We start from the raw sequence: 72,089 nt of genomic DNA, 5'->3' as shown, positions 1-72,089 counted from the left end.
GATTGTGACAGCATGGACAAGACCCACACAAGCTGCAGCCAGAAAAACAACTCCAGGATGCAAGGCTGGAGGGCGGCATGCCATCCTGCCATTTGTTGACGGGCTACTGGCATTTGATAGCTGCTGGGAGAGGGAGAGTTAGTTTTCTTTAATGATGTGACCCCTGGTAGGTTGACAACACCAAGACAGGTCTCACTTAAAGAGTAAATAGCTGGGCAACACAAACTAGACTCAATAGGGAAAGAAGGTAAAAACAAAGAAATCACAAAGTTGGGTGGGAAGGCATGGGCGGATGGAGAAGGTGGTACTGGGAGGAGTTCAAAATACATTGGATGAAATTCCCAACAAAATGAGTTAAAATGTTCCTTTAAAAAACTTGAATGCATGCCTGTCCCTCCCCTCTGTATTCCCCACCCCCCCTCCGCCAGTCTTCTTAATCAGTTTCAAAGTCCAATGAATTAAGAAAAGAGGTTAACCCCCATCCAGAGATGACAACACTGATCTTTAGAGATAGAGAGATGGTCATTAATAGATCACTCCTTTACAAAGCAAAAGCCACAGATTAGTGGAGATTTTATAGCAGCCTAAATCGGCTTAATTCCAAAATGGCCAAGAGATTTTGACAAGGATGTCTTAGAGTTCTGCTAGTGATTCCCGTGTGTCCCTCCTCCTGCTCCTTCTTTCTGCTGCTGTCACCCCACCCCCATAAGATGCAGAGCTTCTCTGCTTCTCCCACTGTCAAGGGAATCTGCTCTGAAACACTAATATTCCTGGGCTGCCTTTGCTGAATTATTCATTTTTGCTGCCTGGGCATAACGAAATACCTCTCATTAAAAGGCCTGGGCGGGGGTGACCAACTCTGCCCAGCCCTCACAGCTAGCCAGAGGGAAAGCCTAAGAGGAAGGAGCCCGAGTCCTCTCCTTACAGAGTGGACAGCACACACTCTTGGAAAGGGACTCTGAACATGAGCTCTATGGACAGGACATGAAGATCATAGTCCAGTTCTGGCTCCTCGGAGTGTGAGAGGTGACAACCCATTTACTCTGCAAAAGCCTCAGTCTCCTCATCTGTAAAAAAGAGGGACAACAGTAGCACCCATCTCAAAGATGACTGCAAACATGTATAATGCAGCCAGTGCTTGGCCCTGGTGAATACTCAGAAATGTGGGTACTCATTAGAGGCCACAGCCCTTCATCCTTTCAAGGTGCTCTCAGTTGTCTGTGCAGAAGGAACATGCCATTCACTTGCAAGTAGCCTATATTCAGTCTTAGAAATACTGCATGGGGACCAGTGCTCCCGTCTCTCACCAGACTTCAGGCAACAAATGCTAGGGCTGTTTCAGAGGCTGAGAACACTGAGCAGGTAGGGCCAAGAAACACAGCAAGAAGCAGCCCATTCCCTTCTGCCGCCCTCAGGTATTTACCTGACCAGCAGGAGTTGAGGATCTTCCCTTTTTTCTCTCCCAAGATACTGGTTTTGCTGTTTGCTGTGCTTCCGGGGTGCAATGTAAGAGTGTCCTTAAACACTGGAACCTGTGGAGAAGGGACCCAGGAAATTCTGCTTGGCTCTTTTCCTTCCGATTGTTGGCTTTGTCACCTTTCAACCCATTACACTTCTTGTGTGTGTGTGTGTGTGTGTGTGTGTGTGTGTGTGTGTGTGTGGTGTATACTTGTCTATGCATGTGTGTGGAGGCAGGTGTGCAAGTGCAGAAGCCAGCATGTCCTCTGTTGCTCTCTGTCTTATTCTCTTGCTACAAGGTCCCTCGCTGGACGTGGAGATTTTATGTGCTATGCTGGCAGCCAGCAAGACCCAGACTTTCTCTTCTCTCCACCCGCACCCCACTCAGTGCTTGTGCACAGGTGAGCCGACAATGAGGATATGCGAGCAAAACTGACCCTGCCACCACCAACCCATCTGCCACGTGGTAACATGGGTGAGGGAAAGATGCCCCCACTCGACCCTTGCCACCTGTGGCAAGAGGGAGAGCTGAAGGGATAGGGGGCAGGAGAGCTGTTCCTGCCCCTCATCAACTGCAGCACTCAGGAAAGCAGGCCCTACATCTCACCTGCACAAAACATTAGAGCTGACCCTGGTGGTGTGGGTACGGGTGAGCCCCAAGGGCATGAGAACAGGAGACCTGGCTCCGCTCCTTGCTGCCTGGTACACTGGGTGAACTGGGGGGAGGGTGTGCTGGAGAGCTCACCCTGGTGGTAATGAGGGAAATAAGCTGGTGGACTGACCAATTCAGCTACTACTCAGGTCCAGAACCAGGGCTATTAGTTAGTCCACCCCAACACCCACCTCCTCTGTGGTCTGCTGGAGCATATGAAGGGGCTGGACCTGCAGATCCAAAACAGTAGGATCTCCACAACACAAGCCAACAACAGGATATCCAAAGAGGAGTTCCAGAGAGGACACAGTATCGATAATGGAGCAGAAGACAGAGGTCTCAACCCAGACTAATGACTCATTGCAATAAACATAAGATGAATGAACTAAAGGCTATACAGTGTGACTCACTGGACCACTCTACAGCTTCCATGCTGAATTTTTTTTGTTTTTATTTTTCTTCTAAATTTTATTTTGTTTTATTTTGGGGGGACAGTTGCAAGGGCAGAGGGCAGATATGAAGGGGCGGGAAGATGAATGGAATCAGGATACACGATGTGAAACCCACAGAAAGTTAAAAAAATTTTTCAAAAGGGAGGTGTTACAAACTTTTCTCAATCTCCCCACACATGAGGTACACAGGCTTCTGCCTCCAGCTTCCTAGTACATGATTTCTCTACTGTCTTCCTACACACTGCAACTTCTCAAAAAGGAGCTGGACAACAGCCAGTAGGTGTCACAGCTTAGCAAAAGTACTGTAGATGGAAACAGCAATGCTTCAACAAGGGCTAAGCCCTCGTGTTAGAAACGAAAGCAGAAAGAAACCATCTGCTGACAGATTCACAAGGTAATAGAAAAGAAGACATATAGCATCACCATGGCAACCAACCTCCACAGGCCCCCAGCACCTGCTCCTTTCTATGTGAGATTTCCCTAAACAAGGATATTTCCTACTTCTTGTTTTCCTCTTCAATAAAGATGTTAATTTTATTTTCCCTCATTTGTGTTTAATGTTCCAGGAGCAGTTTAGTGTCTCTTTAGTTCTACCCCTTCGCTATCTTTTGCAATCCTTTTCTTCCCATCTCCCCATTTTTCCCTTCCTGCCTCCATTGCTTTTTTCCTCTGTCCTCCCAATTTCCAGTCCTCTGTACCCTTAGCAATATTTCTATCTCTCTTCTGCCAAATCCACACCCTCATCCAGGATGCTTTATGGGCCAAAGTACCAACGTTCTAGTAAGTATTGGCTGTTGCGCTAACTGAGCTCTACATGGTATTCCTTCCATCGCCCACATTCTTGGTTCTGGTGTCTTCCCATCACTAAGCTAGGAACACAGTATAGCAAAGCCACTTCAGAGCACAGAGCAAATGAAAGGAAAGAAGGGTCCCAGGGTTGAGAGTCATAATCACCATTTAGCAAGTGCTGTGTCTGACTGTGCTCTAGTGCTTAATGTCTCTTAGTCCACTTAATGTGATCAAAACAACCCTGATGGGGTTTATTTTCTCACTTAACAAACAGGGAGAGAATGGGGTGTGGTGATGCATGCATGCAATACCAGCACTTGGGAGGCCATGGCAGGAGGAGTTATCATGAGCCCATGGCAGTCTGGGATACACAGAGCTCTAGAACAGCATGAACAACATAGCAAGATCCTGTCTAAAAAGGAAGCAAAACAAACAAGGCAAAAACTGGGGATACAGAAAGTTAGATAGCTAAAATTCTTGTAAAAGGTCACATAATAAGGAGCAGGAGGAAGATTTGAACCTAAAGCCTGCCCACTTTGTCTACTTTCTGAAGAGAATTAAGAAACATACTGTTCTGACTTACTTAATGAGAATATTGGGGTCAAAGAAAATACATTAATTGGTACCATTTGAAGTATGCATTGGCCGATAAAAAGGTATTTATTGTACAAAAATAAATAGAATAATGCCCTCCACATACACAAATACCACTACCACCAACAATAACACAAAACAACATGTCTTTTGCTGAACTCCACAGGAGAAGTAGAGCAGAAAAGGAGTGGAGGAACCCTAGCTGTGAGTCTCTTCTTTCTCCAGACAGTTCCTGCAAACACTCATTCTTTATTCATCAAACACACTTACAGTAATTGTTCCCCATAAGTCACGCTCTGGTTGTCTAAGACATCCACATATATTTGAGAAGTTGTTAGGGGCCAAAAGTCCTATCTGTAAGATCTGGATATTCAGTTGTCATTTCTGAGCTTGTTTCTAGGAATAAGGATGACAGCTTATGGAAGTGCCATATAAAATGTCTAGCACACAAGAGGTTAACTTTGTAGGGGCAGAATCCCTTCTACATGCTGTATTCTCCCAGAGAAAGAATGGATCTGCTGGTACTGGGCTATCTACCAACTGTTATGATGGGCTTTGTTTGTTTTGCTTTGTGCATTTAGAGACAAGGTTTCATGTAGTCCAGGCTGGCCTCAAACCTGTTATGTAGCTGAGCTAGCTTAGAACTCCTGATCCACCTGATTCCACCTCCAAAATGTTAGGAGGACAAGGCTTAACACCATGACCAGTAACACTGGGCTTTCTTAAAGTAGGGAACTCAAAAGTTGCCCATGACATGTACCCACTTGTCTCTTAGAGAAGGAAACACCTCACAACATATTGCTTACTTCTTGTTGCTAAAGAAGAGCCTCTCTGCCCCTATGGGAGGAACACGGCACTTCATTACAAAACAATGTTGATGAGGTTTCTAGATAAAGACATTGCCAAGACATTATTGTCATCATTGTACTGAAATAATAGATGCCAGAGCTGCAAAGAAGGCTATCCCAAAGACTACAGTTTAAAGAATGGTTCAGAAGGCTGAGAAGACAGCTTAGTGCTTGCCTATGCAAACATGAGGACCTGATTTTGAACATCCAACACCCACATAAAAAGTCTGGCATGACTGTGTGTACCTGTAAGCCCTGCATATGGGGGTCATTCAAACTACCACATGCACAGAAAGACAGAGTCTCTCTCTCTCTCTCTCTCTCTCTCTCTCTCTCTCATACACACACACACACACACACACACACACACACACACACACACACACACAATATGGTTTTGGGTAAATGGGAAAAGTCAAGAAATTAACAGGAACCTGATCCAATTCTGTTTTCCTTTCTTGCTTCCTCCTGTCTTCTTTCTGAGCTCTGTTGGTTTTTTTTAGAACAAGTTACTGAGTAAAGTGGAACATGTATATGATATATGCATAATTTGACTAACATGTGGCTTAATATAAAACATTGTCTGTGATCTTTTCCTAAAAACTGGAAACTCAGGAGCATCAGATTTCTTGACCCTGTGCTGTAACAAGAAGAGGTCATGGTTATGAAGTGCGGTACATAACAGCACTGTGTACGTGCATGTCTTTTGGGGTTTCTTTCCCCAAAAGAAGCATAAAGCAAACTAGTTTGAGTTTTGGTGGGAGAGAACAATCTGACAAGAAACAGATAACACAGAAAACAAAACTTCTGAGACTTCATCCAACTTCTTCACTAAATCCTGCGGTCATCTTGAGCCTTTCACTCCATTGACTCTACTGGTCATTACTTGTGGCTTTCAAAAAGAAGGACTTGTATTTGGTCTTAAAGATCTGACCACACCTTACTTGATTTTATTGCTAAGACTTTGAAAAGTATAGGGAAGTTTAACCTTTCTTCTTTTGCCGCAAGCAAAACAGCCTCTTTCTCGAATATTAGTCTTTCTCTCAATTCTTCACCGAAACAATGTGTCAGCTATCAATAGAAGTCATAAGGCATGTATAAATCACCAAAGCAGACAGTCAATTTTACTGACATTTCTGATCATGGATAGTGGTAAGGAAAGCTACTAGGTAGGACTGGTGGGAACTAGCATCATGAGAAGGAGACTTGGGAAAGAAAAAAAGTAAGACCTTTAGAAGAACAGCTGAGTTATTCATGACTCATCTTATGGAAGAAAGGATATCTTCACTGGGGTTGGCAGGACTCCATCACTAACCACAGCAAAGCTTGTTAAAGGAAGCAAGCATTGATTTAGACTATTCCTCCTTACTTTTTAAGCAAATGTTAAGAATACAGCTTATTCTCACTTGACCTTGAACAGCTAGTCAAAGCCTGGCTGACTTTAATTCCTGAGTTCACGGTAACTTGTTTGACCTGTGGAGAAAAGGCCTATTTTACAACCATGTTCTGGAAACACAGGCTGGAAGGTGTAGTTTCTTTATGTAAAAGCCTCCAGGGTAGCTTTAGATTCATTCAAAACTTTAATGTTGTCTCTTTCCCACTTTCTACTCACCTCCTGAGACAATGGAAGATGCACGGTAGAATAAAGTCCAATGAAGAATCAAACACGCTGTACTTCCTACTGCCTGACTTCCTAAATGAAAAGATTCTCTTTAACCCGTGCTGAGCATCAGAAGAACTCAGTCATCTCTGGAAGATGACACTCTGAAACAGTTTGCTAGTACAGAGCAGTGGTGAAACAGAGTACAGAATTAAGCATTAGTTATCTAATAGTTCCTGGCCATGAGCTACAGAATAGAAGCTTTATATAATATTTCTATTATCTATCTTGATTTTTTGCCAATTTGTAAACAGGGGAAATCAAAGAGGGATAATAGTGGAAGTATAAGAAGATTGTATAGTATCATGAGACTTTGTCCATCTGCAACATGAATCAAAGAAGGACCAATTGAAACAGGATGCCGAAATATATCAGATAATTGTTCCGTATCCAACCAACTTGGAACAATGACTTCCTTACCTCTGACAATTTGAGCTCATTTGAATATGTGAACCTTCTAATTATAACTGTGCTTCCCTTTTAGTCTCTACAGGATGAGGTAATCAATCCACTCGAGACAATGCCATGGGGAGCATCCTTTGGAATCATTAGAGTCTACAGTAGACAAAATTCTATATCATGATTTATGAATGAAGAATCCCAGACACCAAACATTCAGTATTCTTGGGGACTGAATCCTGGCATACTGGTGGAGGAGAAGTGGGTTTTTTGTGAGTTTTGTTTTGTTTGTGTGCATTTTTATTATGTTTTGCTTTGTTAACAGGCTTGCTACATTGCCAAAACTGGCCTCATACTCTCTATGTATCCCAGGCTGACATCAAACATACTATTCTCCTGATTCTGTCTCCCATGTGCTGAGAATACAGGTATGCTGACAATCTGAGGTTTAGCACTTGAGCTTTCTCCTGACTGCTGCGGCCTGCTATTTCATTTTGAATGGATTCACAGCAAACATTCTGTTGACATCAGAGCCATTAAAAAATCAGAAAAGGAAAAAGAAAAGAAGGCAAAGAAAATTCTCTCCTTCTAGCACACCTGCCTAAGCTGAACTCCCCTGCCCCTGCTCTCACTTCCAATTTCCTAACGGGTGCTTCTCTGCAGTGCTAAAATGTTCATCCCTACTCAATAAGCTTTTAACCAGTTGTCTTCTATTCCATTTTACCATTTCATAGACCTGGCAATATACACGAAGAACACATGGTCCCCCAAGTCCCTTTGCTTAAGGCAATACAGCTGAGCAGATTTCCTGCCTCTGTACTACTGTTTGCCTGAAAATATCAAGACCTCAGCATCCTATTTGTCCCTCCTGAAGCTGAACCATAATTGAAGCTAGTTGTACTGGGTTTGCAGTTGTGGAAGAGCACCTGCCTTTGACTCAGCAGTGGGCACACTGCTGTGCAAAGTGAGGGGATTATAGAACACGTGGGATGCAATACATGGTAAAAAGGCAATGTGAAGGTTACAGAAAGAAACTGACAATGGGTAGAAAAGAGAAGTCAGATTTTTCAAAGCAACACTCACTGTCTCAGGATGATGTTGCTGACACTGCAGGAGTAGGTGGCAGCAAAAGCTGATATGTGTGACCTACTGAGGTTTGGAGTAGCCTATTATCTGATTAGCATCTTTGGTGAGTTTTTGAAGTACTTGATATTTATTAGAATTTTTTACTTGAGGCCGTATGCAGTAAAATATCACAAAATGAGTAATCATCCCGGGTACAAAAAAGACGGGGGGTTCAATTTGGCACCTTACCTAGGGATTCCAATTATTCTGGCTAAGTAACTGTGGCTATGGTGCTTCATTAGCACAGTGTATATAGAAACCACAGCAACAAATCAAAAGGTTTATTCATCAAAATCCAAATTCTTCAGCTATAGTCAGTGGCTCTTGGATGATAATTGCTAGCAGCAGGAACATCACCTTCAGGTTATGAAGGAGGAGACTATTTGTATATTAGTCTGCATGCACACATTATGTGCATACTCAGAGGATGTGTCCTATAGGAGTGCAAGCTTAGGCCAATCCAATGTTCATTCAATTCAATTTCTAATTTTTGGCATATAAATTTTCCAGACTCAGCTCTATATACATTATTTGTGTAACTAGTCCAAACTCAACTTTGTATGTAACTCTATGTAGTCACAATGTTTTCCTTGCTTCAGTGTCTGGTGTCCTACTTAACACAGTGGACATTTAATTAAGTCATGATGAAAAAAGAAAGGAAGAAAGAAAATCTAAAATAAAGGTAGGAAGGAGGGGAAAGGCAGGGAACTACAATCCTAAACAATCAGAAACTACTTAGAGAGGCCCCACAGTGAACAGTGCTGCTAACCTCACCTAACTCTCCCAATAAGGAGAATGTGTTTACGCCTGGATTGCTGGAGAGAATATAAGGATTTTGGGAGGGTTTCTGGAGAGTGATGAGCTATGTCATCACTAGCAGGCAGATTCTGCAGTAAATGGAAATGAAGTTCACTATTGCCTGCTGAAAAGTTGCTTGTTTTCTATGCTCTATAATATGTAACCTCTCAGATGCTATGAGAGGCACTCAGGACTGGACCTGATAATCCATGCAGAAACCCTCTTGGAAAGGAATTATATTACTAACCCACTAAAATACACACTACACAAGAGCACAGACATCTGCTTTGTTCACCATTATATCTCTGGTAACTAGAACATCTGCTATATGATTTACACTCAACACATCTTTGTGGATCACATGCATGAACTACTAGAAATGAAATCCATTTGGTACAATAAATATTGATTTTTCTAAGTTCTGTTGCTTTTGCTATGTAAGGGCCTCTCATTCTACACAGTCACAGATGATCAGCAATGCCCAAATGAATGAAGTAAGATATTCACAAGCATAGCCACAAACAAAAGGAAAATTTAGATGTGAGAAGAGTCGTGACATGGTCCTATCAACTCTGAACAAGAATGTAGAAGAGTTATAAAAGCCAAGAGTTGAGGAGAATCAATGCAAACTCTGTGGGAAACCTTAATGAAACTTCTGCACAGCCAGTAAATTGCCCTCAAATGAATAATGGAGTGAATGATGATTCTGAGAATGCAGCAGGGAGAAACAATGCACACCTCAGTGCTACTCGATACATATTCTATAGCTAGAGCACTACCTCACTGACCTATCCTGGATACTGAATACAGAATCCAGCAACAAAGACAGGGGTTGCCCCCTGATGTTGTTCTGGTGCTGAGAGCTGCCCTGTCCTTGAAGACTGAAAGGATTTCAGTTAACCTCTCCACAGGCCTCCCACAAGTTATAATCCCACACTATCCCTGCAAAGTCCATGCCTGAAATGTTTCAAGAAAAGCAGGTCAAATCTTTGAAGCATCAAACTTGAACCAGTCACTCTCCAAAGCTTGGGTGAATATTTCTAACACATACAATCTTGTTTTCCCTTGCACCACCTGAATCTAGCACTGTGAGACTCCCAGCATCTGACACTGTACCCTGCCCTACTCTCTGCCCCATCTTCCAATATCTGGAGGGCTAACGGGCCTCCTGCCTCTGCTGCCAATGCTCCGGAGCACCAAGTGGAGCTCCTACTGTCACGTAAACTATCACATCCTTGAAAGTTAAAAATGACTCTGAGAGGGAAATCTCACATACAGAAAGACGATGTAGCCATGTTCCTTGGAGATCTAACAAATACTATGGTCAGCAGCCATAGATTTCTTCAAAGATGTCTCTCTCTTGTTTCCATACACACCACCTTTCAACTTCCTATCCCATGGCTTCCAAAAACTTCATTAAGCCTGAGAGTTTTCTCCAACTGTGAATACAGCCTACTTTTTTGAGGTGTGTCTCAGTCTACTCTACTTCAATAAGTGAAATGAGCAACATCAGGACCACAGCATCCATAGTTACTGGAATAGGTCCAGGAAGCTAAGCCAAACCATTCTCCAATTTTGCCTCCTCAAGTGCAGCTCAGAAGTCACAGAATTTATAAACAATACCCATTCTAATATTGAAATGCTACTCACATGGAAGTTTCTGGAAGTCTACTTGTCAGCAGGGTGCAATTTTCGCTATACATAACTGAAACTGATGGCTTCCATTTGTTGAATTAAACATTTGTGAAAATATGTTTAATGCACTTCTAGCTCTTACAAAACTACACTTATAGTACTTACAATAGTAATTACAACAGAAGTAATTTTTTCAAGACAAAATAATGAAAACACTATTTATTGTAACTTCGATACCACTTCAGCAATGCATGGAAGCCAGCTCTCATGTCAGTGCAGCATCCAATTGCCAAGGTGGAAAAGATACAGTCCTTTTCAGAACGTGGAGATTTGTGCACATCAGAGTATGGTAATGAGAAGGAAAAGCAGTTATAGGTCAAGGCTGGACACAATTTTGGATTCTTCTACTACCATCATTTCAGAGAAATGGCTTCTTTTTTGGTACAGCAACTTTTGAAATTAGCATCTCAGCTGATTGCTGCCAATACCAAGCAGCAGCTTCCTTAGCTTTTTTGTTTCCTTCTTTATTCAGAGTCTGCCCCTGGGCACCCTAGGAAGGCTGTACCTCTCTTCATCAGACCAGCCAGACACTTGCTCGTTGCTGCAGCCTCTCATGAGAAAGAATCTGTCCTCCCAGGAAGCTGACCCTGCCATGCTTTCAGCTCTCAGGGATCCCATGGGGCACAGAGGAGGTGAGACCTGCAACAATGGACCAGTCCCCAGGGGACTATGCCTTCCATTAGCCAAGAATTCCAGATGACTGAATGTGAGGCCACGGGGCCCAAGGGGCAAGTGAATAAAAACAGCTTCCTCCTTTCTCCTTATTACCACTGCCTCATGCTGGTCCTTTCTCTGTATGTCAAACTTATCATTCTGACTTGACAGAGAGTGATTCATAGGTGGTAAAGTTGAGGATCTGGGTGCCAAGGGTGCATCATTTAAAAAGTGTTCCCTAATTGCCTATCCTGTGCTGTGGATTTGGCAGAAAATGTGTCTCTGCTCTCAGGGTGCTCTTGACAGAGTGGGGGAGAGGCACAGAAATCCGAGTGTGGGAAGGAAGAGAAGGGACTTGAGAATGCACAAAGGGTCTCCTAACTCAAGCCTTAAGGGCAGTCATGGTGGTTCCAGACGTCTTGCTTTTCAAAGCAACAAGAACTCCGAGTCCAGATGGGTAAGAATATAGGGACGAATACTTGGTAGGCAACATGTGAAAGTATCCCGAGGCTGGGAAGACGCTTAGAGCAGACAGTGTTGGAGAAATCAGTGAAATGAAAAATATGGCCAGATAATTTCACAGGGTCTCATCTTACAATCTGAGAGAAGTGGGGGTGCTGTTAGGGCAAGGAAAGACACAGGATCAGGGTTGTCAGAGGGTTGGGAAGTTATACCCTTTTCTCAGCTTCCCAGCCTGCTGCTCTGCCCTGAAAGGTTCCAGGCTCTGCTCCTGCCTGAAAGTGGGTTATGCGACGCTTAAGGGAAACAAGGAGGAAGGGTGAGGAGGTGAAAGGGTGGCTAGAGACGTTACCAGGGTGATTAGTATTTTGCTTTCACCCACCATACAAGCATTGGAGCATTTAGCATTCGCCGTCCCAATTCCAAAAGCTCAGCTCACTCATCAGTGTTTCAGCATTTATTCCTGAACATTCTCTTCTTTGGATTTCATCTGTAATTTGAAAAATCCTTTTCCTTAATAATAACACAGCAAAAAAAAGCAGCTGCTGTACATGAATGCCTTGTTATTAATCATTCTATATAGGCAATAGGAGCCCCTGGGCAAGAGCATCCAATCTTCCCAAATCTCTTTCTGGAGAGGCTGGAGAAGCTACTACAGCCAGCCGGGTGACAAAATGATCCGTATAAAGTGGCACTGACGCCCCCCGCGCCCCCCCCCCCCCCCCGCCTGGCACACACTTAAACTCTGCAGAGCAGGTAGGAATTTCCACCGAAAGAAAAGAAAGCCTTTGGTTTTTCACTGCTATAATTAAGGAAGGAAGTGTGAGAGATTGAAGATACAGGGGAGCTAGAGAATGAAAATGATGAAAGAGAGGGGAAACAAAGGGGGAGACAAACATAGGAGGTGAGATTCAGAGAAGGAACAGAGGAAAACTGAGATGGAAATAAACGGTGGATGATGGAAAAGTTCAGAGAGAGGAAGAGACGTCGAGACCAAAGCAGGGAGGGACAGGCACCAGGGGAAGTCTCTGTGCTTCCTTTGATGATGCACGGGGAAAATTGGACAGGCAGACAGAAGAAAACATCCTTAAGCATCTAGATGGCACGGGCAAATGTGCAGAAAGCAAGGTCACACTCCAGCTCTCTTCCTCCACCTAGGGTTGTGGGGCTTCGAGCACTGTCCTCCCCACCTCACTTCCGGCCCATGATTCCTCGAAAGCTTACAAAGCCAATGTCCCAGCTATGCTTGGCCCTTACCTCTACCCAGGACAGTCGTCCCTTCCCACAAGCAGTCCTGGGACCAGATACTGAGGAGGAAGGATTTTGAGAGCGACAACAGGTGACAGACTCCACAGAGATTACCTGAGGGAGGGAAACCTAGCAGAGGAGAGAATGCAGAACTACCAGGTTGAAGGGGGCTAGGAGAATGATAGGACTGGGCAGGTAAAGAGAGGGGCAACTGTGGGCCGCCATCCTCCATGCCTCCATCCAGAGGGGACAGAAAGGCAGCCCCTGCAGTCAGCCTCCGCTACGCCTCCATTTGACCCGAAACCGTCATCTTTAGGATACCCTGGGGCTCCACCACGACCCCTCTGAGGTCTTTTTCCCTTAGAAAAAGCATTAGGACTTTACTTTAGTGCCGCACCTTGGCTCCACGGTGAAAAGAAAGCTGTTGTGTACAGGGGGAACAAGGCTTTCTATGCGTGAGCATCCCTCCTGGACAGTTGGAGGCTGGACCTAACACCTCAGGCTCTCCCCAAGCGGCAGCTCAGCAGTCCAAGCTCCTCCCCAGAACTCAGACAAGCTGGGAACCCCACTCCAGCTGCTGGCGACTGTGCCTTTAAATTGCTGCTTTCGGAGGGTGCATCTAGGGGGATGTGGGAGGGAGGGAAACATCTTTCTGCCTGGCTCCTTCCTCCCTCCCCTCCAAGACTCTCCAGTGTTTGCAGAGTGATTCCTACCCAAAGAGAATCTTTTCTGGCTCCCTAACCGGCAGGCTAAGGCCCTCCTCAGTCCAAGACAAGTCTAAGCCGGAGCCGGAGCTGGAGCTAGTGGGGTTATTTGTGTCAGGTTCAGTTCCAGGGGAACAGTTCTAGACCCTGACTGCTAAGGGCAGGGCAGAAAAGAGGCAGGAGAGGAAAGGCAGGCTCCTTATTCCAGCCCAAGTTGGAGAAGGGCTCTGTACTGTTGCCTTTCCCACAGGGATACCTGCTCTCACCTTGACAGCCAGGCTGAGAAAGGACTACAAGGTCCCTGCAGAATGACAACTCTTGTTCCTGCAACCCTCTTCCTTCTCCTCTGGACTCTGCCAGGGAAGGTCCTCCTCAGGTGAGCTCAGTGGGGTGAGAAGGAGGTGCATGCAAACACTAGCTGGGGGCTGGTGGTAACAGATGGGGCAACTGACACAGTTTCTTCTAAGTTTGCAAAAAAAAAAAGAAAAGAAAAGAAAAGAAAAGAAAAACACAAAACAAAACCAGTCCGCGGGGCACACTGGGAGGACACACCCTCCTCAGTCAGGACCCAGGAGCTGTCCAGTGCAGATACAGGATCCCAGTGTGGGTAGAGGAGCTTCTGTATGGTTGAGTTGCATGGGTCTGGGTACGGGCTAGGTAGCTGAGTCCTAAAATAGAGGTCAGATGTCCTGTAATTGAACCCTATCTTCCTAGCAGCTGGATCCTTAAAAATGACAGAAACATATGTCAGATGCCAACGAGGCTGCAGGTGGCATAGGTTTGCTACAGGACCATAGCAGGATGGAGCCGGGCTGCCTGAACCTTAGCTTTCTGCAGGCACCCTGCCCTTGTATACATGGCTGCTCACTGTCCTGTTAGAAGAACCAGGTAACAGCTATTTCCTGAGCATGTAGGCAGGGAGTTCTTGGGATTACTTGCAAACATCCCCTGACCATTTGTCCCTTCCCATTAAAACAAGAGCTAGTGTAGGTTGAAAAGATGCCAAGCCTGGCTGAACTGGTGGTCTTCAAAGGAATACCTCACAATGAGGTAAGAGTGAATGCCAGAGCAGTGTCTTCTTCCACTTAACCCAAGGAGTGTCCCAGAGCACCTTGCTTCTGAGGCGCGTTCTGCCCCATCACTTGTGGACACACTGGATGGCAGGCAGGCAGGGGTGCAAAGTGGGACAGTAGGCTTAGAAGTGAACAGCAGCTCAGAATGGAATGGCTTCTTAGAGGGAATTTAAAGGGTACAGATATAACAGACACAAAGGGGTCACTGAGTTGACCCTTGCAGAGGGGAGATTGCCTCAAGATCAAAGAACAAGTAGTAGAAGTACCACGTGTGCTTATAAACTGGATGTAACTAGAGGAAGAGGGGCTCTTCGAGAGTTCTAAGTTCAAGCTATTAGCTGTACATATGGAAACCAAAGCCTAGAGAAGTGTAGTGGCATGCTCAAGGTTGCTCAAGTACCCAGGAGCTGAATCAAAGTTCTCTCCTCATACCACCAAGGGCCTTAAATGATTGTTCGTTCTCGATCCTTCTAGGTCCGGTCAGTGTTTGGGACTCCTCAGGGGTGAGAAAGTGAATATAGTGGTTTCACAAAGTAACTCTTGTTTCCTTAGACAAGAAAATCTCAGAAGGCGGAGGACCAAAACAGGTTTGGGGACTAAAGAGAGAAAGAAAATTCACAGTCTATCCTAGAGTTCTAGGACAGGGACTAGAGAAGAGGTGACCTGAGTGAAGCTGAGGACAGTCGGGAGGTCTGGCTGCAATGTAGCCGGGCCATATGGCCTCCCAGCAGGCAGGTGGCAGATGGCCAACAGCAGCGACAACAGCAGCAGCAGAAGCACCTGGCCAGTGTGGACATCCTGTGGACAAGCCACAGACTTCTGCCCGCCCCAACATCACTACCAACCTCCTTGGATTTCCCCAGCCTGCTTAAGTCACCTGCTATGGCTACTCCTGCCAGGGGCCAGGGTGGCCTCTGTCCCCAGGGCAAGGCACTCTGCCTATTTGGGGGGATCCAAGGCAGGATTCTAGGAAGTCACAGTGGAGCAGGTCTTCACTGTTTCTCACTCTGGTTCTTGGATACATCATCCTGGGCTACTTTCCTTGTGACAGACAGTACTGTGACAGACACATTGAGTCTTGAAGTCACTGGCTTTGAATTTTGGCTGGACCATTCACTACTTCAGGCTCCTGAAGCCTCTTCACCTTCACCTTATTGGTCCCCCACCTCCTTATGGATATACAGTCAGCGCTTCATACCCATTATTTCCACATCTTCAGATTCAAGCCTCACAGATACAAAATATCCAATAGTACTTGTGCTGGCCATATTTGGATTTTCCTTGTCCTTATTTGCTAAACAACTACATGTATAACATTTACAGTACAATAGGTGTTAGAACCCAGAAATGATTTACTAGTATACAGGAAAATGTGTACAGGTTATATGCAAAGACTATACCAGTTTATATAAAAGATTTAAGCATCTGAAAATCTGGTTATCTACAAAGGGGTCCTAGAACCAATGTCCCATGGATACAGAGAGCCAATCGTAACAGAGATACTCAGGGAGGACTTGTGTGAGAATTAACCTAGATAAGGTTTGTGGTGCCTTAGTTCCTTAATGATTCCACCAGTCACTGATCAGAACACAGACTCATTGGGGAAAGGGGGCCACTGGCTTAAAGGAGACTAGGACACAGAAAGGCAGCTGTCATCCCGATGCTCAGTCCCACAGTGCAGCCGTCATGGCAGTTGTGGAGATGGCTATGTCTGGCACAGTAATGACTGTAAGATGCAGCAAGACAGTACCTACTCTAGACAGGTCTCTGGCCTGAGTTCATTCCTAACATCTACCTCTGCTCAGGCTTTGCTGAGTCCCTGGGACTCATCTATGTGTTGGCTAGTCCACTAGTAAATGATTATGTGAAAGGGACTTTTCTGCTCCTAAGAGGAAACTTGTATGTATGTGTGTACAAGTGTTTGCCTACGTGTGGGCACAAATGCGTGTAGGTACACACTGACATGCATGTATGCATGGCTACCTGAGGTTGATGTCACATGTCTTCTTCAATCATTCTTTACCTTATATATTGAGGCAGGGTCATTTGCTGAACCCATATCTAGCCAATTTCCGCTCATCTAGCTATCCACCTTGCCACGTGAGAGCTAGACTCGCCAATGGTAGGGTTACAAGTGTGTTGCCATATCCACCAGACTTTTACCTGGGTGCTGAGGATCTGAACACTGTCCCTTGTGCTTGTGCAGCAAGCATTTTATTCACTGATCCATCTCCTTGTCTCTCCTAGGAGGAAAACTGACAAAAGAAAAGAGGCTAGGTTCTATGCCAAGCCAAAACATACTGACATCTTCCCCCAAATCAAGATGTTCGGTAGAGAAAGATGGGAGTTTACCTCAGTATAATCACTCTGTTGGGAAACTGTCCCATGGCTATAGATCCCTGCTTAATTACCATAGTCACCTGCCTGTAGTAGCCATGAGCTCACACTTAATGTAGCCTCTTGCCATGCAAAGAAGAAGAAGAAGAAGAAGAAGAAGAAGAAGAAGAAGAAGAAGAAGAAGAAGAAGAAGAAGAAGAAGAAGAAGAAGAAGAAGAAATGGCACAAACCAAGCCTACCCCAGTTCTGCAAATCTTATAGAAAGCCCAAGCAACTGATACCAGTTTTCAGGGAAGCTGTTTGTCCTAAAGCCCCTCCTATCCTTGGCTAAGTTATATTAGCAACACACTGGATAAGATGACGTTCTACTTTGAATGCTTTCAAAGCACCTTCAGGAAGAGAACACTAAGCAGGTTCTTAGTCTGGTGTTTGAGTCCTGACTGTGTCACTCAGAAGTTCTGAAGTTTTGGATAGGTAACTTACCTTTCAAGCCTGTTTTCTCATCTGCAAAACGGAAATAACAGTCCTCATGCCATTATTGAGAATTAAAAGTAAAAACATAAGATCTAAGTGAAGGCCATTTCCCAGGATGATTGTTGGGCAGCCATGATGGCTCATAATGTTTATCTACTCATTTAGCACACCAGAGACCCATTCTCTCTTACCTTTCTGCCCAATGGGCAGATTTATCAAAGGGGGGTGGAGAAGGGAAAGTATAATCTGGGATAAATGTAGAAAATACCTATCTTCAAACTTCTTTTCTTCTCTGTCCAGCGTGACTTTGGCAAAAGAGGATGTCAAATCTGGGCCCAAAGGGTCCCAGCCCATGTCTCCCTCTGATTTCTTGGATAAGCTTATGGGACGAACATCTGGATATGATGCCAGGATTAGGCCCAATTTCAAAGGTAAGAAACGTCCATCTACTAAATCCCCTCCATGCTTACTATTTGGGGTGGCATACTGCTTAGCCAGTATTTGGTGGGCAGCCTTAAGGAAAAAGGCTGGAAGTCCAAAGCTAGATGTCATAGCTCAGAAAGAGCCCCTCCTCCCTGTTGCCTGTGAGTCCATGTAGCTCTCAGTCTTTTCCCAGCAGTGGCCTGATCTGAAGCTCAGAGAGAGATTTCTGGAATCTGTGCTCAGCTTTCTGGAATGCCCTGCCAATGGGCTGTGCTTTGCTACCCTTAGGCCCACCTGTGAATGTGACCTGCAACATCTTCATCAACAGTTTTGGTTCCGTCACTGAGACCACCATGGTAAGGGATCTTCCTGTTCCCAACTTCCATTCCAGTGTGAATGGAGAGGCTCACCAGATAGCAAGCATTTCCTTTCTGTCGTCCTCTTCCTGCTCTGTGATCACAACTTACGCCACAGGACATTTGAGTTGATGACTGAGAGGTCACTGTCAGCTCTTCAAATATGTGAAGTAACCAATGCAGAGCACAGGCTTTTGAATAAGAAAAACCTGAGTTCCAATTCCAATTCTGCCACTTCACAGTTCTGTTAAGCAGTTTGACTTCAATCTTTCCTGGTTTTTGTTATTCATATGCAAGGTGTAGATCACAAAACCATTCTATGTGCAAGAAAGATGCAAGGTTTAAATAAAATGATGCACATGAGGAGAGCACTTAGAGCTGAGGATGTGGTTCAGTGATACAGTATTTGCCTAGCATGCTCGAGAACCTGGGTTCAACCTCCATTCTTACATAAAAGCACTTAGCACAGAGTGTGGTGCATAGTAGATATTTAAATAAATCTATTTTCCCTTGCCATATTTGCCATATTTGGCCACAATGGGCTTTCTCCACTGGAAAATATCTACTGCCCCCAAGATGCAGCAGCATTTCCTCTTTGTGGCCCTTTTACTCATGTTGGTTTTACTGGGTCCCTGGGAAAAGCACTGCATCTGATAGGCCCTCCTCACCACCCTTCCAGGATTACCGGGTAAATGTCTTCTTGCGGCAACAATGGAATGACCCACGCCTGGCCTACCGAGAATATCCTGATGACTCTCTGGATCTAGACCCCTCTATGCTCGACTCTATCTGGAAGCCAGATCTCTTCTTTGCCAACGAGAAAGGGGCCAACTTCCATGAGGTGACCACAGACAATAAGTTACTACGCATCTTCAAGAATGGGAATGTGCTCTACAGCATCAGGTGTGCCTAGTATATAGCAAGGGGATTTTGTATCAAAAGAAGCCAGATGGAGATGGAAGGGTGGGAAGATGGTCTGTGCTATACAATGTGGCACCCCAGTAAACTGAAGTCATTACTTTTTTACTGCTCCCACCAGATTGACCCTCATTTTGTCCTGCCCAATGGACCTCAAGAACTTCCCAATGGACATCCAGACCTGCACGATGCAGCTGGAAAGCTGTAAGTGACTCTAGTGAATCACATGGCAAGGACTAGATTATCAGCTAGTTAATATCCTCCAATGATACTTCAGACAGGAGAGGGACTTGCTCAAGCATACACAATCAATTCTTGTCATAGATGACACTATAAGCCAAGATTCCCTGACACCAGGCCCAGTGTGGTTTTTGTGTTCCCACATTACTTGCTGGGCTGACTATTCCATAGAGCTAGGAACATAATGACTCCCAGCCTTATACAGAAATGCACTTGGGCCAGCCATCAGGCACTATCTGAAGGGTACTTCCTCTGTTCTAATTTCTTCTTACAGTCCCTAATTTAGCTTCACCCTTACTCTCCCAGAATTAAGACATTGAAGATACGTATGTATGTATGTATGTATGTATGTATGTATGTATGTATGTATGTATGTCTGTCTGTCTGTCTGTCAGTTTGGGGCAAGTATACCCTTGGAACTCTGATTCTCCATGAACACAGATAATGATTACAGAGAATGAGAGGCAGCTTCAGACATACATAGGACAGTGCCTAGAGAGGTGAAGTCAGCCAAAGTTCTCTATGGCAAAGGTGTCAACCTATATGGGCTGGCAAACGGACAGAAAAGCCAAAGGATGGCAAGGATGGCTCATAATTTACTTCCACTCTTCACCTGTCACCTTCAGGAGGGAAAACTGAGATCACAAGATGTCCCTCAGAGAAAAAGCTTGTGGCATTGTTTCTAGCACATGGAAACAGTGATGCAAAGAAAATGCCCTGTGGTCCACCCTGAGAATTCACATACCACTTGTACAGGCAGGTTCCCATTATCCCTCACAACTTTGAAACGTAGGGGAGCAGCCTCTACGAGCCTCATTTTACAGAAGAGCAGATGACTAGCCTGAAGTCATGCAGCTACAGTGGACCTTACAGTAGATTCTGTAAACCTGTCTTCCCTTACATATGAGAACATGATCATGTCTGTGCCATGGGCCTTCATGAACTGCATGTAATCTGTGAGCAACTTGTCACAATCAGCTATTAAGTCTGAATGTTTTCCAACTCAAGTCCCTGGTTAGGAGTCTGTGGTATGCACATTCTCCCATGCATGACTGGAAGGACAGAAATAGCTTTCTTCCCTGAGGTAAAGTGGCAGAAACCCTGGCTCTGAGGCCAGCTCAGGACATGTGGTTAGTACACATGCTTACTCCTCTGGGTTTAAGAAGTGGCAGGAGGTTCCCAGCTGGGATCATTGACATCTTTCCAAACTTCCTGGCTTCCATCTTAAGTCAGCCAGAGTAATTCCTCTCTAGGCATTTACCAAGTTTGATACCTACATAGCAGAGTAGTCTAGGATCATTGTGTATGGCTCATTTAGTTTAAGCCTGTGAGACAACTGAGGAAATTCCCTTTTCAGAAATATTCCCATTTCCAAGATTTGGTGTGCCATTTCTAAACCCCAAACCTTGCTCCTCAACTATGTACCCTAGCTAATTTTAACTCACCTCTGTCCTTACCCCAAACATACACTGTGAAACTCTTTGATATCTCTGTCACTTGCAGTTGGCTATACCATGAATGACCTCATGTTTGAGTGGCTAGAAGATGCTCCTGCTGTCCAAGTGGCTGAGGGGTTGACACTTCCCCAATTTATCTTGCGGGATGAGAAGGATCTAGGTTATTGCACCAAGCACTACAACACAGGTGAGAATCAGGCAGGTCTTTATTGTTTATGAGACGCTAAAGGGCCTCAACCAGAGACAAGGGTACAAGGCACCAGGTTCCACTGGAGTCTCATTAGAATAGAGGAGATATGATCCTACATGCTTGCTATACCTTATTTCATCATGAAAGAGACTGTCAGCATTACTTTCATAAAGAGAACACAGAAAGGCTACAGAAATGCCTCAGCAGGTAAACTGACAACCTGAGTTTAATCCTCAGAGTCCACATGGTGGAGGAAGAGGACTCCTCTCTCTCTCTCTCTCTCTCTCTCTCTCTACACACACACACACACACACACACACACACACACACACACAGAGTGAATACATATAAAATAAACGTTAAAGAAAGTTATGGGGGTAGAGTTTAAATCAGTTGTCACATAGTTAATAGATATCAAATTTGTAATTCCAATCTGACACAAAGCCCATGTTTGTATCACTCTCATATGCTGCAGAGTAGAGGCCTGTGACAACAAGCAACAAAAGTGTCTCGTTTTCCTAGGGCCAATTTTGTGTGAAAGCTAGGAAATCTCCAGATAGGAGTTGTCAATAGCTATGCTCAAATAGAGAGGAAAGGGCCTGAAGGAACAGGCAGATGACCAGGTACACTTTCCCAGTCACCTCCACTGCCTGGCTTTCCTCACCTAACTTTTCTTCCTGAACGTGGAGCATGGGAAGTTGAGAGGAACTGTTTTTCATAACTGGACAGCTCAATCCTTCAGCTTTCCTAAGAGTTGCTGGTTCCTCATATCCTTTAGTGACTTAGTTGTGTGGGAGTGGGGATAGAAGAGTTCCTTGAATTTAGAAACTACGCTGGGAGTAGAAATTAGTAGAAACTTGGGAGCAGGAACAGCAATTTGTATGTAGGTGAATTGTTTTCAGGCTTTTGTATTCAATATATTCCCTGGGGAATCTGAAAAACACTGATTCTTAGGCTATAACTCTCAGATTCTGATCATATATACTAGAGGAAATGTCTAGAAATTTGCATATTAACATGTATCATGAGGCTTATGATACTGATAGTTCAGAAAACACTGTATTTTGAGAAATGTTAGTCTGGAAGTTAATTTTTTACCAATTTATTTATACAGGAATTTCACCCTTAGAATTTATTTGAAGAAAATATTACAAAAGATCTCTCTGGCTTTAGTCAGTAAGGGTTCTCTTTCACTATTAATACTAACAAAACCTTGAAATTGGCTGTCCATGTTAGGATGTCCCATGTCCAAGGGTCCATCCAACTTCAGAAAAAAAGCATTAATTATAAATTTCATCCGTGCTGAACATATATAGACTTTTCCTTATCATTAGTCCCTAAAAATCCACACTAGTGGGTAAATGAGTTGATCTCAGTTCCTAAGACCCATATGGTAGAAGGAGAGAACTGACTACTGAAAGTTGTACTCTGACTTCAACACATGATGCAGTACACACACTCACACATACACACACACACACACACATGTGTTTAAATGAATACAGACCTAATTTAAAGTATATAGGTATATAGAAGGGTTGCATAATTAAAATAAAAATATGATGCCACTTGATATAAGGGATTTGAATATTCACAGATTTTAGTATCTGTGATGGGGTCTTGAAAGCCATCTCCTGGTGGGTATTTGAAGATGTCTGTACAAATCTGCTTTCCCTCTTGTGTTATCTATCCCCAGCCTCTGTTTTTGAGAAAGGCTGTTAATGAATGTTTTCTTAGCTTCAGAGTTATAGGAAGCGGGATAAATTAAAGAGGGCTAGCATGTCAAAAGGAAGAACCCTGAGATATGTGCCTATAACCAATGCATTTTTTAATGAGGAAACAGGACAGCTCTTCCTTATACTCTATGGGAACCTGCTTGTCAGTATCCAGAGCTCATTTCTGTTACAAATCCTTTCTCATTATATACTAGCTTGTTCTTCTCATTTGCATAACACACAGGGAGTGTTTATCCCAGCTGTTACTACAGATTCAGGGACATTAGCAAGTGCAAGGAAGGATGGTGAGATACAAATGAAGTCAAAAACTAACTCTTTCCTAATAACTATTTAATGGTAGAAAGAGCTACTATGCTCAGCCCTCAACTACAGTATTTCATTTAACTTTTCTACAGCCCAATGATGGAACTGACATTGTTAATTACTCTGTTTTCTAGGCAAGAAAACTGGTTCAAAAAGATTGGGTGGAACTTGGCATGGTGGTACAGCAGAGAATCCCAAATTTGGTGTTACCCTGGTCTACATAAAAAGACCTTGTCTCAAAACAAAAGGGATAACAAAATGCTTGGGTGAATTATTCAAGATCACATAGGTATTAAATGAAAGGTTGAGATTCAGCCCCAGAGAGTCTAAGCTGGGAGCCCTCTTACTCTTTATCCTCTTTCTGTAATTGTTACTTGAAAGATCTTATGCTCTAAGGAAAAATTCTGGGAGCAAGAAGGCAATCTTTATGGCTGATGTGAGAGCTTTCTAAGTACAGCACACATTACCTGGGGCCATTTTGAAAGTATCATTTATTGGCCAGCTGAGGATCCCAGAGGTTGGTTCAGCAGGGCTGCCCTATTCCTGACCCATAGTCCCTCAGGCTAAGCTACAGTCTGGGGATTCAGAGCCTAATACATTTCTTTTCTTACAGGAAAATTCACGTGCATAGAGGTAAAGTTTCACCTGGAGCGGCAGATGGGTTACTATCTGATTCAAATGTACATTCCCAGCCTACTCATTGTCATCCTGTCCTGGGTCTCCTTCTGGATCAACATGGATGCTGCCCCTGCCCGTGTAGGCCTCGGCATCACCACTGTCCTCACCATGACAACCCAGAGCTCTGGATCCAGGGCCTCTTTGCCTAAGGTGAAGAGATATGCAAGAGAACCTGGTGACATCAAGCCCCTATTTCCCATTCATCGCATGCTCCCCGCTGTGCTACTCCTTTATCCTGGATTTAAGGTAGAAACTATGGATACGCAATAGCTGCATCCAACATTTCCCCTTCTCCATAACCTACTATTAATAATAGCATAATAATGTGAATGTTGCTGGCTAGGGAATGAGTAGAGACAGTGCCTTACTTAAATTTTCTTTGGGAAATACTACCATGCTCAATACCAAAAGACCCTTATCACATAGAAAGTTCCATTCTCTCATAGTACAGATAAGAATGAATATCAGAGAGGTAAAATTACCTTCTCAAGGTCAATCCTGACTAGAAACGAGCAAAGAACCAAATCCTGTCCTCTTTCTTTAACAAGTAAGGTACTGTTACAAAGTGCTCTAAATATAGTGTTTATTGGGGGGAAGGAGAATATTTTGAGGTTGCAAATATAATAGCAATTAAAAGACAGTAGACTCTGATCATCTGGGGCCGGTTAATGTTTTGACTATGCAGAAAAATTTGTGCTGATGGGACTAAGAACAGTTCTCCCTGCATCGTGTATTCAAGTAGGGAATTTAAAGGTCACCTCAAAGTCCTTATAGTCAGCAAGGCTCTGAGAAAATCAGGGAGTTAGGCTATTGTTTTTCATTCAATAAATATTTGTTGAACAGTACTACGTACCAGGTACTGTACTTGGTCATGGAAGAATAATGAATCTTGCTTTGAATATATTCCCTCTTATTCTGATTTGTTGGGAACCTGGCCCTGAGAAATGCTATCTCTCATTGGTTGTTCCAAATAAGACATTTTTATTGGAGACTTAAATAGTGTGTGATATAGATATTGATGGCATGTTCATGAAATTGCCATAGGGGAGTTTAAATGTAGGAGAATAGAGTCTGGCAGATTAATGTTTAAATCCCAGCCTCATTATTTACTAATAGTATGACCTTGAATAAAATTGTCTCTTAGTTGCCTTGCCTATAAAATGAAACTAAGAATTCTTCCCCCCTCTATGGGATTATTGTGAAAAATAAATTATATATTAACATATAAGGACAGTGTTTGGCACATAATAATTGCTCAATAAATGTTAACCCAGGTGTCAGAGTTAAAAAAGAATGAGTATTGGATCTGGGAATAAAGCAGAAGGCATTCCCCATACAGGTTTTTCATTTTCTAGGAAACCTTTAAGTTACTCTAAAGCCCCTACAGAGATAAACAGGGACCAAGTTCAGATTAGGATCAAGTACCTGAGAAGAAGTTGTCAGGGGCCCCTTTCTGTATGTGTTTCCTAAGTGGACTGGGGTATTAATGAGGCTTTTAGAAGCAGCCTAACCCTAGAGGAGATCCATAGGGCCAGCCTGGGCTATGATACTTACATTATTATAATAGCCTTATATGGGGATCACTGTGTCAAGAACCCTGCCCCATTTTATCCTCTGTCATGTAAGAAGATTCTTCATATCCCACAAAAATACTGCAATTTATGCATTCTTTCTAAGAGAATTTCCTTTCTGGTTCCCTGCTGTGAGTAAGCACAATCTATCTGCTCTTAGGTATCACAGTTTCCTCATTTACAAAAATGGACTTTCTTAAGAGGTTATTTGTTTACAACACTTAGTTAGGACCTTCTTGTCATATTTTCACGACTTTTGAATAGTCTCAATGACCAGTAAGCAGAATATTCAGGCATATACCCTAAAATGAATAGTCTTGCCTACTAGATTCACAGAGTAAAGGAATTGGCAAGTCAAGGCATTCCTGTTTACTCCTGAGTTTGTGCAACATTAGGTTTCCTTGAGGGTGTAAAGGGGGAGATGAGGCCAAGCCAGAGGCATCTGACAGCAACACCACTACCACCCAAAACAAAACTCTACTATCTAGGATGAGACTAAAAGGGATTTCTTTGAAAGGGAACTCAGTTATGGTGGTCTTTTCCTATAGTCTCCAGAGACCAGTCCTTCATTGCCTTGTGCAACACCCTAACCGCACAGATTTCCATCTGTCTGCTAGGCTCTTCATCTCCATAGCTGCAAGAGGAAAGGGTAAGTGAACGATAACATATAGGGTTGTACTAGGGAGGAAGGATAAAATTCTATCCTTTCCTTAGCTCGTGGGGAAAAGAAAGGAACAAAGAGCAGAGACAGCAAGTAGGAGCCCACAGATAGGAACCTATTGCTAAATCTTCCATCTGCTCATTGCAAAACTACTTACTGTGTGCCAAGCACTCAGGTACTGGGGATAGAATGCTGAACGCTATAAAAATAGTTCCTGACACAGAAAAGCTCAGGGTAGTGGAAGTGTTGGTCAGGTATGTGATGGATGCTAAAGAGGTATGGGTAAGCCAGTAAAACGGAAGGAAACACACAAGAGGGAGATATCAGGAAAGGCCTCTCAAAAATACCATGTCTAATATGGAAGCTGAAGTATAAGATCCCCAAATCAGAGGGAGGAGAAGAGACTGGCTTCTTTAAAAACACTGAACTATTTCACTATGGCAGGATCATAAAATATAAGGGGAATAGTGAGGCTAAAGAGGAAGACAGAGGTCAAAGGCCATGGTAAGTATAACAAACCTAGATCACAAGGGTAATAGAGGACCTCCTAAGGGTTATATTGGGGGGTGATATAATCACAGGGATCTTTTTTAAATGTATTAATGACACATTTATCATTAACAAGCCACAAATTCATAAAGTGTACTTTTCACTAATAGTCTAAAGCCTTCATGACTATCCCTTATCACTCATTACTAAGAGCCCAGTGGGCCTGGGTGGTAGACAGTCAAATGGGATGCCTTCTGCATAGGTGGCGAAGTAGAGACAGCGCCAAGGAATTATTAATCAGAGTTACCAAGTAACCCACTATTACTCACTCTTTCAGTGGAACTGCCAGAAATGAAAGCAGGGTTTGCCAACTTTAACACCTCAGTTGGAGCAGATAATTCTGGTGGGTGTATGTTTTAAAGTGAGGAACAGTACACACTTTGGGATGCTTAAAAACATCCGTTTTTTTCTACCCATAATACACCAGTAGCTATCATCACTCTAAAATCATGCTGCCAAAAATTTTGTCAAACACTGATAAATGCTCTTGTAGGTGGAGCAGTTTTCTCCAGTTAAGAATCACTAAGATGGGAGGTTAGTGATATAGCTCATTGGTAACAGATTATGGCTGTAATGCATGAAGTCATGGGTTCAATTTCCAGTATCACAGAGAGCCAACAATAGATTCTATCGAATGACACCTTTTCCTTACTCGGGATCTGCAGCACTGTCAGTGCCTTATAATGCAGAAGCTGATAAAAAGAAGTCGCTGTCCACGAATCCTACTCCTGACAGGAAGCTCTATGGAGTGAGCTCAAAACTGCACAGGGAATCCCTCCTCTTGGGTCCACCTAGCTGTACCCTGTTCCTGGAGAGGTTGCTATTCAACCTTTACCAGGGAAGTGGAAAACAAATGCCCTTAAAAGCTGCCAAAGAGGGGCACAGTAGGAACCGCATGGTGGATGCCAAGAGTGCCTTGCAATTACTGAGGTGTCATGACAAGGGCTAGGTGGCGCTCTCTCAGGATTCTGCCATTCCCTCCAAGGTGAGCGATGAAGCCTTAGCTTACCATTGCATTCCATCCCTCAGCAGTGACTCCTACAAAAGCAGCAGAAAACTCCACAGGATCAACAGGAGAATACAGATGCAGGAGCTCCTCATAGTCGGCCAGTGAGGCTGTAACCTAGGTAAATGACAAGGTCACTGATTTGAAAGCTCAGAACCTCCCAGTTCTAATACTACCTTCTAAGTGATCTCTGCTAAGACCCTTTCTCTCTGGGTATTAAATGTCTCCACACACCTCACATGGGAATTGTGAGCCCTCCCTAATTATCGTTGTGGCTATGAGAAACCCAGGAGATACCAGAGGGCAAACAAATATGATTTTGATTATTGCTATTTACCAAAAGGGAAGAATCGGAAGGTGAAACAGAAAAGTAAAAAGAACAAATAAAGGAAATGAAGAGTAGGGGGAAAGTCTCATAAAAGCAAAAATGGAGATGTCAGTGAGCTAAAGGATGATAGGTAGCCCAGTCTCTTTGACACAGGCTTTCAGATAAACATACAGGTCCTGATAGACTTGTTTAACACCACAGGAGTTTCAGGATAAAACTGAACAAGCAATTGATATGGACTGGAATCCACTGGATAGTCCGTTGGAAGGACTCCAGAAAGGGTAACTGCTCTCTTATGTTGCAGGTATCCTATGTGAAGGCCATTGACATCTGGATGGCTGTATGCCTGCTCTTTGTATTCGCTGCCTTGCTTGAGTATGCTGCAGTCAATTTTGTCTCTCGTCAGCACAAGGAATTTATGAGACTTCGTAGAAGGCAGAGACGGCAACGCATGGTGAGTACCAACAGGGAGGGTTCCACTTCCTTTCTCCTTTGGACTCCTCTCTCCTACTCCTCCTCCCACAAACTGAGTTCCAATCCAGAGCTCTAGTACTGGGCAATCAGGAATTCTAGATTCTAGTCCCAGACTGGTGATAGTAAAATTAAATACTTAGTTTCTCTGGTTGTTTCTTTTATCTATCCAATGGGACATTAACCCCTATAAGGCAGTAGAGGGATTAAGAGTATGGCATATAGTAAGTGCTTAAAACATGTTAGCCAGGGCTAGGCATGGTGACACAGGCCTTTAATCCCAGCACCCAGGAGGCAGAGGCAGGAGGATCTCTGAATTTAAGGTCGGTTTAGTCTACATAGCAAGTTCCAGGACAGCCAGGACTACATACAGACACTGTTTCAAAAAAAACACGAATTTGCCAGTATTAGGACCTTATTGACTTAGCATAAATGCCATTGCTTTGAGAAGTAACTTAGGGTAAAAGGGCCAGCCAAAAAAATACACCCTGACCCTGAAACCAGCGCCAAAAAATACATGTCAGCCCTGAAACCAGAACCAGTGAAAGAACCACACCCTGGCCCTGAAACCAGAGCCAAAGAAGCATACTCTGCCCCTGACAAATCAGCACAAAAAACCAACCAATCCCTGAGCATGAAACCAAACAATACCTGAGCATGAAATCCAGCCAAGCTCTGAGCTTGTCCAAGCTCAGGAGTTGAAATCCAACCAATTCCCACCCTGAAAATCTTTACCCGGGAAAAAGTCCACCCCTAGAAGCCTTATATAAGCCCTGTGCCTGTTCAGTTGGGAATTGCCTTTTTCCACCCTGGCAGAGGCAGACACTTCCTGGATTCTTCCCTGCCAATAAATCTCTTGAATGAGGTATAGGTGAGACCTTCCTTTGTTGGAATGGAGTGGAGGAGAGAAGCAACAACCTTAGCAGGGGCTAGAGCAGAATAGAACTGTAACAAGTTCACTAGGGAAACCCTTCCCTGCTCTGTTGTTACACTGGGGAAACCTTTCCATGCAGCAGGGCTGGAAGCTGCTGTGCTTATGGTAGCTGTGTGGTATTCCTGGGCTCCCGACTGCCAGGATCCCTTTCTAGCCAAGTTGCAGTGCTTACAGTAATAATAGCTGTTTCTGGTTTTCCTCATCAAGAAGGAAGTAACTCCAAGTTGTCCTACTGGTAAGAACTCAGAGTCAGATACTGGTATCTTTCCAGAGGAGCACTGAAGGAGGTCCCTCTATTTGAACTGGAATGGAAAGATCAATACTTGCCTCTTCTGACTGGTGGAATTTATCCTGATCTTCATCAGGCACTTCGCAGTTCTTAGGCTTGAGGTGGTGTTCCGCCTCTCTCTTGTTTTTTAGCCCCATTTCTTCCATAGCAGAGAGATCACCAAGGGGAGATAGAAGAGGAAGTTGTCATGACAACAGAAGCAGTTTTCCCTCAATTGTCCAGACAATAGGTGCTAGGTAAGTTGTCATGACAACAGAGGTGCCTGGGCTACCCAGAGAAAAACAAGCTCCAATTATGGCAAAGCTGAAGGCCTTGCTGCTAGTTGCTTAATCTTTAGAGACATAATGTCTCAAGCTTTGACTCCTTGTTTTCTACCTAATTCAGAGGCTTCAAAACCAAAAGGCCAAGCACATAATTACTTTTGGAGGACAGAAAACAAATTACTGGAACCCACTGTTAAAAATCTTGACTCCAGAGGGCAGTGGATGTAGCTCAGTGGCAGAGTGCTTGCCTAGCATAAACATAAATCTTGGGTTTGATCCACAATAACACACACACAGACAGATGCACATACAAATTCTGACTCTAGCCCACCTGAGACATACTATTACAAGGAGTCTTTGTTCTTCCTAACACTCAACACACACCTCAGTTGCTCCTGGAGCACCCCTACCATATGACTTCCAGTGACCACACAAACTGCATGATTTCACATTTCTTTCTGGGAAAGACAGGGATGGCTCTTACGTAGATTTTTCTGATTACCAATTCTTTGCTTTTTAGTTCCTTCATGGTTCCTAAATAGTCAGCCCTCTAGTGGATGGATCCACAACTGCATCTCTTAGAATAAGATTATTCCAGAGACCTGCACATAGTTAGCAGAAGTAAAGAAAACAGGATTCTTCCTTTTCTAAAATAACCATATAGGCCTCTTCTTTAGTTGTATTACCTTGTCTGAAGGGACTAAAATCTTCATTCATAGGACGTTTTGATTTTGATGTTTTTCCTAGGAAAGAAGAGGAGGTCATTAAATAGTCCAGAGTCCCTTTTTTTAACCTAAAATGCCTGTGTTGATGTACAAGTAACAAAGATTACTATAGTTACTACAGAGTTACTCAGTTTGACCCTGTACCCATCCAAACAGATACTGCCCATATTCTGTCTGCTCGTGTGTACATACAGGCTAGCCATGAGCTTATAATGGAATGAGCCACAGTGCACAATTATTACAAAGTTACTTAGTAGTAGCTTCATGCCTACTTAGGACACTGTGGCTTGCCTAAAAGTGGACTGTGGCTTACTATTAATGTGAATAAAACCTGAAAACCAAATCTGTGCCATTAATAATATCCATTTCTTGAGTGTCCTAAAGCTAAGGTAACCCAATGTGGGGTTGCAACCCCAGTGGAATTCAGGAATCTTGGAGGTCCTACACTGGCTTAACAAGTTGATAGAGAGCTCATATTTGTCTGGACCCTCTTTCGGGGCTTTCATGTTCCAGCAAAAGAATTAGGAACCTTCAGTTTGAAAAAACCCAATGGAAAAAGAAAGAAATACAGTTCTCGGGAACCTAGAGTCAAGGTCAAGATAGGGTTCTTCAGGAGACAGTCAACTGTCCGCCCAGCTCTCGGCTCATCATTTTCTTTCTAACCTCTCCTCAATCAGTCTCCCCTGAACGATGGCCTTCTCCTACAGGACTGCCTAAAACAATGGGTGTTTTTGATGTGCTTCCGCTTCGTCTTCCCAGATTGTTTAAATGATTCAGAGGAAAGGGTGAAACCCTTTTTTTCATTATTTCTGCAAGGTTAGCCCTTGGCTCTGAACACAGCAGCCAAGGGCAAAGGCTGTCAAACTGGACAGATAAAACTTCTGGTTATTATTAATACAGTTACTTAAGAACTAGAAAAATTACAAAAGGCCAGTAAATCCTCTCAGGGACTTACTTTCTCGTCTCTCCAACTTCTTTTTTTCCTGCCTGTCTACCTTGAACATTCATCACTCTTTCTCATCTTTGTACCCCACCTTCTCCACTGGGCATTTATTTCCCAGGTTCGCTTGGGTATAGCTTCCTTCTCTAGCCTCTCAGCATTCTGCTTCTAGATATGTAGAAAAAATCAACTCTATTTCAATAACTATGGAAATTACAAAGTAATATTTAATGGCACATTGTCCCTCCCCAACACATATACAAACACTCACCAAGCAGAATTTGTCATAAATATCTAATATGCAAACCCCTTTATCCTTGAATTTTAGGCTACCCATCTTTGCTGGCTAGCTTTAAAAGGTACATATTAAAATTAAAAAGAGCCAAGAGCAGCTTACTTTATTGGATATATTTCATCTTCTATATGAAATTACTTTTTCTAGCCATGGAAATAGTTCCAAATAATTTCCCTCAGATTTACTGGGTAAAAGGAGAAATAATAGGATTTATTAAAACAAAAACAGCAGTTGGATCTAACTTTTTCCTTTAGAAGTTTTTTCTTAATACCTATATTCTGTAGTTGCATCTTCTAGTTGGGGGCTAGCTGAAGAGTCTGGTATAGGCTCCTGAACTGTAATGCTAGAAAGACTTTTTTTAACTTTACTTACCCCACTCATTTTTCAATTCCTTCTGAGATACTTTGCTTGCCTCTGGTTCTTAATCTGTAAAATGGATCTGGCAAACCTCTCCTGAAAATGAATTAAAGAATGCATGTGAGATGAATCAAGAACTTTGATAAAAGAGGCTAAAAGGATAGGTGAGCAAAGCCTTTAGGCTGCCAAACTGTACCAATTCCAAGTTGAAGAGCAGGATAGTGAACAGCCTCTGACATACACACATACAACTCTCTGTGAAGACCCTGATAAATCAAGAACAGAACAGCAAAGCTCTCTGGTGTGCAGACTTTAATTTTTTCCTATGTTCAAAGTGCTAATCCCTTTGCAGAAGCCAAAGGTTAAGGAGCCATTGTATAGTGGGGCAAATAGTACATTTTCCTGCCAGGTATTTCACAACTGAGCGAGATTCTCATCTGGATGGACCCTCACAAGATACTGGCATCACAAAAACAAAAAGCCACTCCATTCATTATATCCTGAAGCATGCAGTTCATCTGGCCAGTGGTCCATTCAACAGACATAGCTGCTTAGCATATGCACATATATGTATTTTTTAAAATAATTTTGTGATCAACAAAAAACATGTAGTGGGCCAGTGCAGTGAGGCATTTGCCTGTATCACATTGGATTTGAGACATTTATGTGTGGTCTGGCTTTTACTTTGGCCTCAAATACCACCTTTTATCTCTTGTAATTCCAGGAAGAAGATATCATACGAGAAAGTGGCTTCTATTTTCGTGGCTATGGCCTAGGACACTGCCTACAAGCAAGGGATGGAGGTCCAATGGAAGGTTCCAGCATTTATAATCCCCAACCTCCAGCACCTCTTCGAAAGGAGGGAGAAACCATGAGGAAACTCTATGTGGACCGAGCCAAGAGAATTGACACCATCTCCAGGGCTGTCTTCCCCTTTACTTTTCTTGTCTTCAATATCTTCTATTGGGTTGTCTATAAAGTTCTAAGGTCAGAAGATATCCACCAGGCACTGTGAACAGGGTGGAGGTTATAATGCATAGCTGCTGGCTTCCTGCTTCCACCTGGGTGAGCTTCTCTCCCTTCCATCAAACTCTATCAGGAGCATAAACAGTTCCTGCTTGACCTCCCACTCAGAACTTCAATCACCAGTTCCCAAGCTACATGGGAATTGCCTAGTGCCAAAGGTGGCTATACTTACAAACATGGCTTATCTACCCAATCCAGATTTACTGCTTACTCTGCCATCTCTCATTGTTTGTCCATCTGGCTGATTCCAGAGTGACTTTCTGTCATTGCTGGGGACCTTCTGGTTTTTGTCATCTTCATCTTTTCTACTTGTATTCAGAGCCTGTCCTTTATTTGGCACTTCTCTCCCTCCTACTGCAAGCTCACATATGGATTCCTCTCAGTCCACAAATACTGCTCTGAATGATCTAGTCAGATGCCCTTACTGATAGAAAGACAAAGGCACAGATTTCCCACCACCTGGGGTAGGGCACTGGTATATGGTCCAACAAAGAGAGGTTCACTTCTAGAAAAGCTATCAATTTTTGAACTTGGTCAAGATCCTAGGACTCTCAGAAAGTCTACCCTTCCAGGTCTACCTAAACTCCTCGCCCCAGACATATTTGTTCTAGTCCTTAATCAATTAGCATGGCCACGGGTTTTGTTATGCTGCTCGGTAGGAAAAAGGAGGTGGTGGGGAGCTTATGCTTTAAGAAATTTATTTGCTGATCTAGGAAAAAGAAAAAAAGAAAATCAAAAAGTACTAAAACTTAAGAAGACTGGAGTATAGAAACAAGCTTTAGAGAAACTATTAAGGTTCTTTTTCTCCAAAGTCCCTATTTTCCAGGACCTCCTAACTTTCTCCTGCACCTCCTCTTGGCAAGCAGGTGCCATGCAACCTTGTTCTTGATAGTATAGGCTTCAAAGTTCCTGAGGAGGAACTAGGCATGTAGAGGGTGTCTCTATCTCAGCATCTAGAGAACTCAACCTACCCTGGGTAGTAGCTGTACAAGCTGGAGAGCCGTATTCTGGATTGTTCCTTTGCCCTTTTTGTGCTTCCCTCTCTTCTTCCATAGGATTCAGATAAGGCTACAAAAAAGGTCATAAATGGATTGGTGTGTCATAGGGATGCATGGGCCTGGTACAGTGAGTTCTTTGAAGTGTTCTGACTGTGAGGAACATAGAAATGAGATGAGAAACATAAGAATGTGAGGATAGCAGTTGGAATACACAAACAAATAACCTCTTAAAATAGTGGGTCCTTTTCTCTGGACCCAGCATAATAATTATGTAATAGGGCTCTCCTCCTTCCCTTTCATCTCTCCTTTCTCTCTCCATCTCCCTCTCTTCTCGATCTCATTTCTTTCTCACTACTTCATTCCACATAGTATTCCTAATTCAAAGTCAATTAAGTCCAATGATCAATGTAAATATAGTACAAGGACAAAACCAGCCTTCTTTCTCCATTTTAATATTGAATTTGTCTTATTCATTGAGATACCCTTTGGTCTCCCTTGATTTTAAAGACAGTACTTTGGAATGACTAAGGTAGCTACCCTATATTTATTTATTTGTTTGCTTGCTTATTTATTTATCTTTCTTTCAACAAGGTGTTTCTGTATATCTTAACATACCCTGGAACTTACTTGCGGCCCAGGTTCGTTATGAACTCATAATCCTCCTGTCTCAACCTCTCTGGTGTTAGGATTAACAGTGTGTACTACTACATTCAGATCTTGAAATTACTTTTATTGGCCACATTAGCACTCTCATACCAAGAATCAAAAATTTACAACTGGTTTATTGGAGGAGATTAAATTGAAAAGGGAAGAGAGCCCCTATGTTCCTAGTTCTGCCCAGGTAGTGCCAATCAATGAGAGGCCACAAGCAATACCCTTTTGAAAGGAGCAGAGAGTATCTCTTTGATACTGTCCCTGATGGGGCTGGGGTGTCAGGCTGCTGCAGCCCGGAGGCGGGGATGGTGGGGGTGGACTATGGAGATGAGCTTACTGCACAGAGCTCTACTTGTTACAGATCTTGTCCAGATGGGCCAACTACACAAATCTGCCCTGTTGGAAGTCTCAAGAACAATGCTCTGGAGACAGCTACAGTGCTGAGCAATAAAGGCTGTCCAACTGGGACTCAGATCAGGGCATCAGCTGGTGCTGGGTGCCGAAGAAGCCAAAGTACCAACCAACATAATAGACCAAAGGAATTCACAAAGCCACTCAGAGCCAATGCCAGGTGGAAGGTACTATCCTTCTCACTAGAGCCCCTAAGCAGAGGAAGTATATGCACAATGCCAACATTGGATCTAGTACAGATGGCTTTCATTTTCTTTATTCTTCCCACATACATTCAGGGACTGGAGAAATGCTAGGTCTCACTGAGGGGGGTTGACATTTAGCAGTCTGTTCAATCACAAAATTGTTAAATTACCAATTAATTGACCTCACTTGGAGGTCATGTCCATTTATCAGCTCTCTTGTAATACTTACCCTCCCCCAGTCCAATACTAATTTCTCACTGAATCACATCTGATGTGATTCTGAGATTTAAACAGCATTTTTAAACGGGTGGAGGCTTCCTATGAAGATAACGTGTTTTGGATATTTTCATTAATTCTTTGTTAATATTTAATGTTGGATAAATATTTCATAAATGCATTTTTCAAGAGGAAAGGCTTTATTTATTCAGTTGTTAAAGCTATTAGTGCCTCCATCTTCCTTACAGCTTGTTCTGCCTTGTGGGATGCCAGTGGTTTAGCCTCTTCTGTCTCTTTAACCTACTATTAGGTCCTTTTGCTCTCTCCAAAAATTCACAGGCCAAGCAAAAAGAAACTTTCTAAGTGGAAGAAATGTACTGAATAAAATGTATCCTTTATCTTTCCCATAAGCATTTTCCCACCTATTGTAAAAGAACAGGTACCCTTCTGTTTAAAGTGTTAGACTGATTTAAAGATACTTTCTCATTTTTTGCTGAGTCATACAAATGCCTCCCTCAACTCTATCTACAATGTATTACTTCTTTTGAAATTTTTATGTGTCCTCCCACTTCTCTTATTGTTTATATCAGTGTTGGCATTATTAGTCTTATCTCATTATTTCAGGGTACCAAAATCTCAAAAATTGTACTTCACTACTCTGGGATTTATCTTGTTAGGCTGCACTGTTAAGGAAAACTAACCAGTCTAGTTCAGGAATCACCCAGGGGTTAGGAAGCAAGGTTCCACTCACTGATTCAATGGAAGAATAAGCTTTTTGAGGGCATGAGATGCATTTTATATAACTTGTTATCCTGCACAGCTCTGATACCTAGTAATACATAATATGTGTGATTATAATAAAAGCCTATCTTTCCACTTGCTATACCATATATGTTTCTGCTCATTCCCTTTCCATTAATTTATTGAACACAGAAAAAGAGATCTGGAAAAAATCCTACAAAATCAGAGTTCATATGGCTATGTACATACAATACAGTCTCCAGGTATAACAGAAACAAAATTAAGATGCATCACTGAAAAAAGAATTATAATGTTCTTATTAAACATTAATAATACACCATATATCAAGACTGGGATCAAGCTATAATTAAAATCCCAATCACTAGATAAACATTGTCAGTGACAAGTGAGTACAGCAGTGGGAATTTAGGCAGTGCAACCATCTGCTTCCCCTGTTCTACGTGTTGTTTCTGTTGAGGAGACAGTCAACTCTGAAGGGAAAGCAATTAAGCTGTTCCTCCCAGCCTCACAGTCTGCTCTACCAGTCTCCAGTTAGAATAATGTTTATAGTCTACAAATATGGGCTGATGGCTTATTAGTCAGAACAGCTTGTTAGCAGATCTTAAGCCAAGGAAAGAATGGTCTCTGAGTCAATTAACCCTCACAAACAATCTTCCCCATGGAAGGCAAAGAACGTCTGCCAACATAAAGCCACCTGAAGAAGTCACAAGAGAACTCAACCATTACCACTCCCAAGCAGCTCTTTTTTGGTACCCTCTGTTTTCACTGTAAAGCTTTATACAACTGCTCTGCTGTGTTATACTCTGTGGTATGTTATTTAAAAACAGGTCTCAGTATTAATTCCCTGGAATAATGGGAAATTCTTGCCATCACCTTAAACCAGGGACTATTCTTGTCTTACAGAATGGATCTGTAAAAACACAAGCATATTCTCTATTTTACTAGACAATTGGATGCTTAAGACAGTGTGGTACTTTAGTGCCAGACAAAGCCTAGATTTGAATGGCAATTCCCTCAGCCTCAGTTTACTCTTTTACAAGTTTGAACGCTTGAAGAAATCCAAAGCCCAGTAACTATATGACCTTGACCAAATTACTGAACTATTCTGTACTTCAGTCTTGTATCTGTTCATTGAAGCTAATAGTAACTACCTCATAGCGTTGCTGGAGGAATTTCACAATGTAGGTATTTAACTCATAATTTGGCACACAGTAAAAATTAGCTATTGCCTAAAATCTCTATCCTTTTTTTCTTTTCAATTATCTTCTTTTAATTAAGTGGCAAGCATAAAATAAACACAATATTATCATAACTGACCTCACAGAATGATTTAAATATATTGTTTCTTTGAATATTACTTTATGTTTAAATCTGTTTTACTTTTTTGTTTTTTCTTTTTTGTGTTTTTTTGAGACAGGGCTTTTCTGTAGCTTGGGAGCCTGTCCTGGAACACACTCTATAGATCAGACTGGCCTCTAACTCACAGAGATCCACCTATGTCTCAAGTGCTGGAATTAAAGGCATGCACCACCACCACCCAATCCTGTTTTACTAAAATTTCTATTCTACACCTGTCAAATTTCTAACACTTGGACTTGTTTAAGACTTCAAATATCCAAATTAAATGTGGACTTCTCTCTAAACTTACACTCACAAAAGACCAGGCTAAACTCACATTTCTTTAATATTTTCAGTAGCACTAGATACCTACTGAGATATAGCATGCTTTAACAACTATTCATGGGAAATTGCTGAGTATCTCTGAGCCTTCGTCATTTTTTTATGCTTTGTTTGGTTGCAGGCATCTACAATTTGTAGCTAACAGGCTGCCTATTTCACAGGATAGGTATGAATTTAGCTCAACATATCTGTAGACTACAACATCACACTGCCAACATCACACAACAGAGAAACATGGTAGTAAGAATGAATCTCTCTTTGCTCATCAGTCCTCCCTCTCTGTCACTGGATTCCTTGAGTTCAGCTCAGTGTTTAGCTGTGGGAGTCTGCCTCTGCTTCCATCAGCCATTGAATGAAGGTTCTGTTTCCCAGACTCTCTGGCCATGGGATTGTAGGCTGGCACTCCCCAGATCTATGTCTAAAATCCATCTATGAGAGAGTACATGCCATGTTTGTCTTTTTGTAACTGCGTTACCTCACTCAGGATGGTTTCTTCTAGTGCCATCCATTTGCCTGGAAGTTTCAGGATTCCATTGTTTTTTCCTGCTGAATAGTACTCCATTGTATAAATGTACCACATTTTCTCTATCCACTCTTCAGTTGAGGGGCATCTAGGTTGCTTCCAAGTTCTGGTTATTACAAATAATGCTGCTATGAACATACTGGAACAGATGTCCTTGTTGTATGCATGTGAATCTTTTGGATATATGCCTAAGAGTGGAGTTGCTGGGTCTTGTGGTAGGTTTATTCCCATTTTCCTGAGGAATCTCCATACTGATTTCCAAAGTGCCTGTCTAAGTTGGCACTCCCACCAGCAGTGGAGGAGTGTTCCCCTTTCACCACAACCTCTCCAGCATAAATTGTCCTTGGTGTTTTTGATTTTAGCCATTCTGATAGGAGTAAGATGGTATCTCAGAGTTGTTTTGATTTGCATTTCCCGGATGGCTAAGGATGTTGAGCACTTTCTCAAGTGCCTCTCAGCCATTTTAGACTCCTCTATTGAGAATTCTCTATTTAGTTCTGTAGCTCACTTTTTAATTGGATCATTTGGTGTTTTGGAGCCTTGCTTCTTCAGTTCTTTGTAAATTTTGGAGATCAGCCCTCTGTCAGATGTGGGGTTAGGGTTAAGACTGAGCTGGTTAAACCCCCAGAAACAGCTGACCTGACAAGGGTTAGCTCTTGAATCCCAGACTGATGGCTGGGAATCCAGCATGGGACTGATCAAGACCCCCTGAAAGAGGGTGTCAGTGAGGAGGTCTAGGTAATCTATTGAGCCTTGGGTAGTAGATCAGTATTTAACCCGGGTATACAAACAGACTTTGGGCACCCATCCAACAATGAGAGATGCACTCTCACCCTGAACTCTTGGGGGAGGGTCTAGGCCCTGCCCTGGATGAAATGACAGACTATGGATACCCCCATGGCGGGCCTCACCTTCCCTGGGGAAATGAGGGGATATTGGGGGGGTTGGTGGGAGTGCTTGGGAGGAGGGGAGGGAAAGGGAGAGGGACCTGGAATTGACATGTGAAGCAACCTTGTTTCTAATCTAAATTTAAATTTAAAAATAAAAATAAAGAAAAAAGAATGAATCTGTCTCAAAATTAATAATAGAAACTACTGTCCAGTCCATTTGACCTTGGATTTCTCTGGAGGTATTATTCTAGTGACCCGTCTCCAGTTACCATCAAATTCCTTAAGACGAATGCCTTCACTATGAGTCCCACATCCCCACCACACCAATTACCCCTTAGTATGTTGTAATATCTTGCTTCTTCCTCCTACCCATTCTTCAAATGTTCCTTCCATATTCCTTACACTTCCTTCATAATTGCTATAGTAAGTCAAAACTTTTCTAATCTGCCATGCTTTGCTCTAACATTTGTCAGGGCTGCCACATCTACTTTGATATCTTTTCTCCCATGGTTTTCATTCTCCAATTTCTTCCCTTGCTTCTCTGACCATTTTTTTTATTTGTGTGTGTGAGTGTGTGTGTGTGTGTGTGTGTGTAGCACATATACATAACTATGCAGGTGTATGCACCTATATGAGTGTATATGGAGGTCAGAGGAGGACATCAAATGTCTTCCTCTATTCCTGACTTACTTCCTTGGCACTAGGTCTCTCACTGAACTGAGTGCTTACTTGGCTAGGCAGGCTGCCCAGTAGCTCCCAAGATCTGCCTGTCTCAACCCCACAAATGCTGGGCTTACAGGCATTTATAACCAGACCTTCTTGGATTTGTTTTGTTTTTCAAGACAGGGTTTTTCTACCTAGCATTGGCTGTCCTGGAACTTGCTCTGTAGACCAGACTGTACTCACTCACAGAGATCCGCCTGATTCTGTCTCCTGAGTGCTGGGATTAGAGGTGTGCGCCACCACGCCCTGCCCATTCTTGGATTTTTTTAAACTCAGGTCCTCCTGCTTATGCAGCAAGTGGTATTCCATATTGAACCGTCTCTCCAGCCCCCTGAGTTCTTATTCTTCAGACATTCCATTCATTCCCAAGTTCACAGCTCTTTACTGCATACTAAACCTTTGGTGTTTGTAACCGTTTCCATGGCTAGGACAACCAGTATGCTTAATGTTCTTAATTACTAACTCCATTCCACAAACATCACAAACTCAACATTCCTAGAACTGAACAACTCACAGTGTTCTTCCAACACTGCTGAACTTGTTGTCCAATCCTCCCAATCCTAAAAAAAGGGGCACTCAGACCATCCTGACAAGTATGGAGTCTACCTATTCAGCCACCTATGCCAGACATCTTAGAGTCAAAGATCTTTAACAATTCCTTTCACAGCCCTCAAATAAAGCAGTCACCAAATCTCTACTTTTCAAATAGGCCCCCCTTTCCCTGACTTTATTTTCTTCAACTACTGAGTTTAAAGTTTTCCTACCTTCCATCCACACTATTGTCAATTTCACCATAAACAGTCTATTTCTCCCACATCTGAATTTTCAATCCATTAACAGCTTCCTCCACACCTCAGGAAAAAAGTCCAGGTTCCTCAATGGCCTATACTGGATTTTCCCTCTGGTTCCCACCAGTGCTTCTACTCTCTATTATCACTCCAATCTCCAAAATGCATTCTCCATTTAATCATGTGATCGATCTATCTACAGAATCTTGAATCCACGAACAGATAACAGATCCTGTCTCACAATTCATGCTTCTGCAATTCCCTAGTGTTTCAACATTTGCCTGGACTTCTGCCACCTCGGGGGATTTTTTTTTAATCTGTCAAGACTCAGTCAGAAATCATGTTTTCTGTGAAGTATTCTCAAGTCCAATATTCAGACAGATGTAGACTCACCAATAATGCTCTGTACATAGTTCTATATATGCAGCTATAAGATTACATATGCCGTTTTGCTTGTGTTTCTCACAAAGAAATTTAAATGTAAAGCTAGGAACCAAAATGTATTTCATTGTATGACCCATACCAAATCCATTACATAAAATGAATTAATGTTTGGTATATAATTTTTAAAGTAATGAACAATGAAACTCTTTAAAAAATTTCAGCCAGTGAGTTGCAATGCTAGTTCTTTCCAAATATATTTTCCTTGAAAAGGGTCATATTATTCAAGTGCCACGCATTCTTGCATGTTTTGTTTCAGGTGGGTGGGGCTTGCCCACACTTGAGCAGCAGTTCATCCTGACAGTAACCCTTTGTGGTAAGATAGCCGTGTGTCCAGGCAAGAAGTGAGGGTGGAAGAACAAAGAAACTGAAGCAACTTATTCTAGTCTCACGACAAAAGCAACACTCAAGTTTACTCTTCCTCAGTACATTGCCTTATCAACTGAGCAAGAGATTGTCAACTCAACAGTCCCTAAGGTCTTGTGGAAAGGAAAAGCAGGCAACCAACCACATTCCACAGATATTCAATCAGAGTAACATACTTTTAGCTTATATAATGCTTTACTGCAGCACTTTGGTGGAGGTGATGACAAAGTTTTCTGCTTTTACTGCTGCTTTAAATTTTTTGAAAATCCAAACTGTTTTATTTATGACTTTCAGATATAGGTCATTTAATGTCAAGGGGTGCTCCAGCTATATTATTTGGCTGATATGTGAAAGCCTTCTTTGGGGGGTATATTACCTGGTTTGTTAATCCCATGACCAAAAATCCCTGACATAAACAACTTAAGGGAGGAAAGATTTATTTTGGCTTACGATTTCAGTGGCTTTAGTCCATGGTCTCCTAACCCCACGTGCTTAGGTGAAGCGTCATGGAGGTAAGAGTGAGGAATGTGAGTTTTTTACTGGGTGGCACACAGGATGCAGAGGCAGGGGACTGTTGATTCTCTGCTGGGTTTCTTCACTTTTCCCTTTTAGTCAGCCTGAGACCCTGGCCCAGGGGATGGTGTCACCCACATTAGGACTAGATCTTCTCTTCAGTTAATCCTCCCTGGAAATGCCTTCACAGAAGTATACCTACATGTGTCCTCAGTAATTTCCTAGGTGATCCTGAATCCAGCCAACTTGGCAAGGAAGATTACTCATCACAGGAGCCAACAGACAAAAATAAAAACAAAAACAGCTGTAACAAAAATCTAATAATTAGGTATCTTTCTTACTGTAATTCCCTTTTCAACTAATCAACCTATAGATGTCCAAAAATATGTGTTAACATACTTCCCTTTACAATTACTAACAATGAATGTTCACAGGCTGATCACAGGCTGACCTCTGACATATCAGTCCTCAGTTTCTCACCATTAGTTTTTGTTGTTCTTTTGAGACAGGGTTTCTCTGTGTAGTCCCGGCCATCCTTGAACTTGCTCTTTAACCTCAAGCTCAGAAATTCACCTGCCTCTACTTCCTAAGTGCTGGAATTACAAGTGTACACCACCACTGCCCGTCCAGTTTCTTACAATTCTTGAACCACTTCAGATAGGAGCATCACTGTTAGATACACAGCTCGTAACATTAAGAAGAACAAGAATGCTTTGGACCTTGGTCACAGTAATACATCTGTTATCTTCAGTGCTCATCTCATTTTCACACAGAGTAACAAATAACTGACTCTATTCGAAAACTATTGCCTCATAGGTTTTCCCGTAAGACACCCCAGTCAACAGACCACAACATCTTATAATTCTAGCACCTGATACAACAAAAGGGTCTTTTCTAATCACTCAATCTTGTATCTTTATGAAACACAAGGTTATCGAGGACTTGATTGAAAGCTCAGGCCCTTGTTTAAACTTCCCTTTGTTCCCTAACAAAATGTCACTTATTAGCTATACACATTCATTTTGGGACTGCTCGGGGGCTGATTCGTGCTAATGGTAGTTTGTGTGAATGGATGGTAACCACTTACTTCTCAGCCCCTGCCTTCCTCATCTTTTGCCTGATGCTTGTATAAAAGCCTAAGTTCTTGCAGAATGAAGAGAGCACAAACTTGATCTATGACAATACTATGGGGTAAAAGACCATGCTGAGCTCCACTTGCAGAAATTCAGTTTACATCACCAGAGGTTCATAGGTTTATGGATCCATTAGATTTCTATTTCCTTTAGCTTTTCCCATGACAGGAACCTAATCTGTTATTGTCAGTTGATGGACCTGAGATTCAGAATGAACTTTGACCCAAAAGAGACCTAACAAGGAAGAGCAATTAATCACAGACTAAAGCTCCTTCACCTCTACCTGTTATATACACTAACTTCCTCTAAGATCTCCTGGTGATGGAGTCATGTTCAGGGAAAAGGAGCCAAGGAAGAGAAAGGGGAAATCAAACTAACAAATGTGTCTTCAAAATGTCACTGCCTGATGTTATTCTTTGACCAAGTGATAACTAGTTTGGCTGCAATATTGCTTTTTCTTTTCATTCGTCTTTGGGGTGAGAGAAGTGAAAATGATGGCCTGAGCTTTCAGTCAAGTCCTCAATAACTTTAAGTTTGTTGAAGAAGGGTTTTTAGAGAAGATCCTCCTGTTATGTCAGGTACTAGAATGATAAGACATTGTGGTCTATTGTGAACAGTGATAGGCATGTATTATCCCACTGACATCCTCATTTTCTAGTCTCCTAACCTAATTGGAACCTTAATCAATGATGGAAACAAGCCAATCCCCTGGCAATAATACCTATCCCAATGTGAGGATGTCTTCTAATTGTCCTCAGAAGCTATTTTATTTTTTTTCTTTTAAGTTGTTTTATTTAAATAAGAAACAAGCTTGTTTTACATGTTAATCCCAGTTCTCTCTCTCTCCCCTCCTCCCCTGCCCCCCACTAACCTCCTATCCGATCCCCTTTTTGTTCCCCAGGGAGGGTGAGGTCTTCCATGGGGAATCTTCAAAGTCTGTCATATCATTTGGAGCAGGGCCTAGGCCCTCCCCCATGTGTCTAGACTGAGAGAGCATCCCTCTATGTGGAATGGGCTCCCAAAGTCCATTCCTTTGCTAGGGATAAATACTGACCCACTACCAGAGGACCCATAGATTGCCGAGGCCTCCTCACTGACACTCATGTGCAGAGGGTCTGGGTCAGTCCTATGCTAGTTTCCCAGCTATCAGTCCATGAGCTCCTCCTTGTTCAGCTCAGAAGCTATTTTAAAGCTATGCTCTTGCTTTATACCCACTCAGAGTACAGGGGAGATCCTCTAGTCTATTGTCAAACCCAAGTCCCTTCCTGTAAGTTCCTCTACTGTGCTTGATTTAAGAGATGAAACTTGTTAGACCATTTGCCTTAATAAGACCACTCTGCAAAGGAGTCAAGACCAGGCTGGTGAAACCCACAGATACTGCTGACCCGAACAAGGGGGAGCTCATGGACCCTAGACTGACGGCTGAGAGCCCAGCATGGGACTGATCCAGACCCCCCCTGAATGTGGAGGCCTCGGCAATCTACAGGGCCTCGGGTAGTAGATCAGTATTTATCCCTGGCGTAAGAATGGACTTTGGGAGTCCATTCCACATGGAGGATGCTCTCTCAGCTTGGACACATGGGAGAGGGCCTAGGCCCTGCCCTGGATAATATGACAGACTTTGGAGAACCCATACAGAGTGCCTCACCCTCCCTGGGGAGCAGAGTAGGGATTGGGTGGGGGGTTGGAGGGCAGGGGAGGAGGGGAGGGGGAGGAAGCTGGGATTGACATGTGAAGCAAGCTTGTTTCTAATTTAAATAAAAAATCAATTAAAAAAAGTAAGACCGCTCTGAAAATAATAAGGAATGGCCACCACCTGAATGCCCTCTAGATATTCTCTACTTTACCATTTTAGATATACAGGGAAGGAGGAAACTTTGATATAAACCAGCATAAGCATCCAATCTCTGAGTGCCCAGATACACAGAGGGTCTACTTATGAGACTGAATTGCCTGACAGGCTCTAGTATTATAAAGTCTCCCTTGCTGAGCCAGGAAAGGCAAAACCCTTCACCAGGAATTTAAAGCTATCATTGAGTGACCACTGTAAGGTATTCATGAAAGTAGGAGCTTCATTAAGACAGACAGGAGGTTTTCACCTATAGACATCAGTACCAACCTTGGTACAAGGAAGGTAGGCAATAAATAAATGCTGAATGAGCGACTGCACCTGTAGAAACATGAGTATCTGGTCCTACTGCCAATTTTATGTTTAGGAGCACCGATATGTAAATCTTATGCTTGTGGAGGTGAGGGTCAGGGAAGTAACAGAGAGGTAGAGAACATAAAAGCACAAGACAGCAAGAGTCAGGAGTAGGTTAAGGCTTGCATTCTCTGTTGTTTTTACAAAGGTCAGGGGTCTTTCAAGGGCTAGAAATGTAGCCTAGTGCTTGTCGAACATACATAAGAATTCCATTTATTTATTTACATATTCTTGAGAAAGGGTTTCTCTGTGTAGCCCTGATTTTCCTGGAACATGCTCTGTAGACCAGGCTGGCATCGAACTCATAGAGATCTGGCTGCCTCTGTTTCCTGAGTGCTGGGGTTGAAGGCATACGCCGCCACCACCTGGTAAAAAGGTGATTTAAAAATAATTTTTTCCTCTTAAAGTTGAAAACTTCTAAAGATTTTTTTCATGCATATGAATATAATCAACCTTTAGATTGGCTTTCACCTACCAATATTGTATCATTTCCTTTGGATTCATTCACAAATGTTCATGGAGTACTTTCTATTACATGCCAGGTACAATATACAGTGAAGAAAAAGCAGCCCCTGCCCTCAGAGGTCCTACAGTATGGCAGGAGAGATAAAATTTGATCAAGTTGTTAGTAAGTAGAAAAATGTGCATGTATTATGGCCAATGTATCTATAGTACAAGCTGGGAAAGATGTCCCAGAAGTCTTTCCTGGGACAGAGACTTGTAACCTGAATGAAGAAAAATGAACAGAAACATCCAAAGAAACAAAGATGGCAGGAGTAGGATGGGGTTTTGTTGTTGTTCGTTTTGAGACAGTGTTTTGCTATATAGCCCTGGCTGGCCTGGAAGTCACTATGTAGACCATGCAGGACTGGAAATCACAAAGACCTGCCTGCCTCACCTTTCAGTGCTGAGAAGTAGCAACACAGTTTTTATTTATTTATTTATTTATTTATTTATTTATTTATTTATTTATTGGTTTTTATGAGACAGGGTTTCTCTGTATTGTTTTGGAGGCTGTCGGTCCAGGCTGGCCTCGAACTCACAGAGATCCGCCTGCCTCTGCCTCCCGAGTGCTGGGATTAAAGGCGTGTGCCACCACGGCCCGGCAGAGGAGAAGCAACACAGTTTTCAAAGGGCAAGTGAAAGAACAGATTTAAAGTTTGCCAAAAGGAGGGGGAAAGCAGTCAAACAAAATCTCCCTGACGTGTATAACATAGAGAAACGTGCTTAGTTCATCAAGTGAAAATGGGGGTATCTTGGAAAGGCAAAAGCAGTGGGTGCTACAGGAACAGAAAACAAGGTACTTAACTCAGTCCTGGAGATAAGGCAGGAACATTGTGAGCAACTGACACTTACAGGGAGACTTGAAACTGGATTAGCCATGATGACGAGTGTAAGGAGGTAAGAAATGAAAAGAGTCTGTGGCATACTAACTTACTGCTTCAGTCAAAGCAGGTCTCAATTTTACTAATAATGTTGTTCTGCCTGAAACTCCAGATGCCTTTTTGTCATAGCCAAATCATGTCTAACTTACGGCACTTCTCTTAAATCTCACTTTCTGTGATCATAGCCAGATATGTTGCTTCGATATTTCTATTCCAAGTTTGTCACTTAGTATTTTAAAAGGTCTATCATTTGCTGAGCATAGTATCATGTGTCTGTAATTCCAGCACTGTGGAAGGGGAGGCAGGAGGGTTATTCAAGAGTACAAGGCAATCCTTGGTTACATAGCAAGTTCAAAGGTAGCCTGGGTTACACGATACCGTGTCTCAGAAACAAATAAACAAACAAACAGAAAGTCTCTTTGGTGTAGTTAAGACTCAACATCCTGCATATTCCTAAACTCCTTATGGACCTTTGAATGTGTAAGCTGTCCTCTACCTCTCCAGCATCACCCAGAATAGCTAGCATGGAGATAGGCATGCATGTCTGCAAGCAAAGGAGTGGATGATACCCTGGAGTCTCTGAAGCCCCCTTTGTGATTCCCTATTACCTGGGACGTTTATACAAGGGAAGGGGTCTGCTAAGATCTGAAATACACAACTCCCTCCCAATTGGCCTCTGCTCCTCACACCCTTGCAATTGTGCCCCTCCCCCCACTCTACCTTCTATTGTTTCTTCTGTCTCCTGGTTGTCAGCCAGGACGAGAGAATGGTCTAGCTGTCCTCAGAGACTTACACCAGCCTGGACTGCTCTGCAGTGCCATGAAGGGCCAGGCCTTTTGTTTACAGCTGGGAGCCTGGTGAGGCGGTGAGCACAGCTGACAGCCCCACTCTGGAGCAAACATCAATTTTCCTCTGTCCTCTTAGCCAAGTTTCACAGACCAGCTTTATTGAAAGCTGGCTGTACCCTCCTGGGTCTCACTGACGTCCCACCCAGAACTCCAGGCTGGGAGCGGCTTTGTACCTTTTAGGAACTGTTCTTACTCTCTTCTCTGTTCTCAATTACTAATCATTTTACATCAACCTTAGGGCCTTGAAGGAACATGTCCTCTGAGGTCCCCATACCTGACGCCCTATCTGCTCTGTCACAGTCATATATAAACAGCCTCATTTGCCTAGCCATATACATGGTAAAGCACTGCCACAAATAGATCAAAACCATTGTTTCAATGTTTGTAGAACCTGCCATTCTAAGCGGAGTGGTAATAACCCTTTTCTTTAAATGTTTGCACTTTCACACACATGTGCGTGTTCACATACTTTGCTTTCAGATGGGCCTTCCTGTTCTTAAAAACCCAACACTAGGGAGGCAAAGGCAGGTGGATCCCTGTGACTTCATGGTCTACAGTGCGAGTTTCCAGGACAGGCTCCATAGCTGTAGAGAAACCCTGTCTCGAAAAAGCAAAAAAAAAACAAAAAAAAACAAAAAAAAAAAAAACCTGTAACTAAGGTAGGAAAAAGTATCTTTTAAAAATAGGTATGACATCCTCTGTCTCATACTCCCCAATCTGGTCTCCTGTTTCCATAGCAGCTCTGCCTTCCGCAGCACTCACGGACTGAGTGCAAAGCTCTCATACACTCTCAGCTCTCTCTTGCCTCTAGCTTCCATTTGCCTGTGTTTTTCTGCCTTCTTGCTAACAGTTTCACCAACGAGTGGAAAGTCCTTTCTGTGGTTCTCAACCTCTCTCTGGTCCTAATTGCCTGGAGGATTTGTAAGATGCCACTTCCAGTAGCTCACTACAGCAAGGCTTCTTATGGCATCTGGTGGAGGGCAAGAGGTGGGAAGAGGCTGTCCTTTGTGGAGACCTTATCAATTTCTAGTACAGAGGTTTTGTTTTGGTTTTTCAATTTGACATGGTCCATCCCTACTAAAGAGTATAAATTACACCCAATGTCTTCGTTAATAAGTAGTCTTCCAAAAAGAAACCCTTGTTTGTACTCTAATCCTTGACTGATGAAGCACTTTTTAATTTTTCTTCTTTAAAGAATTATTTTATTAAGAAAACATTCAGAACTATACAAAAGTAGGGAAATAGAACAAGCAACCCCATGTCTAGCATCAAACAATTTAGATATGTACTTTCAAGTAATATTGACTTGTCTTAAATATGGCAATTAATAGTTTATCAATGCTAGTAAAATGTAGACTCTGGGTAGAAATTACAAACATAAGAAACTTAGCTGGAGCTGAGAGTTGGTGGTGCAGGTCTTTAATCCCAGCACTTGGGAGGCAGAGGCAGGTGGATCTCTGTGAGTTCAAGGCCAGCCTGGTCTACAGAGTAAGTTCCAGGACAGCCTCCAAAGATACATAGAGAAACCCTGACTTGGAAAAAAAAAGAAAGAGAGAAGGAGAGAAGGAGAGGAGAAAAGGAGAGAGACAGAGACAGAGACAGAGACAGAGAGACGGAGGGAGAGAGAGGAAGGGAGAAAGAAAGAAAGAAAGAAAGAAAAAAAGAAAGAAAGAAAGAAAGAAAGAAAGAGAAAGAGAGAGAGAGAAAGAAGGGAACTTAGCTGGAGAAAAATGTTTCAAAGCAATCACTCTATACAAAGTTCAAACTAAAGGCATCAACAATCACCTGAGGAAAAACAGTCTTTATCTTCCTGAGTTAATGTATACCGTGGGTGGCTTTCAGTGATCCTTCCAAGTAAAGTGTGGTGCTGACAAAACCATGTAGTTTAGCACGCTCCAAGCTAAACTATTAACTCAGGAGGAGAAAAACAAGGGATCATGTGCAAGTGTGGCATCTCAAGGTCATCTAAGGTCATCGCTGACTAGGTTCAGTTCTCAATGGCTTGGTCTTCTGAAATTCGCTTTTCTACGTCAAATGGAGCCAGGAGGTGGTAGTTTAATTACAGAAGAGAAAACAGATACCACTAAAAGGACAAAATATTCCCCTTGACTATTTCTATTTGCTTTGCCATGGGCTAACAAACGCGACTGATCCAGAGAAATTTGTAGGACTGGCTTTATGAAATTCCTATGAAATGAGACGGTATAGACAGAAGGAATGACATCCTTATTACAGTACTTCAGTTTTGCTTGGCTTTGAAATATTAGGATTTGTTTTTAACTTGTACATTAGACAATCGTTATCTTAAGACATATTAAAAAAGATAATCAGAACCAATTTTAAATACTCTTTTTGGATTCATGTATTGTACATTTTTTAGTGTTTTGCCTGCATATGTGTATGCCTGGTGTTCACAGATGTCAGAAAAAGATGTCAAGTCCCATGGAACTGGAGTTACAGATTGTTCTGAGCCACCACATGAGTGCTGAGAAATGAACCCTAGTCTTCTGCAAGAGCAGTGAATGCTCTTAAATGCTGAGCCATATCTCCTGCTTCGATTTGATATTTTTAAAGTTTGGTTCTGATTTAGGAGCACGCATTTATTGGCTCACAACTGTATGTACTGCCAGTCCCAGGGGATTCCATGTCCTCTTCTGGCCTCCACGGGCACCAGGAACATACACAGTGCACACACATGTATGTAGATGAAGCACCCATACAAAAAATAAAATTACATGTGATATCAAATAAAGCTTAGGACAGAGTAATTTTGTTTACTACCTGGAAGACATGGGAAGACACTGGGAATAGACAATAGAACAGTCTGACCACTACTGATCACTACCTTTTGGACCAAGGATGGTTTTGTTATTCAGAAGGTAATACAAGGAAGGACCACATATACTGACAGGCATGTTACATGCTACACAATGGTACTCAACTAAGAGAAGAAAATTCCTGGCTGAAAGTCTTTTTCAACTAACTGCCTTGGTGAGGTTACAGCAGTCAGCAGGGGCAAGGAGCGGGGCATTTTTCTCATTGTTCCATTGGAGTGCACATATTTCTACACTGTGTCTGCCCTTAGGTGGCCTATGATTCTGATTACCACAAGGCATTGTATGAGCTAATGGTGGTCTTGCAAATTAATACAGGGTTCATAGAGTCACTGAATACCCTGTGAGGGCTGAGACCTTAAATAGTTTCAGTCTGCCCATGGGCTTTGGAACCAAATAAAATGAAGTAATCTTTCTCTTCCAGTTGAAATCATGTGAAGACAACAGTGCAGCTGTAAATTCTAAAGAAGAATGTTTTTCATTTTCTGAGAACTGACTATAAGTGATGAATCTACTTGAGGCTTTATCCCACTAATAAATTAAGGTTGCAGGGCAACAGTCTCATTGATGGGGTAACTTAGCATAACAGGAAAAAGCCTGGGCTTTAAAGTCAGGGACAAGTCTGGTCTTGTGCTGCAATTTACTGGTTGAGCAACTTTAGGTGACTGTTTAACTTCTCTGGGCTTCTGTGAGGATTTGCTAAGATAACAGATGGAAAGAGCTGAGTCCTGTGCTACTCTGAATACAGAAAGCATTGTTTCTAGGCCATTTTTTGTTACCACTCTGATTCTAAAACTATTTCTGATTATTCATGATCTTGCTTTTGCAACCCTACCCAGGAAAGTACAAGGACAGTCCTATTAGAAAACTGTAGCAACAGTCAGAAATACATGTTCCAGTGCCAGATATAGCCCTTGTTAAAGCACCTCAGGTAACTTGCTTCCCTCTCCCAATGCTATCAATAAAATGGAGCACCCCAGCTCTGATCTTGAGAAAAGAAGGAAAAAAAAACACCTTTTGGGGGCATCTATCATGAGACATGCACTATCCTAGACTCTTTTCTATACCTTCTATCATCTAAATCAGCACTGTCCAGCAGAACATTCTGTGATGCTAGAAATGATCTAGATCTGAATTTAGACAACAGCTAGTAACAGTATGTAGCTACCTTTGAAGTATAGCCAGAACAACCACTGAATCGATTTTTTTTAGTCTAATGAATTTTGACTTAAATAGTCACATGTGCTATTTGGATACTGTATTATAACAGTGGCTCTAAGATCATGAAATCAAAATGTTTGTTCCCATCTCATACATAGGTGGTATGACACTGAAGTTTATAAAATCTAAGAGAACTTGTTTTAAGAATTACTCAAATTTGAATAACTTTGAAATCTGAACCACTTATGGCCTTGAACATACTGTTATTCTACAAAGCACCCCAAAGCAGTGTGTCATAATACTTGGTCAGCCTCATTCAACGTCAGATTCCTTGAATTGGTTCTAAAAGTGCTTGAATGAGTCAAAATCCTGCCATTGGAGTGCCTTTGAAGAGGGGACCTGGAGAGTGCATTCTGGTGTCAGATAAAACTTGGCCAAAATACATGAGAGAGACTTCTCTACATTTTCATTGGGTCAAAAAGTATCAATGGCTCACAAATAAAAAGGAAGAAAAATCACTTAAGTAGAAACTAAACCAGAGAACTAGAAAGCTTAATTGGATACTAGAGTCAGAAATGCCAGGAATATTCAGATTTTATCACTTGTAAAGTAATTGGACACCAGAACTCACTTCCATCACTAGAAAATTATATTAAGTTTCACCTAAGTTATAAGCTTATTGGGATTTATGTGTAAAATAGAGTGAGTGACCCATAATGGATTTTCAAATCTGTTTTACTCACCACCCTCAGGCCTTTATTACACATAAAATATTATGACACAAGCTGAAACGGATAACTACAGAATTAAAAGAGCACTGAGAAAAAAATAACAAGGAGGCCACTCCTAGGCTTTTGTGTTATACCCTATTACAGAAGGGAGAGGAAGAAAGATATGAAAACCATTAAGCTATTTCCACATACTTGGTTTGCTCTCCTACTATTTTCTTAATGGTTCAGTCAACATTAATCAAAACAGAGAGCCATCTGTAATGTAAAGATTCTTTCAGACTCTGACAGATAGACACTTATGGTGACACTTATACACATTTCCTTAATGTGCAAAATGAGACTGATACTATGCAGGGTAACCCAGAACATGTAAGCCCTTTTCATTTTGCTTTACATTCTATGGCACCCTCTAGTGGTGTACAAAATCAAGTGTTGTATTTTTGCCCTCCAAAGCAGTGGTTCCCAAACTTTAGAGAGCACTGGATTCACTAGAACAATTTGTATTGGCATGGATTCCCAAACTCCATCCAGAGAACCTTTGATTTACGACATTTGAGGTAGGGTCTAAGAATCTGATTTTCTGATAACTTACCAGGTGATGCTGATGCTTCTGATTTGCCTGAGAAATAGAGTTCTAAACTGTTCTAGAAACTTCACCATTGTGGCTGGAAAGATGATTCAGCAATTAAGACCACTTGCTGCTCTTCTGGAGGACACAAGTTAGGTTCCCAGCATCCATGTCAGATGTCTCAGAACAGTCTATAATTCCAGCTCCAAGAGATCCAATGCCTCTGAACTCTGAATTCATATCACGTACCCGCATGCAGATATATACACCTACACAGATATAAAAGCAATGAAACTAAGATCTAAAAAAGCCTTCACTCATATGAGCACAAATAGATATCATTGATAACTGGAACAGGTATTTGTTGGTTGATTATGGTGTACAATTTTGTTAAGAAAAAAAGTATTTAATGTAACATCTAAAATACAGAAAACATTTAAAAAATGAGGGTCTGGCTGGGAAGTGTCTGCTGCTCAAGAATGATGACCTAAGTTTAGTTCCCTAGAACCTATATAAACCTATATAAACATGGGCCTTGTATCTGTAACCCCAGTGTTTTAAGGGGGACTATTGGTAGGGAAAGGCAGATCCCAGGAACTCCCTGACAAGGCAGTATAGCCCATATAGAATACTCCAAGTTCACTGAGTGACCCTGCCTCAAAATATAAGGTGAACAGAAATAGAGGAAGAGACCTAAAGTGAAGCTGACCTTTAGCCTCAACACGCACAGGCAAGCACTCCTGCACACATGTGTTTACACACAGAAATAAAAAATCAGGGCTGCATCATCATTTGCCCTAAAACACAGGGCAAGAAAGTGTGAAATATGCTTCACTATTTACTATCTGACTCTAAAGATACAAGTTATACAAAATGCAATGAGAATGATCATAGTTTTAAAAAATGCCTTTTAGACGTGTAAAAACAGCTTAGTCAGGAACTCCACTACACCCGAGGCTGTATCTGATAACCAGAACCCAGTGACATCACTCACTCAAGATAACCAGACACAGTCCTAGAATCCTATGACGCTCTAGCCACTATATAAGTGGAGACCAGGAGCTTGTTCGTCCTCTGTGCACCTGGAGAGACGCTACCTTCATCTACCCTGCGGCTGGTGAGTCTCCCCCAGGATCCTGACCCTCTAATCAGAGACTTTTGTTAGAGACTTCACTGATCTTCAATGATACGTTGAACAGGCGAGCAACCTTAGGGAGATAGGCTTAGGATTGTAGTAAGAAATTTAAGAGTGTGATTCTTGTGTGATGACCCTCGGCATAATGAAATATAACTTTTTTATACCAACTACACATACTTACCTTCTTGCTCACAAAACAGAACTATCACATAAAATTAGGGTGCAAACACACATACCTGCCAAAAATTTCAAGGGGAAAGGACGATAATGTTTAATCCTGAGGTCTAACTTTACCTCTGAGTTAACTTTACAGACTGACTATAGTCGTATACAATTAGCATTTGGAGGAACTGTAAGTATTTGAAAATAAAGTGGGCCAAAAAGCAAAAAAGGATATTCTTTCATTGCTTTTTTATTGTAGAGACGGGATCTCAACAAATAATCTAAACTGGTCTTCAGCTTGGGGTCCTTCTGCCTCCTGGGTGCTGATATTGCAGATGCACTACCACACCCCACAGAGGATTTTAGCATCAGCATTTAGGCTCATTTATTAACTCCGAGGAAAAAAATAGCACAAGGGAGAAAGAAAATCTGGAAGAACACATGACTTTTTTCTTTTTAAGAAAAGAAATTAACAAAAATATTTGGATATATAATTCCCTGACTAGCGTTGATTTTATTGTTCTCTGGGAATTTAAGACATATATGAGACAGTCAGAGATTATTGAGTTCATCAATTAAGAAGTGGGTGGGGCAAGAAATAATAAATCTCCCAACAGCAAATCCTCTGCTGGGATTTGGTGACATCTAGTGGCAGATTCAAGAGGTATAAGCCTCACCCAGTGAACTTTCTGGAAAATTGACCGGAATGCATATTTGCCTGAGGATCAGTATGCATGGAGACTAGGCCAAAAGGTAGGTGAAGCTTAGAACCCACAAAAACTTGGAGGGGTCTCTACTATAAGGGGATTTAATTCTGTATGTTCTTAGTATTTCTGCCAATTATGCAGTAAAATTGGTGCGGGTCAAAGGGAAGGTCTCGGGTGATGGACAGGTGGGGAATATACTTGGAAGCGCCATTTTACTAACACAGTTTTGAATCTGAACCATGGGCGTTTATTTTGGTGGGCTAAAATGTGAGAATAAAGAGCATCTATATGGTCTAAAATTAAATCAGACTGAGTGCAGTGGCGCATGCCTTTAATCCCAGTTCTCGGGAAGAAGAGACAGGTGGATCTCTATGAGTTCCAGGCCAGCTAAGATTATATAGCGAGACCAGGTCTCAAACAACAGCAAAAAAAAAGTAAATAAATTAAATTGGCAGGCCTTTTCTAAGAAAAGCCCTTTCCTTCTGTTACTAGTAATTTTGCCTTAATTATTTTCCTTTCCATTAAAGCAGTTTGCAAACATTAGGAAAAAAAACAGCAATCCACCAATATAAAGCATCTCACCTACACACACAGTCAGGGCCCCTCCCGCCACCGCCAGGAGTGCACGCCTGCGCACACACACCCATCAGCTCCGGCGCCACGAGGGCTGGTGGGCGCCCACAAGCACACTCGGCGGCCACGCGAGCCTGTCCGCGCACACACACCCCGGTGCCCACGCCATCCGCCCGGGCCACTCACCACCCTCACACACACACACATCAAAACCTTCGTTACTCCTTTTTTTTCTCCCGTTCCGAGAGTTGCGCAACAGGCTCGGGGGCGTGGCCCTAGGTTTGACCTCGCTCTTCCCACTCGCGGGAACCTTAGCTCATTTCCGCCTATCCTATTTCCGCAAGCCACGTAGACACTTCCTTTCCCAGTGGTGCGGGGGCGGGGGAGGGGAAGGGACCCACAAACCCATAATGCCTCCCTGCAGGAGAAGAAGAGAGCGAGGGAAAGGAGGTGGGGGTAAAAAAAAAACCCACGGTCAGGGGAACTCTGGGTCGTGAAAATAGGCCACGTGAACAAGCTGCCCTATAGACTTATGACCCAACGGCTGTAGCGCATTTGGAGGGCGGGCTCAGAGCCTAAAAGGGCGATTGTCATTGGCCGGAATCCGCACTGAAGAAGGACGGTGATTGGTTTGATTTGGGCCCTAACCATGAAGAAGCAGGTTGCTAGCACCCGCCTTTACTGCGGCGAAGTGTCACTGCTGACGTGGGAGCCTTGATCCAATCATTTGGTTATAGAACATTCTAAAACTGAGACAAGACGACTATGATTGGCTGAAAGGCTAAGCCCGCCCTCTGGGTGACGTGTCTGCCTATGGATATCAGTTGCCAGAGAAACCTGGCTTTACTATGGCGGTTGGAGGAGCAGCAGTGATCACACGTCGGCTGCTGGAAAGAACTGGATTCTCGTTTCAGGTTTCGGGGTGGGGGTGGGGAGGAAGGGTCGATGATTTCCTCTTTTCTTCTTGTCTCTAGACAGGATTAGCTAGTGGCTTCACATTCAGGCAAAGCGGGATTCATATCCCGACTCGCCAACGCCCAACTTGGGCAAGGCTCCTTTCTGTGTCTCGGTTTCCATGTTTGTAAAACGGTGATAATAGTACCCAGCTCTGAGACGTGGACTCAAATGTGCACAGTAATAGTGCGTGTAAGGTATTCAATGTGAAGTCTGTCTCCGGATGATATTAGAAATTGTTATTAAAGATAGGTATTTGCGTAGCAGAAGAAAATTATAAATTACGCAGATTCGCTCGATATAGTATATTTTTCTGCACATCATTCTCTTCCTCAGAAGAAATTGTGATAATAAGCATATATTAAGCCTTACCGATAAATTAATTTGCTAGCCGAGAATTGCTTCAGAATAGCTGGGGATTGGATTTTTCCCACATTAAAGTCAAAAAAAAGAGAAAGGAGGTGGGGAAGAAGGAGAATGAGAACAAGCTAGATATGAAGCACATGCGATGAGTAGGCCTTGTTTGAATCCTGATTCGAGCACACCAATCGTAAAATTTTCTTTAAGACGCATCGAGAATTTTTAATGAGGAATTTAATATTCCTTAATGAAATCGGTGTCAGGTTTTTTAGACATTTACGGTAGCTCTGTGGTTATGTTTTCAGATAGCTTTATTTTGTAGAAATATATATGTATCTATTTGCGTAGGGATTGAATACTGTCTGAAAATGGCTTCAAAATACGTGGATGACTAGGATTTGTTTCAGAATAATTTCAGCGGTAGAGAGAGATGGGAGGGGTATAATTGGGACCCTAGATTAATAATCGTTTTAAGCTGAGAGGTAGGCGGATGGGGTTTTCTGTATTCATCTTTTAGCCTTCGTATATATTTGAAATTTTTCATAATTCTTAAGTCATTTTTTTCGGTAGCTTCAAAAAAGTGGGGGGGAGCAGTGGGTGGGGTTACAGATGAAACAAGATGGCCTTCAGTTGGTAATTGTTGGAGCTGGATGATGGATTCGCATCGGTTTGTGATGGTGTCCCTTTACAGTTTTATTTATTTCACATTGTCCTTAAGAGAAATTAATCCTTTTTTTCAAAAATTGATAAACAAATAATGAAGTACATTTGAAAATATAACCACAGGAAAATAAAAATTGTACATTAACAGCTTTGATGTCCTTTGTGTGAGATAAAATTTCATTGACTGATGGAAAAGAAAATCACCATCTCATATCTTTTTATGTCCTTTTCCATCTCTTTGTTTGACCTTCTAGGTCATCAGCAAAGCTAAGTTAGCTGTACAATAAGGATCAGGAGATCTGACCCTGGTTGCAGAACCATTCCTGTTTGCAGAATACAGGGTAAGTGCCTTCCTTCTGGCCTCAGTTCCCAGACAAAATAATATCACATAACCTTCCTAAATGTCTAGGAATATTTTTTAAGATTAATAAGCTCCCATTTGAAAAAGTGCTCTAAATTCTGAAAGGAGAAGGATGCACATTAGATAAACAATATAGGCCTATGTAATCTATCTCTTAATTTAAAAAATTCTGAAAATTGGTGCTCTGTAATGGTGTCACAGATTCAAATATTTTTCTCAAGAGCAAATGTGTACTTGATGAATTTTATTGCCGGCTCTGCCACTTACTATGTAATCCTGAGCAAGAAACTTCCTTTGTTTCAAAATGTCCTTATAAAAATATTTGCTGGAATAATACTTCTGGCTTTAGTAGTCATGAAACATGTTATACCTACACACATAAACACATTTTTGCAAAATGGTAAATACATTTTTCTTGGAAATTTTTAAATTAATATTTTTGGCTTCTCCTTTTCCAGAAACAGCAATTAACTACTAGAACTGAATTCTGAAATTTAAGACTTCTGGATTATCTGATCAAAGTTTTAAGTACATTTCCTTTTGAGTTAATTTCCAGGAACTATAATTTTAGCTACCATTTCTAGCAGCTAACCATTTTTTATATCATTTTCTTCTTTTGTTTAGACTCAAAGTAATCCACGGGGCTGGGAGTGTAGCTCAGTGGGCGGAGTGCTTCTCTAGCATGGATGAGGTTCCAGGCTTGATTCCCCAACTCTACACAAGCCAGATGTGGATGCACAGGCCTGCAGTGTGAGCATTTGTGGGTGGAGGCAGGAAGCTCACAGCTCAAGGTCATCCTCAGCTTAGTTTCAGTCTAGCCTGGGACACATGAGACACTTTCTCAAAAAGAATTTTTTTTAAGAATAAGAAATGTTTCAAGATCCAAATGAGAAAGTTGGTGTATGCCTGATTTTTATCCAGAGACCAAGAGATGAAAAATGTAATTGCTGTGGTCCCATTGTACAGTTAACTAAAGGCTTGTGCCAACAAATTGTTGGAGTTGTTAACTACACGTGTTTGTGACACATATACACAAAACTGCCTTTGGAGTCTCCTTGCATGAAGCAGTGAAAAGAAGGGGTGTGTCTCCATGTCTTCACAGCTACATTTTTTTAAAGGAGTTATATAATTTCCTTAATTTTTTTTCTCCTTTGTAAAAGGTTTCTGCGGAGAGCCCTTCCCTGGTAGAAGAGAAGCAATTTAGAGGATGATTGAGGGCTGAAAGTGGATCAATAGGAACTGACAAAGCAAGGGCCAGAGAGATCTGAACTAGGGACGGTCTCAAAAAAGGAAAAGGATCTTGACTTGGACCTTTGGGAACTATCTGAGTAGTATGCCTATGAAGCATACAGTCTACAGGGGTAATGAAATGAAAGCACATGTAAAATCCATGGATGGGCACATCACAGAATCATGAAGAATATGTATGGCTCAGGGGTGTTTTTTGTTTTCTTTTTTGTTTACTCACTAACCCTACTTCTCCCTAAGGTTAATAACTTAGCAGATTTCTTCATTTCCTTCTAGGTGACCTAATTACAAACTTGTCTAAAGTGTGTATAGATAGGCATATGAGTGTTTTATGATTTCCCTTGCACAAACTAGTGTCAGTATAGATAACTATTTCATAACTACCTATATTTATTTAACAAATAGCATTTGTCCATTCATAGATCTCTAACTTCTTTCATGGTGTTTCTTTCACAGTGACCTTCTTTTAGTTAAGGTGATATTATATATTATGAATATATTGCATTTTGTCAAATCACTGTAAGGTTGTCCCCAGTCAGTACTTTGGATATTATATATTATGAATATATTGCATTTTGTCAAATCACTGTAAGGTTGTCCCCAGTACTTTGCTGCTAATATAATACCATATCAGCCACCTTTTATACCCATTTACAGGTAGTGTTCTAGAGCAACATTTCTGCCCTTAAACCATAATTGAATCACTATGATACTGTTACAAGAACAACCAGAATTATCATTGATAGGGCCTAGAGATGGGTGTGGTGACTTGCACCTGTAATTTCAGAGGTTGGAAAGCAAAAGCAGGAGGATTGATGCAAATTCCAGGCCAGCCTGAACTTGGGAAGAGAGCTCCTTAAAAGTCACATAAATTTTTTAGGTCACATATATTTATGAGTAGTAGCATTTTCATTAAGAAAATGATAGATTAATCAGTAATGAACATTGAGAAAATATTGCTGTAAATCTGAGCACAGCAAAGCCAGATGTTGCAAAGAAAAGGCCAGCCACATTTGCTTGTAATGCCGACATGAGTAAATGCAGTCTATAAGACACTATTAAGCATACCTAAAAAATTTAACAAAAAAACATGGTATTATAATCAATATGAAACAAGAAGCACCCTAGAAGAAAGGAAAACAAAAATGCCCATGTAACAAAAAGATCTAACTAGTAATTTATGCAAAGGTGGCTTGGTCATATATTTTCAAGTGAAGATACTCCACTACACAAGTCAAATTGGCAAAAGGCGGGTGGAGGGGTTGACGCTTGCTTAGCAGCTGAATGCTTATCTGACATGTGGGAGGCCTGAATTAAAGCTGTGAGGGTGGGAATATAATTCAGTGGTGGAGCAGTTGCCTTAGATGCAAGGCAAAAATAAAAGTAAAGATTTGCTGATGCTTACCAGAGAATGTGGTGTGATGGATCATTTATACCACTGTTAGGATTATAAATTATTACAGATTTTGAAGGTAAAACAATTTAGCACCATGGTAAAAAGCCTTAAATATGTTATGCCTTGATTCACTGAATAAATCATTTTGGAGTGTTGGAAAAATATAAGAAAAAGTTTCATTGCCCAAAAGATATATATTTTAACCTTAATATGGGGACATGATTTTTAAAGGATTTTTTTAAAGATAAGATCCAAGATTTGATAAAATGTGCTTACCTGTAGGGACAGACAAAAGTATTTTATATTTATTGGGTTATTCTAGAGCTAGCATGTAGGCATTGGGTGGAAAAATGGTGTCTTGGTCCAAGCTCTGGTGGGGCTTTCCTTGTATTTAAATGAGGGAGAGGAAGTCTAATAAAGGTAGGTATGCTAACTGAATATTTAGTAGTGGGATTTGGGGGGCAGGGAAGAGACACAATTGAGTCAAAATTTAAGCACTGTGTGCCAATATATAATGGCATTTTTTAAGTTCCTAGGGTGGTGTTAAACATCTGGGAAAGGTGAGTACAGAGTGTAGTAAATAGTAAGGCTGTCCTTAGGCATGTAGCCTATCTAGGAGCTGGATGTGGACCAGCTTTAATCCCAGCACCTGGGAGGTAGAGTCAGGCACATGTATCCTGGCTGTTATTTACTCTGGTCATACACATTTGGCCCAAACACTGTGCATTTTCCTATGGAAATGTCAAGGCATTGCATTTAGCATAGGTAGGAATGTGTGTGACTGGTAGAATTCTTACAAAATGAGCAAGAATATAATAAGGATAATTCATAAATTCAACTGTCATCCTCAGGTTTATTGGTAAGGAAGTGCTGATGATCAGTGTGGCTTCCATAATGGTTCCTGGGTAATTTCACTGTTTTATGAATTTTTTAGTTTTATGGAATAGTTATAGTGAGTTCCAGGGTGGGCTTTCTGGAGTTCACTCATTCTCCAAGGTCCTTTTTATCCTACTCACAATTCTACATTTTAAAAAGCAAAAAAAAAAAAAAAATGAAACAGCCCTAGCTACAGCATTTTTTGACCATGGGAGTTTACAAGATAATGACTTTTCTAGTTACCATCACCATAGAACCTTTACAGGACGTATTTTTACTTAAAATAGTGATTTTTCATTCCCACACGGTTAGCTTCTGTATTTGCCAATTTCAATGTTTGGAAGGCTGGTATTGCCTTTCACTATCAGCTTGGAGCTTTATCCTTTTGCATTAAAGGATATTTCCGTAAACTGCATAGTACTGTAAGCACCTGTGACTTTCATTTCTAAGCAATTCTTAAGTCTGAATTTTCCTTGGGAATTCCATAATACCTACCCATGTGATTGGCTAGATCTGACTTTAATTAAAGCTGGCCTGTCCTCTTCTCAGAGGTTCCCCTGAATATGTAGCAGTCATGTTTTACACATTTACACACCTGTTTAAAACAAACAGAATTGCATTGTTCATAAGAACTGTGCTTAATTTTTCCTGTGCTGTCTGTTCATTTGAGGCTCTGTGCTACTTAGCTATTTACCTAAATATTGAACAGTTTTCAGTGTCAGTATATGGGCCTCTGCTTAATTCCGAGTATTCTGCAGTGTGCATATGTGATTCATATTACTGTCTCCCTGATGAATATGTAAATGTATACAGCTTCCCATCGCAAATACCACTTCAGTGAACATTCACATGGGGAAATGTTTGTGTGACACCCTGAGTTAGCTGTTCAGCCATAGCATGGCATGCTTACAGCAGCCTGTAACAACCAGGAATAGTTTGTCATGTATCATTTGTCTGAGTTATCCCAACTCTGTGTGGCAGATCAAGAACTCTTAATAGTTTCCTTCATATGTCTAAGACACATTTGTGATTTTTTTTCCTTACGTGTTTCCACAAAAGTTCATCTTCATTTCGGATACCTACTTTCCTTTTTAGGTTGTATTCCTACTTCATCTTTCCAGACCATCCTAGGAGATCTGTCAGATTCCATCTGGAAAATTACTAGGAGTCCTTGGAAGGGAAAGAAGGAAGATTGTGTAAGTCAAGGGGTTGTTTAATGACTTGTGCTATATAAGAGTAGCAGGAGAAGTATTTTTTAATGCATTTTCACTGAACATTCTTCCTCTTGGAACCTAACTTTAGTTTCCAAAATCACATTCTGATTCTCCAATGAGGGTCTCACCATTTTATCTGTGGTATCTTTCTTGATAGTACCTTCCCAATACCTAAAACCTTTCTTCCTTAAGTTTTCCAGAAATCTCTGTGTCAAATTCCTCTGTTCTCAATGAAAAGGTTCACTGGCTAATACATAGTATATGCTACCAGCTATACAACAGTTACTGAAATCTCCATCTCTTTGCTCTGACCTCTTACCTGAGTCTGAACGTTCTCTGTTCAAGTGCATGCCCCAGATGGCAAAAGTCCAAAGCTAAACATCTTTCTCTAAGCAGTTTGCTTGTATATATACCATCTCATTTGATGATGACACAATTAAGATCATCCTCAAAACATGAAAGTTGTCATTGATACCTTCTGCAGCCTCATCTTCGAGCAAGCAGTCCCTGAGATGTTTTATGCATTTAACTGTCACGGGACTAATCTTGTTTTCTGGTGGTGTCAAATTAACCCTTAAAAATCTGTGCTTTTGATTAACTACTTGGGCTTAGTTCTTCAGAACCCAGTTTGACTCTGACCATCAATATTGTATTCCTGTGTGTGTACATGTGTTTCTCTTCATTGCCATTACACTAGTTAAGGCCTACCTACACTTGTATAACCTTTACTGTTAACTCATTTTACCTACAGCCCATTAAACTACTCTCCCTTATTACCTTCAAATCCTTATTCTTGTTCCAAAGTCTTACATTTCAGCTCCACTTCCTTCTATGGTTTTGTCACAGTATCTTTCTCTAAAATTAAATCCCTGTCTTTTAAATAGCATCAAGAAACGAATTTGTGGGCATGTCTGGAGGGTTGTGGGTGGTAGTAAGGATTAGAGAAAGGAGAGGATAGAAATGCACTTATAAATGGTCCAGAAATAGGGCCAGAAATCAATATCCAACAGATTTTGGCATGTGTTGTGCTCTGATGGGCCTCAAAGTCACCGTAGTAAACAACCAACCAAAATGATTTCTATATTACAGTGGTTGGAATAAAAACAGGGTTGAATGAGTTCCAGAAAGCAGGCTTCTCAAACTCGTGGACAACAATCTGCTGAAGAAGACAACTTTAAGAAGCCAACTCGAAGCAACATGCAGAGAAGCAAGATGAGGGGAGCTGCCTCAGGAAAGAAGTCGGCTGGTTCACAGCCAAAGAGTCTTGAATCAGCCCTCCCAGGAAGATGGGGCGGTCGCTCTGCTGAGAACCCCCCTACTGGTTCTGTGCGGAAGACCAGGAAGAACAAGCAGAAGACCCCTGGCAACGGAGATGGTGGCAGTACCAGCGAAATGCCCCAGCCCCCCCGGAAGAAAAGGGCACGGGCTGACCCCACTGTGGAGAGTGAGGAGGCATTTAAGAATAGGATGGAGGTCAAAGTGAAGATTCCCGAAGAGCTGAAACCATGGCTGGTGGAGGACTGGGACTTGGTTACCAGGCAGAAGCAGTTGTTCCAGCTCCCTGCTAAAAAGAATGTAGATGCCATTCTTGAGGAGTATGCCAATTGTAAGAAATCACAGGGAAACGTTGATAACAAGGAGTATGCAGTTAATGAAGTTGTGGGAGGGATAAAAGAGTATTTCAATGTGATGCTAGGTACTCAGCTGCTCTACAAGTTTGAGCGGCCCCAATATGCCGAAATCCTTCTGGCACACCCCGACGCGCCAATGTCGCAGATCTATGGGGCACCACACCTACTGAGATTATTTGTGAGAATTGGGGCAATGTTGGCCTATACGCCCCTTGATGAGAAAAGCCTGGCATTATTGTTGGGCTATTTGCATGATTTCCTTAAATATCTGGCAAAGAATTCTGCCTCCCTGTTCACTGCCAGTGATTACAAAGTGGCTTCTGCTGACTACCATCGCAAAGCCCTGTGAAGGTCTACTGACCGCTCACTAGAGTCTGCTATCTGTAAACACTTCTGTTTAGTCCTATCATTGTATAATTGATGTTCTTTAAAACTGTCGATGTAAAACAGGGCTTATGTTTCAGTTTGTTTCCTGTTCTGTTGTAAACAGAAAATAAAAGGAGTGCCTGGCTCCTTTTCTCATTTCAAAGTTGCTACCAGTGTATGCAGTAATTAGACAAAGAAGAAATTCAGTAGAACATTTTATTGCTTAGTTGACAACATTGCTTGAATGCTGGTGGTTCTATCCCTTTGACACTACACAGTTTTCTAATATGTGTTAATGCTACGTGATAAGATGCCCTGGTTCCTAGTGCCAAAGGTTCGACTTAATGTATATACCCAAAATCCCATGCATTTGTGCTTTTTTTTTTATGGTGCTTGATGTAAACAGCCCATCCTCTGCAAATCCATCTTGTTGTTCCTTAGGCATTCATTCTATCTTTGCTCAAATTGTTGAAGGATGGTGATTTGTTTCCTGGTTTTTGTATTTGAGTCTAATGCACGTTCTAACATGATAGAGGCAATGCATTATTGTGTAGCCACAGTTTTCTGAAAAGTTGATATTTTAGGAATTGTATTTCAGATCTTAAATAAAACTTGTTTCTAAATTTCAAAGCAAAAAAATCATGTAGTGTGCCTTTTATGTTAGTGGTACCGACAAATGCAGGTTCCTGGAATACTTAACTTAGGTGGCACAAAGAGTTTGTCTTCCAAAAGAAAAATTCCTTTCTTGGGTCTGAGAGATAGCTCAGCCTGTACTGCTCTAGAGGACCTAGGTTTGGTTCCCTGAAGCTCAAAAACCACTTGTAACTCCAGCAGGGGATCTGGGACCTTCTGGCCATCTCAGGTATTTGCATGAATATGCACATGCTGCCACACATACACATAATTGAAAGTGCAAATCTTTATTTAAAAATGCTTGCTGTAGCAGATGACATTATGCCCTGTTAAGTCATTTCCCCTCCTCAGTGTCGCTGCTTGACTAGATCGCTTACTAGTAATGCTCACCAGCCAGGTTTGTCCCTGGTGCTTATGCCTGTGGTTTTGGCATGTACAGCAGGATGAATACTCTAAACTGCCCCTTATTTTTATTTCTTTTGAGAACTATGTCCAGGACCCAGGCTCAAAGCTTTAATTTTTCCCATCAGAGGAAGCATGGACAGTTACCCTATGTATTATTTCTATCAGGAATATAACCCAGTCGTCTCCCCCCCCACCCCTTCTAGCAAGGAAAGCATATGGTTTTTGTTGAAACTTGGGAAAATGATTAAGGACAAATTGGAAGTGAGAATCATGAATCCTATAGGATCAGAGTCCTTGAGGTTTTTTTCCCATCACTGGCATTGACATGGCATATATTGTTCAGTTTGGACAAGCGTAACAGTGCTACAGACTGGTGAAGAGAAATTGATTTTCTTAGTTTTGAAGCATAAAGGATCAAGGTGCTGACAGATGACTTTTCCTCAGGATTGATTGTCCATGACCACCTCTGTCTCCATATATTTCCAAATTTCTTACAAGGACCCAGTCATTGGATTAGAGCCTGCTGTGGTGACATTCCTTAATTATTTCTGTAAAGACTATTTTCAGATATAACTCCATTTTGATCTGTAAGGGCTATATGAAGATGGGGACTTATAATTCAGCCCATCACATGGGGTTTGGTACCCCTAGGCAAAGGAGGTGATAAGGAGTGGGGCAAATGTTACTGGAATGGTACACAGCTGTGTGGAAAAGGAGCCATCTGATAGCAGTTGTGATGCAAGTATGAATCCGGGAAAAAAAAGATGCCAAGATCAATCACTAACCTCAGTTTCACTTCTGCATCATGCCAGTATATACCCTCGTCCATTTTGCTGAACTGGAAGCCAAAGAAGGAAGACCTTATATGTATTGGGAAGCCTGAGGTACACAGAGCAAGGACAGAAATGGATGGAGGCGGTGAGGTACAATGTGAGACTGTTTAGCACATGAAATAACCATAACTACTATTTTACCGTATACCCACAGAATTATGAGTGCATAATTTTAATAAAGGCTAGATCAGAATATGCATATAATTTAAGTGTTTTTGTTCCCAGATTGATATGAAAAGGACTCTTCTTTTTTGTGGTTTCGGTGGGGATGGTAGTTTTCTCTTTCCATTTTTAAAGTTACTTGTTTTAAAAATTTTTGGAACTATAATTACACCATTTCCCTTTTCCTCCCTTCAATCCCTCCCGTCTAGCCTCCCTTTGCTTGCTGTCAAATTCATGGTCTCTTTTTTCATTGTTTTAAAGTGAGTGAATGAAAATAAATGTCAAATGGGAAAATTCAGGGAAAAGGATAAGGAGGGCCCTACATAGCCAGCTCAGCAGTTAAGAGCACTTGTTGCTTATGCAGAGGACCTGGGTTCAACTCCCAGCACCTACATGGTGATCCACAACCATCTATAACCTCAGTTATGAGAGAGGACCATACACATATGCATGCAAAACACACAGAAGATAATATATAATATGTACATATATAGGTTTTATGAGACAGGATTTCTCGGTATTGTTTTGGAGGCTGTCCTGGAACTCTCTCTGTAGACCAGGATGGCCTCGAACTCACAGAGATCCGCCTGCCTCTGCCTCCCTAGTGCTGGGATTAAAGGCGTGCACCACCACCGCCCGGCAAAATATTTTTAGAGAGTTGTTACATAGCAAAGTTTGGTATAAAATGACACTCGGTAAAAGTTATTGTAGCCACCAAAATAGAGGAACAGAATGTAAATGAATGAGTATATATATTTCATGTGTTTGAACATTGAATCAATGAAAGCATATACATAGTCAAGAAATATTTTCAGAAAATATCTCTGGAAGTGATTTTGCATTATATTTTACTATAAAGTATATTATAAATGGATTAATGGTTCACATTTCATCAATGAAACCAAAGGATACTGCCCTAAAATAGAGGTTTTTATACTCTTGATAGAGATATGCCCTTTCTGAATATTAGATTATTAGCCAAGTGTCCATCAAAAATGTGTAGATTTTGTAAATATTTCCCTACATAAATATTTAAACAGCTTCATGATGAAGCAACATGTGAGATACATAAATAGCCTGGACATGTATCAATAGCATGGTCATATATCCGCAGCACATTTGAAATATATTTAAAACCACATAGTTGGTATCCTTGGTTTTTTTTGTAACATTTTTTAAAATTTTAAATAGCTTGTTTTACATGTCAATCCCAGTTCCCTCTCCCTCCCCTCCTCCCACACCATCCCCACCATCCCCCCCATCCTCCCACCCTATTGCCAATTCCTTCCGCATAGGGGATATCTAGAGTCTATCATTTCATTCAGGGTAGGATCCAGGCACTTCCCTAAGAGTCCAGGCAGGGAGAGCAACCCTCTTTGTGTTATGGACACACAATGTCTGTTAGTATTCGAGGGATAAACACTGATCCACTGCTCAGGACCCCATAGGTAGCCCAGGCCTCCTCATTGGCTCTCACATTCAGGGGGTCTGGATATATAATATATTCAATATATATATTAAATATATTGAAATATATTTAAAACCACATAGTTGGTATCCTTAATGATTTTTCTATAAATAATAGTGGACTAGGAAAGTAAAGCTAAAGATTCAGGCTAATTTTAAAAAGTAGCTTTTCTTTATCCTAAACATAAATTGTTTTGAGACATCTCTCTATGTTGCCCTGGCTGACCTGAAACTCGCTTATGTAGACCAGGATGGTGCTCGTTAGTTTTATGTCATCTTGACATAGGCTAGGAGTCATTTGAGAGTTAGGACCCTCAGTTGAGAAAATGCCTTTATAAAAATTGGCTGTAGACAAGTCTGTAGAGCATTTTCTTAGTGATTGATGGTGGAGGGCCCAGTCCATTGTGGTGGGACCCCCACTGGATTGAGCAAGCCATGAAAAGCAAGCTGGTAAACAGCACCCCTCCATGGCCTCTGCAACAGCCCCTGCCTCCAGATTACTGCCCTGCTTGAGTTCCTGTCCTGACTTCCTCCAATAAAGATGACAATGTGGAAGTATAAGCCAATAAACCCTTTCCTCTCCAACTTGATTTTGGCCATGATGTTTTAGCACAGCAATAATAAACCTAACTAGGATAGAGATCTGTCTGCCTCTGCCTCCCATGCTTTGAGATTAAAGGCATTTCTTACCATATGCAGCCTTAGATATAAATTCTTCTTTTTTATTTTACTTTTTATTCAGCATTTTAAAATTTACTTTACATACAAACCACAGTTTTCCTCCCATTCCTTCCCCCATCTCCCTTCTGCCCCCCCCACCCCATCTTCTCCACCTCCATCTCCATTCAGATGAGGTAAGGCCTATCCATGGGAATCAACAAAGCAGGGCAGATCAGACTGAGAAAGGACCAAACTCCTTTCCCTTGCATCAAGGCTGAACAAGGCATCCCACCACAGGGAATAGGTTCCAAAGAGCCAGCTCATGCATCAGGTATGTGTCCTGGTTATACTGCTAGGGGCGCCACAAAAGACTAAGCTACACAACTGTCACACAGATGCAGAAGCCCTACCTAGGTCAGTCCCATGCCGACTCCCTAGCTACAGTATGCCTGGTCATTGCACAGTGGTCATACGGGAGCTGGGTTCAGTCAGTGTATTTGTCAAACAATAGTAGAACCCAGCTCCCGTATGACCATGGTGGAGACTAAGCATACTGTATGTTAATTACTCCAAAATTCTGGTTGTTTTAGGTTAAGGACAGAGGAAGAGTAGCAGAAGGACCTGCATAAACAATAAAGGGGTTTTGTTGATAATTATATGCACCTTATTGATTACCTAATTACTATCACACCTAAACCCTGGTGCATGGAACATGTAAATTACTAAATGAATAGAGTAAATAGACTTTGTATCTTAGTAAGTACCTCATTTAGGTAGGTGAATTCTTTGGGTCAGAGGGCTTAAGTATTCAAATTCTGAATTAGCGATTGGCAGGTGACTATATGGGTAGGTTTGAAGACCCTTTGTCTTCACATCCTTTGTGGGATCCAGGGTTAGACCATCAAGATGAGTTCTTAAGAAGGACTTGAATCCAGTTCAGGAAACATTGTATGAATGATACTCATGAAACATCCCAAAGGATGAACAGGATTTGTTATTAAAACTTAAACCAAGAAACCCCTACCAGGAGTGGGGTTTAGCTCAAATGCTTAAGCATGTAAGAAATATTACATTTTTAAATTGTTTCTAGGGACTAGAGAAATGGCTCAGCAATATGAGTTCATGCTGCTCTTACAGAGAGAGGACCTATGTCTAGTTCCCACACCCATGCCAGGAGAATTATAATCACCTACAACTCTAGTTCCAGTGAATCTGACACCCTCATCTAGCCGCCATAGGCATCTGTGAATACCAACATACAGATATACATGAATGCACATAAAAAATAAGATAAATCAGCCAGATGTAGTGGTGCACACCTTTAATCCCAGCACTCAGGAGGAAGACCCAGGAGGATCTCTCTGAGTTTGTGCCCAACTAGCTTATATAGCAAATACCAGGCTGGCTAGGGCTATTTTGGGCCCAGAATAAATATTTGGAAATTATTATTCTCTCTCCTTTCTCCCTTACTGAAAGGTAAAGTGTGACGAATCTAACCTCAAGAGATATAGTTCTCAGCCTGATGTCACCAGACTAAGGGTCTGTAAAGATACCACGAGAACTGAAGAAAACCAGGTGTGATGGTGTATGTATGTAATGCCAACACTCAAAAAGCTAGAGGCTCAAGCCGGGCCTACATAAAATGATTCTGCCTCAAAAAATTAGAGAGTTTCTTTATCTTTCTTATTTTTGACATTTAAATTAATTTCCAAAGTAAGACTTAGTTTAGAACTTCCAAGAATCAAAGGATATATTTTCAAAGTATATAATTAATTGAACTTATGATTTTATTTCTTATGGAAGTATCCAATATCATAGCATATATAGTATATAACATATATACTAGTATATGTGCAGTATATATTCCAAAATATATTGTAAAATTCTGTACAAGGAAGAATATAGGGTTGGGAGATATTTTATCCTAGATCATGCTAAAAATATAGGTAGATAAACAACTTGGAAAAAATTTTTAATAATAATTGAAAATTAAAAACAAATGTACAAGCAACAAAACTTCTTCTTTTAGACCTCATAAAAGGACTCCCCAGGATGTAACCTGGGGTTCTTACTGATCTTGGCCACTGTAAATTTAGCCATCCAACTTTTTATTACACCAATCACAGCAATGCACCTTCACACAGTGTACAGATATCCCACAATAGTCATAGTTAAATCACTAATGGTATTCATCCATAGGACTATGGCATGTGATAGACACTGTGCCAAGCAAATGCAGTCAATATATTGACAAAAAATACTGAGGAATAGATATGAAAGTGCAGCTTTCAATTTGTGTAATGTGATACATTTAAAGTTAAATTTTTCTCAAACTTATGACTTCCCTGTCATCCAAATAGGTGTACAATTACTTTTAATCACAAATTGAGCCTTAAGAGATTAGAATGTCCAATAACGAATAATAAAGGGGAAACCTCCTGGGCTTGATTTAGTACTAAACCCTCTTTGTTCAATTTGCACCAACTTTAGATGACCCTCCACCAGTAAGGGATGTGCTCCTTCCCTAGCTGTTGTTGACTTCAGGCCTGTCCTCCATCGGAGTGAAGAGAAAGTAAGCAGGACAAGGGCTGTAGCTTCTTGACTTGTAGCATAGCAAACGTGTTTCACAGCTATTGGACCTAGCCGTTACTTAAAGCAGACTCTCATTACAGGCTACTAGACTGAAATTTGCACACTGACAGTGAAACATTCTAATATTTTCCCCCCAGCCACCCATGCATTCCATACAGTTTCTCTATTGAGACTTGTTGCACACCCAAACATTTCCCTGAAAGGCTTCAATGCCAAGTAGTTTACACTCCTTCCTGATCCGTCTCTGGCACACAGGAAAACTCATGCATCTTTTTCTCTTCTAATGAACTGGAAATTCAGACAGACCACAATACAGTCACCTCCACTACATTCCATCAGTGTAGTTCTATTCCTTAGCCACTAAGATTTCCCATGCTGCAAACAGATAATGTCCCATTGTGCTTCTCAATTTCTAGCTGAATCTGTGGGATGAAAGGGAAAGCAACACAACTCTTCATCCTTGGAAGTCTAGATAAGAGAAATCCTCTTCAGAATGGGTTATGGAAGCATCCCAATGAAGTACTTGCCTAGCATTTACAG

The 72,089-nt window shown here is 41.8% G+C and overlaps 2 protein-coding genes and 1 long non-coding RNA gene across 13 annotated transcripts; 2 read left to right on the top strand and 1 right to left on the bottom strand.

The window, feature by feature from the left end:
• The first annotated feature begins 13,476 nt into the window (after positions 1-13,476).
• Positions 13,477-36,484, top strand: LOC101835336 (glycine receptor subunit alpha-4). The gene is made up of 9 exons (XM_005076715.4): positions 13,477-13,911; positions 17,720-17,850; positions 18,131-18,198; positions 18,878-19,101; positions 19,238-19,320; positions 20,860-21,000; positions 23,656-23,870; positions 28,140-28,289; positions 32,834-36,484. Exons 1-9 carry the CDS (start codon positions 13,844-13,846, stop codon positions 33,122-33,124), a joined length of 1,371 nt encoding a protein of 456 aa, XP_005076772.1. The 5' UTR covers positions 13,477-13,843; the 3' UTR covers positions 33,125-36,484.
• On the bottom strand, positions 29,567-56,191 carry LOC106021648. 8 transcript variants are annotated; one of them, XR_002384147.2, is made up of 5 exons: positions 53,173-55,046; positions 34,107-34,283; positions 32,125-32,205; positions 30,479-30,535; positions 29,567-29,668 (listed from the first exon to the last, which is right to left on the bottom strand). It is a non-coding gene; the product is annotated as an uncharacterized LOC106021648 (long non-coding RNA). The 8 variants fall into 8 exon arrangements; XR_001196861.3 differs by adding an exon at positions 55,738-56,191 and having other exon boundaries at positions 29,573-30,535; positions 53,173-53,417; XR_005876838.1 differs by adding an exon at positions 55,934-56,191 and having other exon boundaries at positions 29,573-30,535; positions 53,173-53,417.
• On the top strand, positions 55,110-65,436 carry Morf4l2 (mortality factor 4 like 2). Of its 4 annotated transcripts, none has more exons than XM_005076717.4 (4): positions 55,115-55,201; positions 57,960-58,046; positions 62,682-62,782; positions 63,890-65,436. In XM_005076717.4, the coding sequence occupies exon 4, from the start codon at positions 63,914-63,916 to the stop codon at positions 64,778-64,780; it is 867 nt and encodes a 288-aa protein (XP_005076774.2). In that variant the 5' UTR covers positions 55,115-55,201; positions 57,960-58,046; positions 62,682-62,782; positions 63,890-63,913; the 3' UTR covers positions 64,781-65,436. The 4 variants fall into 4 exon arrangements, with proteins under 4 accessions (XP_040600376.1, XP_005076774.2, XP_005076775.2 ...); XM_005076718.4 differs by lacking the exon at positions 55,115-55,201 and adding an exon at positions 56,487-56,642; XM_040744442.1 differs by lacking the exon at positions 62,682-62,782 and having other exon boundaries at positions 55,110-55,201.
• The last annotated feature ends 6,653 nt before the right edge of the window (positions 65,437-72,089 follow it).

Source organism: Mesocricetus auratus, unplaced genomic scaffold, assembly GCF_017639785.1.
Source record: "Mesocricetus auratus isolate SY011 unplaced genomic scaffold, BCM_Maur_2.0 Super-Scaffold_100003, whole genome shotgun sequence".
Lineage (NCBI taxonomy): Eukaryota > Metazoa > Chordata > Mammalia > Rodentia > Cricetidae > Mesocricetus > Mesocricetus auratus.
Note: the sequence above shows the minus strand (reverse complement) of the source record. Positions and strands in the feature narration are given on the sequence as shown.

What these genes read in the sequence shown, in the direction of transcription:
- LOC101835336 (XM_005076715.4), top strand. Translation starts at nt 13,844, where the DNA reads ATGACAACTCTTGTTCCTGCAACCCTCTTCCTTCTCCTCTGGACTCTG. An exon ending in CCAGGGAAGGTCCTCCTCAG is followed by an intron (nt 13,912 to 17,719) that starts GTGAGCTCAGTG and finishes TTCTCTGTCCAG; the next exon opens with CGTGACTTTGGCAAAAGAGG. An exon ending in CCAGGGCCTCTTTGCCTAAG is followed by an intron (nt 23,871 to 28,139) that starts GTGAAGAGATAT and finishes CTTATGTTGCAG; the next exon opens with GTATCCTATGTGAAGGCCAT.
- Morf4l2 (XM_040744442.1), top strand. Translation starts at nt 63,914, where the DNA reads ATGAGTTCCAGAAAGCAGGCTTCTCAAACTCGTGGACAACAATCTGCT.